Genomic DNA, 70,332 nt, shown 5'->3' with positions numbered 1-70,332 from the left:
AAACCAAAAATTTTTGTAGTGTGTTCGCCATCATTCTCCTCGCATCGGTGGCTGTTTTTGTTGTGGTTCTTAGATTTGGCTTTTTAAAAGCTAGATCTACGTTTCTGCGATGGCTTCTGGCTTCCACACGCCTCATCTTCGTGCTCACCGACGCCCTAGCTACCCAACGCCATCGGTTCCTCCTCCGTCCACCGTCCACGCGCCGGCTCGTGGAACTCTTCCTCTGGCGCGTGGATCTCACGTACCAGAGAGATTCGTCCAGCCAGCTTCTGATTTTGCAGTTTTTTAGGTTTTATTGTTGTTTTTATGGTTTATTATCTTACTTGGGTTATTGTCTCCTTTTATGGGAGACTTTTGTATTTGAATTTGTATTGGTGCTCTTTTTTATTGTAGTTTCAGTTGTAATCTTTAACGGTGTCTTTTCCTCTTCAGCCTCCTTCGGGTGGTTGTTGATCTCAAGTGAGGATATAGATATGCTTGTCTTATTCTGTATCTCTTTTGCTTATGAAACCACCTTGCGCGGCCCGTTGAAAAGACTGGGTCATTTTATGTCCCATTTCCTACCCCTTGAAAGAACCGGGTCATTTTATATCCCATTTCCTACTTTTTATATATATGTTAGCACTGTTTTGATTTCTGCTGAGTCTATTGTTAGGGAGCCCACCCCTTTTTCTTTTATAGGATCAACAACTTCTTCTTCCTTTCGAATCAGGAGTGATAAAGATCCCCCCTTATAACATTTTCCTTCAAAAATTTAAAAAAAAAAAAAAAAGAAAAAAAAAAAAGAAAAAGGAATTGTCTAATCTTTCAGAAGAGCGGGGTAAAAACTTATTATTATTTTATTTATTTACATCTAGTTATCAAAGTAGTAGTGAAACAAAATTATCTAATGAAAGCAAGTTGTTTTTTTGGGGGGTTTATATATAGGTTATCAAAAGTAATTATCTCAAGAAGCATGCAACCATGATGTATAAAGACTAGGATCTACATGCGAGCGAATATTAACCAACCGTATTCGCTAGTTATTCGTAACTATTTGTTTCCTACTATTTATACATACGGATGCGGATGCGTTTAATGATTTTAAGATATGCGAATGATGTTATTAACTGCATTCGCATATTCTTTATATATATTATATATTTTTATATAATAAATTCACAAAAACAACATTGTTTGTGTTTAATACCAAAATGAAATCATTAGGTATGGGCCTTATGTTTATATTGATTTGGTTGGATGTACGTGAAATTAATATATTTTCAAAATATTATGGCTTAAAAAAAAAAAGGCAAAAACACTAAAATTTGGATTAAATTATTTTGAAAATCATTTAAAATAGACTAAAAGAAAACCCAAAAGCCTCGTTACTTAACATGTGGATAGCAAATAATAATCGTATAAATACAGTTAGTAAAAACATAATACAATTATCTAAAAATAATATTCATATTTTACAAATATATTTACAAATATTATAAATAATCACATTGCATGTATAATAAAAATTACTAGAGTCATCGGTTTTTCTAGAAAGGTAGTTGTAGTTGTGGTTGGAGGAGTAGTTGCTTATTATTCCTAGAGCAGTAAATGGTAATGGATGGATGGCATCAGTCGCTTCTACTGATTACGACTCTCAGTGTTACATGGGCTTTGACTTTTAATTTGCACGTACGTCCTCCTCTACATTTGGGTCTCCGATCTCCGGTACTCCAAATTCTCTATGTATCCGACGATGGAACCTTTCACCATTGTTACTATTTTAATATTTAGGGTTAAATATTTTATTGGTACTTAAATTTTAATAAGTGTTTTTAAATTTAGTATTTTAATTTTGTTTTATATCATAAGTGATACTTGAATTAGGGATAAAAATCCATTTGATACATCTGTTAGATTTTTCGTCTAAATTTTAACTACTCGCCACATACCAACCGTTGAGGTTGACATGTGGCACTGTATAAAAAAAATAAAAAATAAAAATCTTTAAAGAATAATTAAAAATAAAAATAAAAAATTGAATAAAAAAAGAAAGAAAGAAGAGGAGTGGCTGAGAGCTACCACCTTGGCCAAAATGGGGGTGCCCCCTTCGCTGGTCTGGGGATGGCCGAACCATCCCTCACCCCCTATACCTCTTCTTCTCTCTTTTTTTTTTCTTTCTTTTTTTTCTTTTTTTTCTTTTTTTTTTTTCAATTTCATTGTTTTATTATTTTAAATTATTTTTTAAAGATTTTTTTTTTTTTTTTTATATAGTGCTTCATGTTAACCTCAGCGGTTAACACGTGGCGAGCCATTAAAATTTGGATGGAAAAATCTAACAAATGTACCAAATGAGCTTTTATCCCTAATTCAAGTACCACCTATAATACAAAACAAAACTAAGATACTAAATTTAAAAACATTTAAAACTCAAATACCAATTAAACATTTAACCCTAATATTTATTTGTTTATTTTATGAAAGCCGGGGCTCCAAGAGAGACAGAGTGTTTTAGAATTGGGTGGAGTGGGCCTTTTTCCCCCTCTCTCAAAATTAACTCTAACCTTTTTGGGGTACTGCATCTGGGCTGAGGCCCATCTCCTACTCCAAACGATTCATCTTGGCTTTACAAAGTCTCCTCCCACTCGCTCGTCAAACCACATTGTTTAGTGGTTGCACTTGCACCCAATCATCGTGTACGTGGACAGTGGGTCTTCCCCTTCCCCCACCCCCACACTCTGCAGGCCGATTTTCGTTTCTGTTCACTTTTTTGTCGCTCGTGGGTGTCGACATTTTCCACTTCTCATAGATAATGGTAGGTGAACCGTTTTGTTAATTCTTTATCTGAATTGCTAGTATTTTTAATTTTAGATCCCATAAAGCCAGATTACTTATGTACTTGATATGAATTTTTTCATATTATTTGTTCAAATTACTGTAAATCCTTATCCGAGCAGTATACAGTAATGAGAACCGGGCAAAATGGGCATTATATATGATTTAAGAAATTCAAACATCTTGTGACCAGCCAAAAGAGAAAGTCAGAGACTTGTTAGACATCTTCTTCTAAGAAAAAGGAAAAAATAAAAATAAAAAATAAAAAAAGTCAGAAAGAAGACCGCTGACTTTATGTTATCCTACAAGAACGCGGGACCGAAGCTTCAATTAATATTGATCTATAAGAAGGCCAGGGCTTGTGTTGCTCTCATAACAAAGTGCGAAGAAAATGGCATTCTCACTCTCCCATTGCCTTACATTTCTGATCTCCTTCACCTTCTTCTTCAGCTCCAGTATTTTCCTCTCCTTCACGCCACAGGGCACCCAAGCTCGGGGGCTCCCCATCTCTTCTCTAATTACCAAACAGCTTTTTGATACAATATTTCTACACAAGGACGATTCTGCTTGCCCTGCCAAGAATTTTTACCCCTACGATTCTTTCATCCAAGCATCCAGATGCTTTCCCAAGTTCGGTACCGCCGGAAATTTAACCACGCGCAGGCGTGAAATCGCTGCTTTTCTTGCTCAGATATCTCACGAGACCACCGGTGGGTGGCCTACCGCACCTGACGGACCTTTCGCGTGGGGTTTGTGTTTTAAAGAGGAAGTCAGTCCGCAGAGTGATTACTGTGACTCCAGCAACACAGAATGGCCATGCTACCCGGGCAAATCTTACAAAGGAAGAGGTCCCATTCAGCTCTCCTGGTAATAATTAATCATATTCTTAATTACGCATTTACGCGCGTGTTATATATATGCATGTTGGTCTCGATCCACAGAATTATATTACAGCTCGCTGATTTTATTTTTCTTGGAGCAGGAATTTCAATTACGGTCCAGCTGGGAAGGCTTTGGGATTTGATGGACTCAGGAACCCGGAAATGGTGTCAAACAGCTCCGTAATTGCATTCAAGACAGCTCTGTGGTTCTGGATGACAGAGCAGAAGCCCAAGCCCTCATGTCACAATGTCATGGTCGGAAGATATGTCCCCACAAAAGCTGACATAGCAGCCAATCGGACTGCCGGATTTGGGTTGGTAACCAACATAATCAACGGTGGGCTTGAGTGCGGAATACCCAGTGATGGACGGGTGAATGATCGGGTTGGTTATTTCCAGAGATATGCCAAGCTCTTTAATGTTGATACTGGACCTAACTTGGATTGTGATTATCAGAAATCCTATTAACAAAATTAATTCCCACTTCACTGTTGCTGTTTCTTTATGTTTTGGAGGATTAATTATGCTTCTAGCTATAGCTTAACTAACTAATGATTTTTTTTTATTTTTTTTTTTCTCCTGTATTTTATTGTATCTGATTCTCCGTGAGATTTGAAGAATAAAGTAATACTGCATGCATGATGCTCCAAACACGCATAATGGAATGGTTACACCTCAATTACTAACTTACAAGAAGAAAGGATCAAATGAGAACCTGACAATGTGGTCTCGATCATTACCCATTTATATATATATACTCCATATGTTTACCATTCTTTTTTGTCCCTAGCGCATGGCTTAATTTGTCTCTTAGCGTCTACAAATCAAACTTACTTGCCTCAATCGGTGACTCGTGACTACAAATTGTTCGTACAGTTAACCGCACGTCAAGAGTGCAATCAAATAAGACAAGAACCAAGTAAATAGGATCTTTAAAGTGAAAAATTAGGGTTAAAAGACCAATTTTGAGGGAATTCTTGAATTTATTTTATTTGGCCAAACATATCTATCTGGTGGATGTTTAATTTGGGAGGAAAGTCTCTTAATGGATTTGGGTTTTGTTGCCAGATTAATTTGTCTCGTTTTTTAATTTTGAAAGGAGATTTTCAATATTTAAGATAAGGGATTTGTCAAACTCCTCTTTTGGGAATTTTCTTAGGAGTGCCATTGGCCCGCCATAAATAGAATGTAGTGTCGGCCTTCGGGTTTCCAAAGAGAATTGATCAACCGTCCCCTCTCCTCCTTTTAATATTAAAAAAAAAAAAACAATTTCAGTCAAAAAGAACAAGAAAAAGAAAGTGTACTTTTGCTTTTAAAATTATTTTTTTAATATTAAAAGGAGGAGAGGGGACGTATCAATTCTCAGTTTCTAAATGTTGGCGATTCTCATGAAGGCAAGTCAAATTTTGTCTTCCAAAATTAAACTTTTTGTCCAATTTCATAATTGAAGATGCGAATTCCTGCCCACGTGCATGTCACACGAGACTCGGCCCATATATTCTTATATATAGGCCCAAATATATAGATGGGTCTGAACACTCTAAGCACAAGACAATGGGCTCAATTAAGGCCCAACCAAATTCTAAAGTAGGGGGTTAGATAGTTTCACATAGGGTAATCAGCTTGAATAATAATGACCATTAATTAACTGGCTAATTATATACCCAAAGTATCTTCTTGCATATAGTTTCATCTCTTCGGCTTTTTTACATGAGGAGCCTGCAGTCTATGTTTTGAGAATAGAAAACTGTTGCTTCCCTAGGAACCAAGTTCTTTGTTGTCTGATTTATAAGGAACAGTTATGGATAGAAATTAAAGCTAGCTAGCTAGCTAGCTTATTTCTGATCGATTTGTAGGCATAGCTACATCTTCAAGGACAAGGAAACAAGTTTTCCTTCTGCAGTACTCATCTGTAATAGAAATGGTTTCTGCAATAAGATTGTCAACCACATCATGATCTCAATACAAAATCTTACATCCAGATCGAGGATAAAACTATTGCCTGTATGTCGTATGAATGTACATATGCAACTTAGGAACATATTTCAAAACAACAACAACAAAAAAAAAACTATGCTTTGCTCATTACATTGGTGAAAGACAAAATCGGGGGAAGAAGGAGAGTTGTAGGATGCATCAAAGGCACTAAATTTCAACATAGGCCTGCCCTTGTGATCTTCAATCTCTTTACAGTGGACAAGAACATCCTACATAAACCAGAAGAAGAACGTACCATATATGTTAATTGATGCAAATTAAATATGAGATATTATTAAGGGATCGAGTATATATATTCTGTAAGTTAACTTACTCCCAAGGAACATCCCCAACCATCATCAAATCCCCTTCTTCATCTTCATAAGTTAACACATGACATTTCTCAGGATGCTCTCCATCCACCTCAGCTCCCCCTGTTCCGAAAAATCAAATCAATATTCCAACTTTCTACCATGACAACATAACTAGATCGAAGCATCAATCTGAGAAAAAAAAAAGGGGGGGAGGAGGAAACATGGGTTGCTTAACAGAGAATGTTAGTGTTGAACATATGGTCAAGAGTCCTTATTAAGTCATCGTAACCATCGTGGGCTAATAAGTCCAGCTTTCTGCCAATTGGAATGCCTTCCATGTAAACCTTGACAAAGAAGGTGGTGTGATCATTGCACTCATTTCCTTCTGCTGCAAGTGACTTAACTTGTAGATAATCCAACGTTTGCTCACTAACACAAAAAATGACAAAATTATTTGAGAATTAAAGCGATGATATATATATCGTAGGACATTCTTCATTGGAGAAAAGAGAAAAGGAAGTGAAGTTCGAATACCTTGGAATAGAAGAGGAGGCGTTGTGTTGAGAGGATGAGATGCTAAGTCCAAGCCGAAGATCTGTGCTAAGGTCTCTGTTGAGCTGTGGGAGGTGAGAGGATGCGCTAGAGAGAGATGGGTGGTTGCTGCTGTCAATTGAAGACGAACAAGAACTGTTTGTTCTGCCCATTGTTAGATGCGACGACAAAGAAAGCCGCCACCTTACGTTTAAATAAATAGAGAGAGAAAGAGAGGAATGCGTTGGAGGGGGGGCATTTCTTTCAAATAACTGGTCGGCCTGAAATGCTGTGAGGGTAGCCGACAAGCGCACGCGTCGAGTAGGAACTAGGAACCAACGTGGCAGGGCATGTATGATGTATCATAGTTAAGCTCAATGCGGTTCATGTGCAAATATTAGGCTGTCCCGAATATATCCTCATGATATTCACAACTAGCTAGCTACTGCATAATTCAAGTTAATTGATGGTACTATATATATATATATATATATATATATATATAAGCATCTTTTACCATAAAAAAAAAAAAAAAAAAAAAGGCGATTGACTTAATTAATTACTGATCCAAGTTGATAATGTCAGCAAATGTAAAGACAATATTCTCTGAAATAGTAAATTAAACTGTAACCGTGTAGTTAACTGATGTTTCATTTTGCTATATATTTCTGGGACTGGGAGTCGTTGAACAAGGCGTCCACGGACCACAATTAAACAACATCAGTCATCATACATAGTTAGAGAGGAAATGAATGTAGACAAGTCCTTGGAATTCTCTTTAGACATCTTGAAACCACGTATTAAAATAACCGCATGGATGTCCTAAATCGTCTCTAAATGAATCAAAGTTCAATGGATATGATATGATTATCGTGTTGCGCATTGGGGCTTGCAATAATGTATATTAATTGTATATATAGATATATATATATATACGTGTTGTCATACATACGTACGTAGTTAAACATGATTTATTTATTTAAGGCTTCGTACGTATAACTATATTAATTATCAACAAACCCACGGGAGATGGCAAGATGCTTCAACACGTAAACATAAAATCTTGGACATTTTGGACACCCTATAGGCTATAAATATTTATGGGGCCCTTCTGTTTCTCAAACAATTTAAAATGAATACCATTACCCAGTGTTCAAAAAAAAAAAAAAAAAATGAATACTACTAGCAGGATCGCCGATCAATTCTAAAAGAGCGTTATTTTACCCGGTTCATTTACACCTTTTACCCTCAATCAACCCGGTGCATCATTTCTTAATTTTCCTTTGGATATATATATATATATATATATATATATATATATAATCGAAACAAAATGACCATCAATTTCTTTTTAATTAATTGTAACATTCTTTTTGTCTTTCCGGAAAAAGAAAAGGGTTAAGGGTCTGTTTATATACATATACTAATTAATTTACACCCCGCATCATATGATCATAACATTAAACAGAGACAAATCTTTCCTGCTAATTAATGCTTTTTATTGAAAGAGGATACCTAAGATCCTATAATGGAGACAAGCCCTCAACTCGATTTGTAAACACAAGGAAAAGATTGAAACAAAAAAGTCACCAAAAGCATTTACAACGTACATTAATTGATTGCTTATGGACTAAACATCTCGCACCCACGTGTACAATTCACGTGTACAATGCTCTCTCTCTCTCTCTCTCTCTCTCTCACTTCTTAGTCAAATTCATTCTCCCTCTTCTTTCACAAGAGAAGGGTAACAAGAAAATCTTGCTTGGACCTAAAGATACGCCCATTGCTAGGAAGAATGGAGATCTTGCAACAAGTGATAAAAAGGAAAAGGAAGATGTTCCCTACCCTCCCTACCACGTTGTTGCTTCAATTAACTATCATATGTTTGTTGGTCTCTAACATAGATTGTATTTTTTGTTGAGCTTAAAAAGCATGTTTAGTGTCTTTGACTCTTTCCCCTTTCCCTTAATTTACCTCCTCTCTTCTTCCTTCCTTTCAATCTATCTCCATCACCATCTTTTCTCAGTCAAACTTAGAATTACTTTTGAATTCCCCCATGTAAGCATGTCTCCCCAGACCAGGCCCTCCGCTGGAGGCATGACCCCATGATGGGCCCTATTCTTTCACGCACCTTTTCCCTCTCTTCTTCGCCATCAATTTGCACCATGACTTCTATCAAACTTGTCTTGAAATCCTCTACGCGTATCACAATTCACAAATAGAACTAGAGGCGCCCCGTTATTCATCAATGTTCCCGCTGTTGGCCACCTATATATACCACTTATATAGTACTAGGCTCCAGCATTTTTCTCCCCTACTGCCTACTGCCCCTTTTTAAGAGATGGTTTGTTCCGGTGAGTAGAATAATATCTTGCCACATTTCAAGGAGGGTTGTGTCCATAGTCATGACTATGTGTAAACCAGTGCATACTTGGAACGTGCATTGCATATGTCACCCACTGGCCCTATAATGATTCCAGCAATTTTAAACCCTCATTTCTATAGATAAGAATCTTCTACAATTATTTGCCTAAGTTTGAAAGAATTCAGACACGTGATTGTGAAAGACTACTTATAAGACTCATCTAACCGTATAAGTAATTGGGTAACCCAATTTTTATTTGATCAGGTGGGTCTCATAAGTAATCTCTCGCAATCACTAGCCAAAATTCCCACATATGAACAAATAATTGTAGAGAATCCTAATCCAATTTCTAGCGAACACTAAACGTGAGATAATTAATATAAAACCCACCTGTCCAAAAACTTTCATATTTACTGTCCAAATAGCAAATTGCTCGGGCTCTGAATCCCGCTGCCACATGGTTTAAGCATCGTAATGACTAGATTTAGGAGCACACGACTACAAAGAAAGTAACCACCTACCACTGCACTATTAAAAGAAAAGTTGTATAAAATGTCTCACGTAAGAGCAAATATTGGAAATGACATGGGTTGAGGATCGTTAATGAATTACAAGTCAAATAGAACCCTAAACAAAATGCCTAGAAAAAAAAATTCTCCCCAGAAGAGGCTACCAAAACCCCGTAATGAACAGATGAAGAAAAACTCCCAATCCGTGAAAGCGCCCATCAATTTCCAAAGTTTCCTTCAAGTCTGACACTTTTCGTATGAATACTGCGATAGGAAATCAGTCACCTCAGATGCAACCTCATAAGCACTCTCAACACATCGGCCCAAGGCTACACCGGATGCGTAGTTGCCCCCAAGAAACAGCCCATGAAACCCAGTATCTCTGAGAGCAGCTTTTGCAGCATCTAGGAGATCAAAATGACCAATCAAGAACTGTGGAATGGCTTGCGGCCACACCCTCACACCCAACACAAGTGGATCCTTTGCATTAGGATTTATGAGAATTTTTCTCAAATCTCGGTCTACTGCTTCAACAAGTTCAGTCTCAGTCTGTCATTGAAAACCATGGCATTAGGAAGACTTGAAAGAAACAAGAAACTCAATGATATTTACCGACAAGGATCCTCTCTCCATTTCACTTTTCATGGTCAATATTTTACTTTGTTGCATTTAACGATGTACATAATACCACGTCATTTAACAATTTTAAAGGATATGACAACATATTCACCACGTGACATTATGTACATAGTTAGATCTGTCAAATAAAATCTTGAACATAAAATAGCTCCTCTCCATTTCACTTGAAATGGAGATGGAGAGGTCCTATTTGCGATATTTACCTTCTGAACATAATAAATCAAAGCTCAAAGATTATGCCCTTGAAAGTTAGACCAGTCATTGATCTTGACATGCAATATCTAAGCATATATATTGAACTAAGGTCATATACAAACTAAAATAAAAATAAAATAATAAAGAAAGAAAGAATAAAAACATCTTTTTTTTTGATAAATAAGTTGAATTGTATAATTCGGTCATTAAAGAACACCAGCCTAAAAGTCTAACGAAAAAAAAAAAAATCAATTTGTTTTTTGACCCAAATAAACCATCCATACCACCATAATATCACTATAATCACGAAGTGAATCATCTCTAACTGTCCTACCTTGGACAAAATTCCAGGATTTGTAGCCCCTCCAATGTAGTTCAAAAGCAGAACCCTTCCAGCTGGTGCACGATTGGGGAAAAGTGATGAGCTATATATAGTTCCTGCAACACCAAAGAAAATCCACATATGCTGAATTTGGCAGGAAAAATTTTCAACGCACCCTTAACAGAACATTAGTTCTTTTGAATTTATAGATAGGTGCTCTCTTTTTTCTTTGAATTAAGGGCTTCATGTATACGTCCTGTGTACTAGGGGTTGCGTCCCTTTGCGCTTTTTGAATATACTTTACTTATAAAAAAAAAAAAACAGAATATTAGTTCTTACAACCAAACTTTTGACTGTTACATCAAGTATAGCCAGATGTTAAACATGAGTCACAGCCATAACTAACGTGTAAATTAAAGCAAATATACCTAAAGTTTCAACACCTTGGCTGCGTGGATGCAATTGACCAAACCCCTTTAATTCACCATTTATCAGGCATTCTGTCCGAATTGCTTCTTTTGGATATGAAATGGACACGGCAGCAACTGGTGGGTAATAAAATTTTGAAAGTGCATCTGCAGCAGCAGCCTGCAAAAGAGCAAATAGGTGGAAGAAAATTATGCTGGTGCTGCTGCAATTTATTGCATTGAGGAACAGCGAACAGTGCCTTCTATAATCCATTAAATGTATGATTTTATTAGCCCAATAAATAAATATTAGAAAAAAGCTCACATAGCCCCCTCAAACTACCACCCAATTGACCACCCCCAAACTACCAAAAATTGTCAATGTCACCCCCCTAAATGACAAGAATACCCTTAATAAAAAAAATCTTAAAAAAAAAAAAAACGAAAAAGGTGGAATAGGGGGTGGCCGGCCAAATGGCTTCGGGTTCCTATGGATTGTCACCCCATGCGTAGAGATATCCAATAGCTTTGGATTCTTCGATTCAGTTTGAGATGATAGTTTGAGGAGAATATGTGGAGTTTTTTCCTAAATATTATTTATAGGGCCAATGCTACTTCGAACTTTGATTACACACCATCAAGGACCATCTCACAAGGTATGTATCATCAACAAAGCTTTTACTGCTGAACAAAAATGGGATAAAAACTATCAGGAGCTAAAATATCTGAAGCATTTCTAAGAGACTGCACCTTAAATATTTACCAGCTGTCACTTTGGACTCAATACACAATAAACTATAAACTAATTTACCATGTAATGAAGTTTTCATTTAACAAACAAAACTTGGGCAAATAATCTGCAGTTAACCAAAATTTTGAAGAGGATTAGCTGCTTAAGTCAAATACCGAAATTCAAATAACACCAAACCAAACTAAGAATGATATTAAAGCTTAGTGTAAACGCTAGTGCTGGATAACTTTAGGGCATAATACATTCAAGACAAAGTCTGAACCATATATCCAACATCACATGTCAATGAAAACGAGTTAGACCAACCAGTAAGCACCAACTCAACATGGCACAAACTCTTTCTACCAGTTTACAAACAACCAACTAAAAACCAGTCTACTAGTAAGACAGAATGTCAAATTAACAAGAACAGAGTTTCAGTGAACCAGAACTCATAAACCACATGCCACCTTGGTTTTAAGACCTCTCACACACAGAATATCTGATGGGCACCATGGGTTCACATCAGTATCTCAAGGATATATACATCTTTCGCATTTTTTGCTACTCTGCCTCCACCTTGCAAAATCTGACGCAGCTCAGAACCCAATCTAAATTTTATATCGTATTGTTCTGTCCATCAAATCAGAATAATAAATGTGTCCTGAACTTAGTGGACTGAAACAAAATTTGTAGAAAAAAAAAAGGGGGGGGGGGGGGGGGGGGGGGCACGGAACTCAAGGTAATTATGTAACCCAGAATACGTATTCAAAAAGTCAAGGAATCATCTTTCCAGAAATAACAAAAAATAATTGGAAAAGTGATGGCTTACCTATAACAGTTACTTTACATAAACAATCAATTGCAACCTCTATGAATCACATATTAATTAATAATAATAATAATAATGAAAAAAACTAAATAGAGATTAGACCTCAAACATAATTCAGTTTCAAACATTCCACTAACAAGAGCAGTGATATGATGACCAATACTAAAGAGTTATTAAAGAGAGGAGCATACAGATAGAGGGTGCAACAAACTACTCGCAATATAGGAAGGAACAGTCATGACAACACTTTTACTCTGAAGAGAAACCAATCCTTGTGGTGTTTCATACGTCAAACTATACCCTCCTTTATCCAATTTTCTGATACTTGAAAGCTTCCAAGACAATTTTACTTTCTTACCCAACCTGCCACCAAAATCAGTCAGAAATCAGCAATTCTTAAAAAAAAAAAAAAAAACAAAACAAACAAACAAACAAACAAGCACTTTGAGGACAAAGAACTATATAGTTAACTTCGACATTGTATAATGATAATTCTCTTCCAACTAGAATATTTATCCTTTTTCCAATGAACAATACCTTGTTGATATTGCCTCCGGCAACATAGCAAGTCCCTTCCTAAAAGATCCGACCGTTTGGCCCTTTGGCTTTGGTAGACGCCTAAAAGCTAACTAAATTCAGATCATTGAAAATAAATTTATAAATAGAATCATAAAAGATAAGCTTCAATGAATGAGTACTATTACGGATCTTGAGGAGGCTTGGGAACTTTATTTCTCTCCTGGATTGTTTTGAAAGTGCCACCAATGATGCTACCACCATTCTGCTCTAGCTTCCAAACCTTTCCAAATGCTGCTTTCATACTTAGTTTTGAAGGATCACCCGCATAGACACCTGCATATGACAAAATCTTTCAGGTCAACAAAGCAGCCACAGAACCAACTGAAGAGAAAATAAGTCATGCCATGCAAGGAATAATAGAGAATTCAATGAGAATGCAGAATGAAAAGAAGTTGGTTGACGATATAGGCTAGGCTGTAGGTTATAACCTGAACAAAAGGGCTCTATCAAGCGTTCAAAAACCTCATCACCAAGATTACGACGCACAAACTCCTCAATTGATTCCTCATGCCCCTGTCACTTTTGTAAAACATGAGAAATTCACTTTTAAGAATGCACTAGTATTGAGTGTGTGTTCGATGTGCATGGGCGTGTATATTTGGCAACAAAAAAAAAAAATACAGATAATATAAACAATGGGGTGAAGAGGACAAACTGGAGGAGGAGGGCGAATGCCAAGAGCACCAAAGCCAGCCCTGAGTTTGCCACCAATGCTCATCAAGTCAAAGAACGCGAGGTCAGTCGGCTTGGATGGGACTGGCCTTAATTTCCCATCCCACAACACAAAGCGAGGTGCATTTGGATCACCCAAAACTAAGTCATCCTTCAACCCACTATCCACCTACAAATGTAATTAAAAATAACGAACAATTCAGGGAAAATAAATACTTTTACCAAAACGATGAACACATAGACCTAAGACATAAAGAGAAAAAATTCCAGAATAATCAGACTCTACCCGAATGGAGAACAATTAAACCATGAGGTTAAGAACATCTAAAGTACCACTACCTACGCCAACAATGAGGCCACAGTGTACATAGATTTGAGAACGAAAGGGTTTAGCATCGAATTATTAAAGAAATAAATCAATTGGCATGAAACGGGCCAACTGGGCCCAAATAGCAAGCACTAATGTGAAACCCTAGGAGGATGGGAAGTGGGAAACACGCACCACCATGGTAAGCATGGGATCAGAGGGCTGGAAGCTATTGGGGCCCTCTTCCCAGAGATAACCATCCCTCTGGACGGTGATGATGTTGCCGCCAACACGGTCTCTGGCCTCCGTGACGATTAGGTTCGGAGCAACGCTCGAGTGCTTGGTGGCGAGGGCCTGAGCGATGCAGAGGCCGGTGATCCCCCCGCCGACGACCACGCAGTCCACAGAGTCGGAGTGTCCGCCTGGCGCCCCGGAGAAGGAGGGAGAAGAAATGGCAGATTCCTTGGCAATCGAGCAGCGAATGCGGGTGCGTCCTTGGGGAAATGGGTGGAATGGGCGGAAGATAGAGGAGGAGGGTGTTGGGCGGAGAAGAAGAGGGCATTGGATGCGCCAGAATGGAGGGAGGTCCGTCAGGGTGCTCATGGCGAGAGAGAGGAACCAGCGACAACTGTTTCTGTTATCTTTCTTTTTTTCTTTTTATTTCTTTATATATATATATATATATTTTTTTTTTTTTTTTTCTTTTTTTGAAGGATTTTTTCTTTATATATATAAGTTCTGCCTGTTATCTTGAAAAGAAATATGCTACTCTATAAACCACAATCCCACTCCTAAGAAAATAAAAAATAAAATAAAAAATAAAAAAAAAAGGTCTATGCTATGCTGCTCTCTCTCTATCTCTCTCTCTCTCTTAATAGGATACTCTCAAATTTAAATAAAATAGATGCTATTCATTTTATTGTAGAATTTAAAATTAATGCATCTAATGGTCTATATGATTTCACATATTTAAATTTCTAAAAAACGTGCTAACATTGATTTCATATACACCATTAGACATCAATTCTAAATTCTAAGCTTTTATTTAAAATAGATAATATTTATTCCATTAAATGAAATGGTGAGGATCCTATTCCCTCTCTGCTACGGTCCTGAACTTATCTCAGCAAAAGTGAAAAAAATTAAAACTCCATGCTACCTCTATCTCAGCAAAAGTAAAAAAAAATTGAAATTATCTGCTACCTCTCACTTTCTTGTCTTGCCGGAATCGCTCTCTTCTGGCCGGAAACTCTCTATTTTGTTGTAAACTCCCTTTCTTTCAATAGATCTCACCGAAGCTCGCTTTCTCTCAACGGACTCTTGCCGAGAAATCTCCCTCTCTCGCCAGATCTATCTCGCCTCGTCGGGGGTACTTTTAAGTGTTTTGTACCTCCAACGAGGCGAGATAGAGAGTTTTCGGCCAAAAATAAACTCTTTGCTACCTCTATCTTAGCAAAAGTTTTTTAAAAAAAAAAAAAATTGAAACTATCCACTACCTCTCTCTCACGATAGATTGCCGGAGCTCGCTTTCTCTCACTGGATCTCGCCTAAAAATCTCTCTCACCAAATCTATCTCGTGGGCCTATTCTCTTCGGAGTGAACTCGGCGTAAAACCTATCCACCATGAATGTCTTAACTTAATGACCTTTAAGCCGATCTATTTGTAGTAGCCTGACCAAATGGTCTCTTGAGCTTTTACTTGTACAACTTCATGAGTGATTCAAACAATAGTATATTAGTAGATTGAAATCTCTTATAGTTTCTGATGGCTAGATGCTTTCATTTGGAACCATTCATCTTTAACGCCTAAGGCCATCTCCAGCCATTAAAGTTAAAGTAGCTACTCAAAAACTACAAATATTTACTTTAGCTATTCCAACAGTTAAAAACACTCCAACAACACTATTTATTCTACTCTTCATTTTCTTAAAATATTGTTTTTTAATCATTTTCTTTTATTTTTTTTTATTTCTCTCTCACTCTCTGGTCTCCATCTCCATCTCACTCTCCGGTCTCCCCAACCCCAACCCGTCGAGAGATAGATGCCATCCTCGCCCAGGAGGCAAAGCCCCTTCTAGAAGGCTCAAACCAAAACACCATCCTCACCATGCGATCTAAAGAAGATGGAGATCGAGATCGAGAGAGAGAGTGACGGTGGGAGATCGAGAGAAATCGGGAGAATACCCGAGCGACCCGTGAGACCCAGAGGATGATCGGAGGTCCGATCGCCGGTGGATGGAACTAGGTGGACGCCGGCGAAGCTGGGGGCAGGATTCTGGTGGCCAAAGAAACATGTGATGAGGGAGAGAAAACATCGGTTGGTTGCGGTGATGATTTTGGTTGTTTTCGGTTGATTTTGGTTGTTCTAGAATATGCGTTTCAGTTGATTTCGGTTTGGGCAATGGCCATGCCCACATTGCCAGCCCCAATGACGGAGATCTTGGTTTGGTGCTTGGTCGGGGACGGAGAGGCGGCGCTGTGGAGTGACAGAGAGGGAGAGCACCGATTGCATTGGATTCTCGTCAAGGCCAGAACGGAGTCTCTGGCAGCCTATGATGGCGTCGAAGTGGGGGACTCAGGGGGAGACCAATAGAGATGAGAAGTGAGGGAGAGGGAAGCGGGTGAACGAAGAAGGAGAGGGATGCGGGTGGAGGTGGAGGTGGAGGTGGAGGTGGAGGTGGAGTGACAGAGAGGGAAAGGGAGAGAGAGAAAATATTAATAAAAAAATCATAAACAGATGAATAGTGAATAGCCAATGTTGGCTATTCACTGTTTAATGTTAAAGAGAAAAAGTCATAGTGGCTAATCTGTTGGAGGGGAAAAAATGCTCAAAATAGTCAAATTTGACTATTTTGAAATATTTAAAGCATCTACTGGAGATGCTCTAAAGAAGTAGAAATTTATTGCCATTTTTTGGGGTTGTCATCTATAGAGTCTTGGATTGAATTTTTTTATATACATATGATTGTCTATCAATATACTTATATCCACTAGGCATTAGGCCCAATTAACTAAAAAGATAAAGAATATGTTAGGACAGTTTTTAGTATGACCGTGACAACTCACTCCTCTATGATGAACTTGTCGTACGTTCTCTGCAAAACAAACAAGGTGAAGAAGATACACTGGGGGTTGGCTGGAGTTCCTCCCTCCGATGCCTCAGTTAGTATTTGAGAGAAAGGTAGTCTACCTCTATAATCCAAAAATTTATTTCTCTTATACCTGGAGTATGAGATGTATTTATAGTGTTGAGCTTGCTTAGCAAGTAAGCAATCGCTCGGGACCTACGCTCAGGAATCACTTTTTGTCTTGTCATCCTTATCACCTGCAGTAGCCTGCCATTCTTATCACCTACAGGAGATATTTTTCAGCGATCTGCACAAGGCACTGTGGTACATGCACTTCGGCGCCACAATGCGCCTTTCGAGTTCCCGAGACAACCTTGTCCCGGACCTTAACTTTGCAACGGCCCAATTCTCCTTGGGTTGATTCTTACCCAACCGGCCCATGACTCTCCGGATGGGCCAATCTAAGTAGGATTTATTCCCAATAGAATCCAATGGACACATTTAATTATTCTAACTTGAACTCATCAATAAAGCTTACTCAATGAAGGAGAGGATCCTAATGCTGAATTTGGGGGGTTGGGAGTTTGGAGAAGTGTCTAATTCTAGATGATGCTTATGTTCTTTCCTTATTCATCTAATTCATGTTTTCCTACTAATAAACTTTACTTGATTTTCAATTGGTTGCTTTTGGTTTCCCAATACATTCATTTTGAGTGAATGGTTGTGTTTGCAATTTTTTTTATAGGTTCTAGCCAAAGATGTGCAAAAAACCGCACATTCATGAGGCAAATAACATACTCCATTTCCATGATTAAGGAATTTGTCTCAGCCTCCAAACACACAAAATTGAACACATAACAATTCGTTTTCATAAGAAGAATTACATATACATTGTGATGCAGATGGCACATAAACTCCCTTCCCACATAATTCATCTTATAATAGTCTTCAAGTCATTGAAAGCTTTTCAACAATCAAACCCCCAAATTAAGAAAGAAACCAAAAGGGGGATTATTTGAAACTCCAATCCCTCAAATTCGAATAATTATCACTTTACTATATAGATCCAGCAAGAAAGACCCAAGGAGAAGAGAGAGAGTTCCGACGAGATCTGACAAAAAATATATATAATATATAAAGGGGATGGGGGTGCGATTAGTAGCTGCATCCGCATACCCTCAAATCGCGCCGCATATGCAAATAATGGGTTTTGATAATCGCATATGTATCCATATATGCGTATAGTGGGTGTGAGCGGTTATTATCCGCTGCATTTTCACCCCTATGGCACAATACATCTCTTGGTTAGTACCTTCCCTCGGGGGTTTCGTTCCGGCCTTTCTCAATGCCTTCTTCCCCACTGTGGTTCTCACTCTGGTGGAGTCCTGCTGCAATGGTTATACCGCCTTAACTGAAACCTATTTTATTGGCTTTTGTTCCTAGAACCCACAAGGATGTTTCAATTATTTGACACATTCCCTTTTAATTTCTCTTTACTTGCACTGAATAAGTTGTATCGGGGCTTATTGTTGGGTTTTTTAGCCTTTTTTTCAGTAATTTTCTTCCCTTCCCCCTTTCCCTCTTTATAATCTTAGAAGAAAAAAAAAGCTACAAGTAATCTATAATATTTTAGAGTAAATATATATAGTCACTTAACCTAAGATAAATTATGTTGGTATAATAAATTTATTTGTGAGTCCCACTCAGACAGCCCCTATATGAAAAATAACTTAACAATATGAGTTAATTACAAGAGTGTTATAATATAAATTAGGAGTAATTACATTTTCCCCCAATGAAATACAAACTTTTGCAGAAGTCCCCCATGAACTACCAACTTGACCAAAATAGAGCATTCAACTACCACAGTTACATGCTTTGCCCCCTTCCGTCAGTCAGAGTGGTTAAAATAGACGGTCAACGGGTCATGTACGGTTCACATGCCATCTAAGCATTTTTTATGCCCCTTTTGCCCTTAGCTATTGAGGTTAAACGATTGTGAATAAAAAAAAAAAAAAAAAAAAAGGAAAAAAAAACAATTAAAAAAAAAAAAAAAAAAAAACAAAGACAAGCTACATGTCTCTTTTTGAAGCTTGTCTCCCATTTCAACTTCAAATAGCAAGAGCATGAGAGAAGAGGAGGAGGCGGCGAGCATGAGAGAGGAGGAGGAGGCGACTTTCTGAAGACCAACAATGTCATGTTCACTGAAGAGCGAAGCAACCTCTGAGGAGCCCATGTGCCGTTATGGAGTACCTGCACCTTTAAAGACTTCCTTCACTAAAGGTAACTTCGGCAAGCTATTTTATGGTTGTGTTAACTACGAGGTAAGAATTTTTTTCATAGATTTGTAAATTTCGGACGTGATTTTGGACATGACGGGTTCTTCTCTTCTATTTTGTAGACAATGGGTAATTTTTTTTAGGGTTTGAAAGTTTAGACTTTAGATAACTTCGGCTGGTTGTGTTATACGAACATGATGAGTTATTCTCTTCTATTTTGTAGACAATGGGTAATTTTTTTTAGGGTTTGAAAGTTTAGATCTTAGATCCGGATTATTGTTTATGGATTTTGATTCCTAGATTTGTTTATTGTTTTTGGACAATGGGTAACTGAAGTTTTTGAAGTTGAGCTATTTTTGGGCAATGGGTAAGTGAAGTTTTTGAAGTTGAGCTGTTTTTGAGCTATTTTCATGTGTTTGAATTTTTAACCACTGTCTCTATGAGCCGAATGTCATTTGAATTTTTTTCATGTGTTTGAATCACGTTTCTGAAGTTGATTCATTGACTATTGTTTTTTAAGAAAAAAAATTGTTTAATTGTTATCAGTATTTGTTGGAGAATTAAAGAATATAACTAGCTTAACAGAGTGATATTTTTCAAGTGTACTATCAGGCAATATGTGGTTTGAATTGAAATTAGTGATATTTGGGGTGAATGAATATGTTTGGGGTTAACCATGTGTACAATGCAGACTATAATACATTCATGGTTTTTTTTTTTTACGTGTTTCAATTTTTAGACACTTGCGTTTACAATATGAACATAAGTGCCCCTGCTAATATTAATGAACTAACATTTGCCCTTTTAAAACATAACAAATTATATTATCTACCTACTGGGAAAAAAGAAAAAAAAAAAAAAAAGAACGAAGAAGTAACATTAAACATAACGATGACAAAAGTGTTATGACAAAATCCAAACATTTGTTTGAATGCATTCAAACCTTGATAAACCATGATGGACCCAAGCCAAATTTTATAAATGTTTAGGTATGCATATCATTTTAAAGTTATGGTAGATAAATTATATTCAACTCAAACATTAAGTTAAGATTTCACGTTTCTCAAATTAATAAGCTCATGTAACCTAGCCTAGGGTTTTGTTCTTATTCTTTTATGTTCTTAAAATGTTTACATCATTGTGATAATATAAGGTATTGTACTATTCAATTTAAATTCACATCTTTTAGGTAGAATTTTTGTATTTATTTAACTTTTAAATCTGTGACATGGGGGATTATAGCTTAGGGTAGCACAAATTGCATTCATAAGCAAATTCTCATAGACTTTGATAAACAAATGAAGGTATGTTTAAATGTAAGGTGCAAAGTTGATGGGTGTCTTGACTTTAGAATGTATAATTTTGTTGAATTTTTTCAAAACTGATAAACTAAACCCTTATTTATATGGCCTCTAATTTGAATAAGCTGGTCGCTCATGCAGATTCTTCCAATGGAAAGATACTGAGATGTGCGACCATGCGAAACGAGTGTAGGATCGTTTGCAACACAGGGACGCGAGGAAGAGGTTGCAGAATTGAAGGCCAAGCTAGAGATTGAAGCAGTTCGATATGACATGCAAGTGAAAGTTTCGAAGACAAATAGTCAATTTTTGGCATTTTCCTAGATTTTTTTTGTTGTCTTCCTAGGTGTGTTTTCGAGCAATTATTATGGTGCATGTAATGGACATTTGTCCTACAAACAGCTATCATGAAAGAAAAAAAGTCTTTTGTTCTTAAATGTCACTTGATTCACTTTGGAATGACAAGTGGGTTTGTAACCTTTTAATTACTAGTGTGTTTAGAATGACAATTGGGTTAATAACTTTGTAAGTAATAGTGTATTTGTAAACATGAAACAACAAATTGGTAGCATTAATAGGAATTTGGCTGGTAGCATATGGTAGTTCAATGCCCTATTTTGATGAGAGTTGTAAGTTGATGGTGACATTTTGACAATTATTGGTAGTTCATGAGGAAAAAATGTAATACTGATAGTTCATGAGGAGAAAATTTAATTACCCCGTAACATTATATGGCATGTAATTTGGTATTGGTGATTGTAAATCGGTTCATTATTCCATGTAGATATAACAACTTGCTCTCAACCAATTAAAATAGTTGTATAAAAATCACAAGACATTTCCAAACACCACATATAAATTAATCAACAAATAGCTCTTCTCCAAACACAACTAACACCAAGAAAATGGTCCTCCCAAAAACCCATCAAGTCTATACCTACAACAACAACAACTACAAATAGAAAATAAACACAACCAACAACATTATACAACACCAAATCAACAACATCGTACAACACCAAATCTACAATGTTATAACACCCCAGAAAAATACCTAATAATTAGAATTTTATAAGAATATTATAATATATTTTTTATTGGGTGTAATTAAAAGAGATTAAACTTTTGATATAAAATAAAATAAAAAATTGGCAGAATAGAGGGACATGTGGGATTTTTTTTGGCAAGTGAGTCGGCTTCAGTTTTTTTTTTTTTTTTTATTATTATTATTTCTGGACGTCCTTAATTTGCGTGGCCTGCAAGTAATAGAGTCTTCTTCTTCAAGCCACGTCCACCCTGTGTTCCAATTTAAATACATTGTGGCCTCTCTTCTTCTTCACCTTTTTACTCAACATTCCAGAAGACAGTATACCCTTCCTCTTCACCTCTTCTGAACTAAGAAGCTTACAAATCAAAAGAAGCCAACATGTATTTTCTAAGCTTTTTTTTAGTACATTCTTCTTAGCTTTAAATATATTTATATAATTTTTTTTTTCTTTCTCTCTCTCTCTCTCTCTATCACCCGAATTACTCACTCAAGGGTCCCAGACCCATTATTTTTTTTTTTTCTCTCTTCTTTTTCTTTCTTCCTTTTCTTCTTCCTTCTCTGTTTTGTTTTCTCTCCTTCCTATATCAACCGAACCAAAGAGAGACAAGAGAGATGAGGAAGAGGCTGAGTGAGTGGGGGAGGGAGAAGACTCAGCCGGTGGGCTGGCCACCGGATTGGGCGAATGACGCTGCCGGGCCGACAGGCCAAGGCCCCACGCCGGTGACGCCGAAAATGGTCTTTTCCGACGATTTTTTTCGATACCCATATTGTAGAACACTCATTTTCTTTATGGGTAAGTGAAAATCTTAGTTCTTTTCCATATTTAGTTGATTTCTGAAAAGGATTTAGAGCAGGAACTTGTGGGTAGACCGAATGGGTTTTGGGCAGAATTTTATTTTGTTCAGATGGGTATATATATATACACCGATAAAACTCTTCCCCTGATTTTTAGTTTGGTTCAGATTTTGGTGGATTTTGGGAGCTTGATTTTAGTTCCCCTGTTTTCGGTGAAGGCCTGATTTTTGGGAATATTTTCTGCTTATGGGTATAAAGGTTTCTAGGAGGTGAATTTGTTGATTAATGGATTATTCTACTTAAGAGATTTGTTGGGTGTTTTGGACGGCTGATTGAATGTTTTTTTTTCCTATTCTCTGTAAATGTGTGTATTCTTGAGGACTAATTGTAAATTTGTAGTGATATTTTGTTTTGGCCGAATAGTTTTTGTAATTGTTTTCATGATGTTTATAGGAGGACCGTAAGTATTGGTGTTAGGTGACCATTGACAAAATTCTTCATATGTCCCAAGCTTCATATATATGATTTTTCTAGGATTATTTAGTATCGATGACAAGATTTTTAGATGTTATATAAGGAATTATATATATATTTAAGTACTGTAGTATAAGCTTTAATTTGGATAGAGAATTTTATACATGCAAAAATTTACTAAATTTTAAGACTTATAGTTATTTGTTATAAAGGATATAATATAAATGGTGTACTTTTATTTAAACTTTTATCTAAAATTCAGAATACCCATCTAAATTTACCCTTGTGATTTGTATAGGTAGAAAGACATTCCAAACTTTGGTTCATCAAGGTAAGGGGACACAACACCAAAAAAACCCCAACAAAATTTTATTACAAATCTTTTAAGAAAGTGTTGGAGAATTTTACGAAGCATTTACTTACGTGATTTTAATTATTTCAATTTTAAGCTTTTATTACTCATATGTTATAATTCAAGAATTTTGTGCATAAATTACAGTTATGATTAAGAGCATTTTAAAGTTATGATTTATGCATAATTACAGTTATGATCAAGAGCACTTCCAAGTTATGGACTATGCATACTTACAGTTATGAATAAGAGCATTTCAAAGTTATGATTATAGAGCATTCCAAAGTTTATGATTATACATGAATACAATTTTGAATAAAAAGAACATCTAAAGTTTAAAATATGCACATGACTATAGTTTTGAAAACGGCTCTTACAATTTTAAAGTAAAGTATACAGTTATAGCAGAGCCTACAGAATTATAGAAAACGTTCATGTGCAGTAATTGTTTAACCCTGAGGCACAATTACAGTTATGATCGGTACCATATAGGGTAGCATGGCAAGCACGCCGAAAGACGGTGTGTGCTACCGGACGGGGTTGGCCTTCACCTAGGGAAGTTCCCCAACTCGACGACTCTCCCCTGTGACGACAGGCTGAGTCTATAGGTCCTTTGAACAAAGCCAACGTGCTCCGCTCACGGGTAATAGCGGTGTAGAGTCTATAAAGGGGTAAACTACAGTTACAATTTTTAAGAGAAAATAAATGAAAAGAATTTACTTGATCATTTATAAATTTCTTATGCTATTATTCATGTTTCTTGTTCATTTTTTTTTTAAAAAAATTATGTTTTAATTGTTAGTTATATTATAGCATGTTTTATTTTTTTGGTGTTATGCTTTCCTTACTGAGTTGTCGAACTCACCCATTTTCCTTATAACCCTTTTCAGATGAAGGTTTATATCATTGTCATGAGAGGGAGGGTTCCGGTGGGACTCCTCGTCATTAGTGATCCACAGATATGGCCATATCAATGGGAAACTTGGATCCACTGCTCAGTTGATTAGCAGAAGATGTAGCCATCAGTAAATAGTAGCAGTTTAGTTCCTGGGGACTCCAACGTTGACATGGACTGTAGAGCTAAAAGATTAAAGTAGTACAATTTTATTTTGTTATGGTAACTGTACGCATTACCGTCCTTTAAGTAGTTAGGAGGTTATCTAGCAATTATGATTGTTAGCTTTTTGTATTACCTCCTTACTTTTGAGATGTAATAAACTATTAACCCAGTGTAATATTTTTTTGATACTGCTAATGTAGATAGTATAATTAGTTATATTACTCGTGTCTTGGGACACTTTGTCTTTATTTTTACATAGACTCTCTTAATTCACGTTTTCCCTTATATCCCAAAATGGGGGCGTGACAACATTGTACAACACCAAACCAACATAGTCCATAATCACAACAACAACAAATGTTATGATGTTATATCATAAACACAACCAACAACATAAAGTGTCATTTCATACATAACTTAGGCCTACTTGTTCCTTCCACAATTCCAACAACAAAAGTTACTTCATAAACACAACCAACAACATAAATTGTCACTTCATACATAACTTAGGCCTACTTGTTCTTTCCACACTTCCAACAACAACAAAAGTTACTTCATAAGCACAACCCACAACATGATTTGTCACTTCATACTTTCAACAACCAGCAACACCAAAATAGAGGTAATTACTATTTTCCAACAAACTGAAACATCAACCAAACACAATTTCCCAAAACCAATCAAGGCTGCCATATTGGTCTTTTCCCTTTGTTTTTAGTTTCCATTCGTTGTAGACCTTTCTCCACTGTTGGTACCACCACAATTGTTGACCTCCTTGCTGGTTCTCGAATGACAACTTCGGATGCTCTGACCGGTTTCCGAGTGACCACTGCTAGTACAGTTGCTAGTTGACCAGCATCAGGAGTGAGGTCAACAGTTGGTATCTAATTGTTGGAATTGGGCTCCTTAAATGTTGCTAACAACCTACCAGACCTCCTGGTAGGTTCTGCATCACCAGATTTAAGGCCAAATGTCTTCTATCTGACACGGGCAATTGTGGGCTTCCCTGCCTGTGAAATACATGATGAGTTAGCAATTCAAAATCTATTTACCTATAGGGGTATATGTGTAAAGCTGTATTTACTTACAGCTGTTTGGTTTCCTTTAGGTGATGCCCGAGTATGCATTGAGAGAGCTGGAGTTGTCTTTCACATTTAGTAGAAGCAGGCTGCATATGCAACATAAAACAATAGAAATAACACACACACACACACACACACACATATATATATATATATATGTAATAAAAAAAAAAGTTACTGATACCTACAATAAGAGCAGTAGATGCATGTCTTTTTTTGGGCCTTGAAATAGGCTGTGCAGGTGTAGACGACTGTGTAAGCTGTGAATCATCAAGAACTGGCTAAGAATGAATCTGTAACATAAAACAAACAAAGTTCGTAAAATCATTAACTTGGTTGGCGATGACATTTTATTATAAACATATATTTAGGAAATAAACTTACATCATCAAATGTCAACTTTGTTGCAGTTCTCGTGGGTATACTTGCCTGCGAACTGCTTCGAGTGGACACTCTCTTCCTCCTAGGGCAAGTCCTGACGTTGTGGCTAGCCGCCCTACATTTCGAGCATCTCATTGTTACACCACCCTTCCTCATGCAATGTGGATTTCTTGGCTCATCCGAACCCCTTCTCCTAACCTTCTTCGGCCTGCCTGGTGTAGGTCTAACAGTAGGTGGATCCACTTCATCTTGGCCGGTTCTTACCCATTGGTCTTCGCTTGGCACTAGGTATATCATTGGGTCGTAAGCCTTCTTGTAACTCTCAACACTATAATACCGATGCAGATACTGTTCAGGTTTGGCAAAATGATATAATATGGCGGAGATGGCATGTGGGCATGGAATGCCAATCATGTCCCACTGCCTGCATGTGACGTCCCACATCGCCTGGGAATGAGGATGTGCTTATATGTATAAATGCACCATTTATGACACAACGCGTTTTAAAGCTGTGATGGTCACGAACTTATCAGAACTCCGCAGTTAAGCGTGCTTCTGCGAGAGCAATCCCAGGATGGGTGACCTTCTGGGAAGTCTGGTATGGGGAGCCAAAAGCAGACAATATTGTGTCATTGGGGGTGGGTCATTACAAAATGGTTGGGTGTAAGGAACAAAGCCTTGAGGTTGAGGGTTCAAGTAGTCCCAAGATACCAAAGAGGACAATATTGTGGGTGGGTCACCATGGCTGCGGCGTGCTCTGATACCACAACAACGTGTTTTAAAGCCGTGGTGGCAATGAACCTATCAGAACTCCGCAGTTAAGCGAGCCACTGCGAGAGCAATCCCAGGATGGGCGACCTCCTGGGAAGTCTGATATGGGGAGCCAAAAGTGGACAGTATTGTGTCATTGGGGGTGGATCGTTACAAATGGTATTAGAGCCATTGCCCAGCCTAAGATGATGGGAGCGTGCACAAGCCCAATGAGAGACGCCAGCGGGGACGCTGGGTCCAAAGAGGGGGTGATTGTGACGTCCCACATCGCTTGGGAATGAGGATGTGCTTATATGTATAAATGCACCATTTATAACACAACGAGTTTTAAAGCTGTGATGGTCACGAACTTATCAGAACTCCGCAGTTAAGCATGCTTCTGCGAGAGCAATCCCAGGATGGGTGACCTCTTGGGAAGTCTGGTATGGGGATCCAAAAGCAGACAATATTGTGTAATTGGGGGTGGGTCATTACACTGCACCCACAACTACGATGCATCAGGTCAACGACAAATGTGCCCTTACTGCACTCCACTTCGAAGAGTCCCTCCCCAGCATACTGAGCAGTACACTCTCCAACATCCTTTCCACATTCTTTCAACTTTGCCAATATCTTGGGGCACCATTCCCCAATATACTCTCTTATTCCCTGCCTTTTCTTTTGGTATCGCCGCATCAACTTCTTCCTAATCAACTCCAGTATGGTAATGATTGGCTTGTCTCGGACTTTGATAATATACGAATTGAAGCACTCACATAGGTTGTTCATCATCAAATCGCACTTTAGGGCTGTGTCAAAAAAAGCCCTAGCCCAGATATGTGGGTCAATCTTCTCCACATAATCATTAGCAGTTGAACTCAATTTCTTCAACTCCGCCATTTCCCTGTTGAATCCATTAACGGTATAAACAGCAGCTGCCTTCCACAACTTGTCCTTTAGCACCAATCCTTTATGCCCACCACCCCTAAAGTTTGCATACATATATGTCTCATGCATATGCGATGCGGGGCACTTGGTAGCATTGCCTCGAAACTTGGAATCAAACCCTACGCACAAAACAACATAAGACAAATAATTAAAAAAATAACAGAGTTAGCTCCAACCACGAATGTCAATGCACAAGTGAAAATGTATGTAGAAACAACAATAATTTAATATTCAAAGTCAGCAAACAAACATACCTTTTGCCTGTCTGATGTCCACTCAATAAATCCATTTGGACCAAGGTCAGCCACCAATGTCTCTAGAAACCAACTCCAACTATCTTTTGTTTCAGCTTCAACTACAGCCATTGCAATGGGATAAATGTTGTCATTCGGATCTCTCCCAACAGCAGCTAACAGTTGCCCCCCATAACGTCCCTTAAGAAAGCAGTTATCAACACCTATCACATGCCTACAAGCTTGTCTAAAACTGTCTTTACATGCTGCCAAGGATATATACAACCATAGAAAAGTGGGTGGGACATCTAAAGTAAGCCTTTTAACTTTCATCAATATTGTACTCCCTCTATTAGTTTGCCTCATAGTTGCTCAATAGTCACATAACCGCTTGTACTGTTGTTTGTTCTTACATTCTATCTGTTCTTTGGCCTTCTCCTTAGCCCTATACAGTTGTCTAAAACTGACTTCCACATTCCATCTCCTTTTCACATCCTCATAGAGAGCTACAATTTGATAGTTTGGCTGTGTCTTGAATTTGTGGACCATCCTATCTGCAATCCACCTAGAATTTACAATCAAAGACTTATAACATCTTGTTACACTGGTGGTTAGGGTTCAGTGACTTAACCAGAAAAGCCATCTCACTCGATGCAGATGCACCATAAACTCTCCAATGACAACCCATGGCCCTATTCCTACAAACTCCAATCATTCGGTCCCTATAATTTTTTGTGAACTCAACATCCTTCCCCCTAAAAAAATTGTATTCCCTCACAGCTTTCATGAACTGACCTAGCTGCCGAATCAAATGACATGCCCACCTCCAAATGCGGGTCTTCCATGTCCACATCTTGAAGCGAAGAATTCCTAGTAACATACTCAACCCCACTAATCGCCTCATACTCCTCATCACTTTTAGGAGGAGTTGCCAAAATATCACTTCCAGCCAACTTAGAGGATACCTCATCCTCTTCATTGTCATCCAATAATCGGGGTGCCGGAGTAGCCGGACCGCTTGAGCCACCAACATGAGTGGTCTCTAGTTGAGCTGCCTCCTCATGGGCACCCTCCTTATCACCACTATCTCTGTCATTCTCACCAACAGTCTTTTCATCAAAATCAATAAAATCATGCCAATCATCTCCAAATGTGGAAGAGTCACCTCCACAGGCTGATGTACCAGCTACTGGTTCATCAACAGTATCACATGCATCGTCATCATCACTCATCACTGCTTCCAGTATGGGTCATTTAAAACCTTCCTCATCCTTTCCTCTCCACTATTCTCACCCACATTTGGGCATACTGCTTCATCACCAACATTTGCCAAAGAAACCGTGTACAACATAACAAGTTTTTCGCCTAAAAAGGCATCAGCCATTTTAAGGACATCCTCGTCAGATGTTAATAGAACCAACCCATCATCTAATTTTTTATAGGGTTCACGATAATAAACTAGGTCACCTGGTCGGTATCCAAGCTTTTTAACTATTGTTTCGATCTCAATAAAAGACAAACGATCCATTTCATAAGACTCTTCGTACAACCCTATATTCCCTCCAACATACGTGCACCTATATCGCCGATCAAACTGACCCCTATAATGAACCCTAAAGATCACTTCATTGTTTGCCATTGTATATGCCAATTGCTTGACACTACACATATAACATAGAAACTAATATGAGTACTTGCGAGGATAACTTAATTAAAAATAGAGAAATAATAATAGTAATAAAAAAGGAGAAACTATTAAGATCACACTCCATGGTCAGTTTTAAGATGATTGCCTTCCTATAGAAACTCAAGTATTGCAAATTACTAAATTCAAAGAGATCATTTGTTGACAAAAAAAACTTTGAAATAAAATACACTTATTTTTCTGTGTCTAGGTGAGTATCCAAATTAAAGATAGGTTTTCATATCATTTTCAAAAAAAAAAAAAAAAAGAAAAGAAAAAATAATAGTTAGTATTTTATTTTTGGTGCATGCATAGAATCCATGAAATGCCAAGGTTTTAATTCATCTTAATTTCTTACTAACTAACATATCAAATGAAGTTGGTTCGTTATTGACTAACTTTATTGTTTTAATATCACAATTAATTAAATAGAGGTCTCACTTAAAGAACTACATATTCAGCATACTTTGTTGCCTAATTTGATGTCATATTCTAGGTAACAAAATTAGATGCACATTAATCAGTGACTAACTTTATCGAGGTGTCACAAAAACATTCAGCATACTTTGTTACCTAATTTAATGTCATATTCTAGGTAACAGAATCAATGGCACATTAGTCGAACAAGCAAATACTTATGGTTCTCATAGTAGTTAACAGCTGAATTTGAATTATTTACGGTTCTAAGTTGCATTTGAACTAGAAATCCACCATGTAATAGAAGTGTTTAAGTTCATGGTTACTAAATACTTAGTTGATGCAGACAAAGCAAATTTTAGTCTCTTTTTTTTTTCTTTTGGCTGTCTTATTTAATTATGCATGAAACAATTAATTAAATAGAGGTCCCACTTAAATAACTACATATTTAATCATGTTATTTAACGAAGAGTTGTTAATAAAATATACAAAAATAGTTGCAAACAATAATGTAAAACTTGTTGAATTACATCTATGTTAGGTCAGAGTGTATACAATAACTCAACACATCCATGTACATTCGAGACCACTTAAGAGAAAAAATTAATTACAAACAAATAAATGGGTACCACCGACAAATAATCACAAACAATCATGCGGGACCTTTAGAGAAAAAAACAAGAAAAAAAAAAACCCAAAAGCAATAAACAATCAACAAACTCATCGACTTTATCGCACAAAACAACAACAACCACACAGAATGTCGAAGTGAAATTTTGCTTTTACTCCGACAAGAAAAAACACATTTTTTAATTTAATAAAAAAGTGAAAGTCAGACGATAACTAAAACAAGTGCGACTTTTTAGTGCGAATCTTGGTTTGTTCTGACTTTTTAGTGCGAATCCGACCACGAAGTGCGAATCTTTAGTTCTAGAAGATTTTTAGGGTTTCTAAAAGTGTAGAAGACGATTTTTTTTTTTTTTTTCTAAGCATGTAGAAGATTAGTTGTGCGGCGCAATGGGTGATTAGGGTTATCTTGGGTCTTCACGGGGCATTCCAGACATTTTGGATGATAATGTAAGGGCATATGCGTAATTCAACAGGGATGTATTTTTCAAATTCGGACTTTTTTTATTGAGGGTATTTTTGTCTTTTCAAAACCACAACTGAGGGCAAAAGGGAGAAAAAAATCGGCTTAAACGGCACGTGAACCACACATGACCCTTTGACCGTCTATTTTAACCACTCTGACTGACGAAAAAGGGGCAAAGTATATAACTGTGATAGTTAAATGCTCTATTTTGATCAAGTAGGTAGTTCATAGGAGATTTCTGCAAAAGTTGATAGTTTTTTGGAGGAAAAGGTAATTACCCCTATAAATTAAATGATTAAATTCATTGTTTCTTATAAGTTCAAACTTTTAGGATAATTGGTGATTTATATCATGTTAAATCACCACTTATCTAAAAAAATTTAAGCTAATAGAAGGTTTAAGTTTAAACAATTAATCAATATTCTAACACTAATGCTTGCCACGTGGCAAGCATCTGGAGGTCACATTTAGAAGCATTTTCTTAAAAGAAGGCCACTCTCTGAAAAATGAGGGGCAGACTTTCTCTCCCAAAATATTTATATTCAATTATTTTGTCAAATGTCATACTGATTTTAGCATTAAAGTGTATTTGGTCTCTTCCGAAACGGGCGATTTTTTTATGACCATGTCTTCTATTTTGCAGATCACTGGTCAGTGGTCACCGAGGTCCAAAAAAAAAATAGTGCCTCAACAAATTATAATAAGATGCCAATAGCAAAGAGCTACAAGCAAAAACCAAACACGCACAGAGAGCAACAAAGGAAAAGAATTTTGTGCACTTATTTTCGTCCTAATAAATAAAACGCTTTCCAGGGACAGTGGGAAATTACAGCGACCTAAGGGGCGGTGCGCAATGCGCACCCCGTGTAAAGTAGGGATCTCAGGCCGTTGCGACCCACCACACTCACATTATATAAATTTCCCGCCTATAGTTTTGATTGGGGCAAGAACAATTTAGCGATCGCGACCTCTCTCCACTAAGGCTATGTATTCTTCTGCGATTGCGATCGTTTGCGTCCGAAATTTCGGCTAAATGTTCAAAAATTGAAGCTCTTTGATTAGCCTTCCACCCTCGCCAAACAAGCCGTAAGCAATTTTTCTCTCGTCTTCTCGTCGTCAAATAGATTTTCTGATTTCAGTTCGTTTCAGTTTGAACTTGAATTTTGTACAGACCATTTTGTCTATGCTCTGATCTCCGTTCGATTGTTTTTTTTTTTTTTTTTTTTTTTTTTTTTTTTCTCTTTGGTGTGAAATGTAAATCTACGATTGTTGGGAGGTTGGTGTTGTTGATTTTGTTCAAATCTTCTTGCTCGCGACTCGCAAACTTTGGTGTGTATATTTGATGTGTGAGATCGAGAACCTAAAAGTCCTGTAGGATTTTTAACTCCTGAAGTTGAATTTGCGTTGGCCTTTCGGTTTTTGTTTTTGATGTGTTACATCAATGGAACAGTACATTTGAAATGCTAGAAGAATAGGCCGCGAAAATTAGGGCTTACTTCTGCATATTTGTGTTGGTTCGTACCTAATTGTACGAGTAAGCTTTTAGTTACTTCGAATTATCATTTTCTTTTTCCTTTAACCCTCTGTTTAGTTGGTGAGAAACCTGATAGTGAGTATTATTATTATTATTATTATTATCTCTATATAAAAGAAAAAGAACAGAAACGGCTTTTCTAAAGTGAGCCAAGAAGTTGGATGAAGTTGAATTCAGAGGAGCAAATTTTTGATAAATTGTAGAAGAGTTAAGGTTTAAATTGCTTGAGTTTGCTTCCTCTTCTCAGTAACCAAACTGAGCATTATGGCTTTTCTCCTACTTGCTTCTTCATCTAAACTGTTCTGGTTACTTTCAGGTCACAGCTGGTGGTGGTTTCAATCTGGTTTCTTCTCTGTTCTAGTTGCAATAAATGGAGGTTGATGCATCGCAAAATCAACGAGATGTAAGCATTCACTAACTTAGACTTTAGAACTTTGCTGCTGATAGAGGTGTGATTCAACCCGACTATTTTGTCTCTTAGCTAAAGTTAACTGCTATAAGCTTTACATTTTGGTCCCAGCATTTTCTTTCTCTTATTGATGAATGGGATTGTATATATTCATTAGTTTACGAATATGCCATGTCCTTTACTGCATAAATAATCACTTCCATTGTTTTTTAATAATGGTGTCCGCTCATGTAAGTTTTACTTGATGAACGTTTTGGTTTTACTCTGTATTCATCATGGCTGCATCTGGTTGTGAATAATTGGATTTGATTGAAGTCTCAGTTCTGTGTTATTTGAAAACCTTGCTTTCACAGAAATATTTACTTATTTAATTATGCTTTTGGGTGGGGGTGGGGGGGGGGGGGGGGGGGGAAAGTGTTGTGAGTGCACTTGTGAGGTCTGCGTTCCACATTGGCAAAGCTTAGGCTTTTGGACTAGAAGTGTTGTCTTAATATGTATATTAATTTACTCTTGGTTGACTCCCTAGATGATTATCTTCCTAACAATTGGCATCATAGCTATGGTTAGCTTCTGTTGTTGATACGAGTATCTTGGTTTGACTTTGGTAAAAGAGTTTGGTTCCGCTCTTGGAGTACGCGTGACACTCTTGTGTAAAGGACTCACACACGAGGGGGAGTTTGGTCAATGTAGAAGAGACTCACAAGTGAGGGGGGGATTTGTTGTGAGTGCACTTGTGAGGTTTGTGTCCCACATTGGTAAAATATAAAGAAAGTGAGTAATTAATATACCTTGGTGGACTCAAGCCCATTAGCTTAGGCATTTGGGCTAGAAGTTGTGTCCTAATATGTATATTAACTTACTCTTGGTTGACTCCCTAACAGGAAGTGGCATCTTTAGCATTTACATTCAAATTAAAGTTCATAGGAATAAAAAAAACAGTGGAAAGGGAATTGCGATTTACATGCCCCAATTAACGTGACAAATTGCAACCATGACAAGTTCTTAATAAAATCAGATAAATTGACACCTTTGCAAAAACATATTTCAGGATCGAAAGAGTGACTGTCGGGGTATTGGAAGCAATTATCATCCATCCAGCCAATCTAGGAAGATATCTATTGGAGTTATGGCTGACTCAGTAGCTAAGAGAAGATCTGGAGCTGCAAAGGAAGATGAGGTTGCAGTGCTTAGTGCAGAAAGGATGAATCTTAATTTAGAAAATTCCATAGAAGTAAAAAAGAAGGGACAAGAAGTCACAGCTCCAGAGCAGGGGAGTTCCCCATGGATTACTACAAGATCACTTTACCAACAGGCACCTTTCCCAGAGACTGTTCTTTGTGCTGAGCAACCAGACACTAGTGGCACACATAATAGGCTTAATGGACAAAAAAATGCACAGGCAACATTTTCAGTTCAGTTTTTCACAAACAAGACATCAGTTTTACAGTCTGGTGATGGCAAGCAGAAGAAGTTTGATGGGGTTACCTGCAAAAGGAAGGGAGTGAAGAATGGGACGACAGAGAGGGTCGAGGAATCTACTTTTGAAATTGCACAAGAAATTCACATCTCGGATAAAGTGGTGATAGAAGATAAATCAGATAAAACAGAAAATAGGACTGAAACTTTGAGAATGAAGCTCTGGGAGATTCTGGGCAATGTTTCTTCACCTAATGAGCATTCCAATTCTCAGAGACATGAGGTTAATACCAATAATTTAAAGTTTGGGCAGAGTTCTGATCAAAAGGGTGGTACAGTTGTCAGGCCTAGACAGAATTCTGACACAATAGAAGCTGATTCTGAAGGTTCTGATCATGCTACCAGGAGACCAGTAACTCGTTCCTTGACCCACAAAAGAGCTCCATCAAAAGTGCAAGCTAAGGTGACTAAATGTGGGCCACCCTCTAGTTACATACAGAAGCATCAAGAGAAGAACATCTTCTCCCTAGAAGGAGGATGGTATGGGAAAGAAAATGGTGGCTCCTCAAAGCCTATAAAGAAGAGTGAGAAAAAGAGTACCAGAATTGAGCTGCGCAAGATTTTTTCCCCTAAAAAGGATATTGCACAGCAAGCAAGTTATAGGAGTGAAACGATGCTACCTGTGGAGAGAACATCTTCACTTAGCATTAAAATGGGAGATATTAATGATGAGAGAGAGTGCACTGGACTGGAGGAAAAAATCCAAGAACAAAATTTGCATCTATCACCACTGAGAGACAAGACAGATCAGCAGATGGATTTCAATAGTCCAACAAAAGGGGACCAACAAGACATTGCTAATCCATCTTTTACGAATGTTTTGGATCCACAAGGAACTTTCCAGAGTCCAACATTTGGATTTAAAACACCCATCTCAAGCTCTACCCCAACATCAACTCCGAAAACAGGCCAACTGGTACATGATGCCCCTACCTCAACTCCAAAAACGGACCAAATGGTACATGGTGTTCTCAATCCTGCACCAGCAGAGAGAATATTTACTGTGGGAGATATTCGGAGCTTCAGGACTTTGCGGACTTCAAAACCAGATCGTTATGGATCAAATACGCAGATGGTGTTTTCTGTATCCTCAATTAATTTAGAGGTTATAGTGTTGAAGTTGTTCTGGTTTCTGAGCTGGACTCGTCTTTCTGCCTTTTGTTGTTTCCTTATTGAACTTCAGGTTGATGCAGAGGAGCTAAAATTTTCTCCACTCCAGGAAGCAGCAGTTGATATTGAAGAGAAAGATACAGAAAATAGCCTTTCTGAATCATCAGCTGAAGAGAGGGACTGTGAGAGTTTGGAAGAGGGTTCACCCAGCAATGAAGCATATAGTGGTATGTTCACTTGTAAAGGCTTACGTTAGATTTGTGATAAGTGCTTATTGCTCACTCCATTTACACAACTGATTTTAAAATAAGTTGAATATAAAAAGGGTAGCTCTAGTTGCACTCATCTTTATCTTCTTGAACTAGGGATTCGTGTGCATGGAAACTTGATATACATGAGAAGAAAAGTACAAGAAGCTAAAAATTGAATTTTATCCTATAAAATTAATGTAATTGAGTTGGGTAATAACCACGACCGTCATACAACATTGTAGACAAAATTGGATTTTGAATTTTGTTTACTATTTTTCATTATTGCTTGTGTCTTACATGATTATTATGACAGATTTGATCTGAATTATTACTCACTTTCAGAATTCGGAAGTTTGCAGTGCAGCTGCTAACTTCTATTAAATTTCTCGATAGGGCTTTTGAACAGGGTACTTGGTGCTTTATGCAATGTGAAATTCTCGAAAGCAGCCCGTTTAAGAGAAAAATGAAAGTTGTTTTTCAGTAATTGCCTCTTAGATGATCAAAAGATAAACAACTATATCTCTGAACCTTTGGTAGCTTCTTTTCAAAGAGAATTGAGACTAATTAGATGTGTAAGTGGTGCTCAATCTCAATTGAATAGTGGGCAATAGACCCCTTATGAATATGTCTGCTGAAGCCTTTCATGAACATCCCCACTACTAGGCTCTAGGTAACTTCACATCTTGCTTCCTGAAAGGATCCTGTTTAACAAATCGTCCCACTCCAAGACTGATATTTAGATGTGTTTATGTGACAAAACATCTTCCACATGAACTTCAGTATTGCATCTGCTGTTGCCATCTGATGTATTTGTCATATAAATCCTGTAATTCTTGATTGGTGAAATTTGAGATGGCCAGAGAAGATAAATTTTTTAACGAACAAAATTCTGTAACATTCAAGAGATGTATATAAGATGCAAACTTAAACTCTCCTACTTTTCAACTCAAGCTCAGCTGACTAGTACATGGTATTAACTGTGACCAAAATGTACTGTTTATGGTGTCTGGCACTATCATATTTTGTTGTTGGTGTTGTTCTTCTTCTTCTCCATCTCCTTTTCTTTTTTCTTTTTTACCACCAAACGCATCTCTTCCGTGTGTGTTTATTTAAGTGATAATTTGTATGCTTATCTAATGGTCATCTGCAGGTTGCAGAGAAAGAGATACATCGTCTCCAGAACCTGATGTTGCTGAGAAATCAAAAGTCATGCTTCATTCAACTAAAAGGCTCCGAACCTGTGAAGGCATTAGATTTGATAATATCAGTCCCACATTACCCTCTCCAAAAGGTATGGCTTCCCACATATCTATATGTTCTGCTACTTTGATTCATCTACCAAACATTCTCTTTTATTAGATGCTTCTTTTCATTGAGTTTCTTCTCCATCTCTGTAAAATACATCCAGAAACTGGAGAAAGTGATTGGATCCAAGAACCTTCAGAGCAAACCCAAGAGGCTGCAATGTTGAGGTTTTGCTTCTCCCTGCTATTCAAAACCATAAAACTTCCCATTTAAATTGTAGAATACTTTCCTGACTTTGCAATCTATAGTTGGTTGATTTTTGTTTCTTTTTCAATGTTTTAGGGCTATCAAACTGTTTGCCTTGGAACTACAAAAACTTCAAAGCAAAATTAAGTCAGAGACTACTAAAAAATCGTCTGAAATTCTGATGTCCATTGCTGATGGGATGTATTTGCAGCTGCAGAACCTTGAGGCTCATATTCAGACAGATGTGTGAGTATTTCAAATTGATAGCTTTCTCAGCTCAAGATAATAGTTTCTTATTTGTAATCTTGATAATTTTTTTTCCCCTATAATCTTGATAATGTTTCCAGAGGGAAACTGACAAGCCTCAGTAAATTGAAAAGAAAACGGTTGGAAGCAAAATTTGAAGGTAACAGAATTGTATCGGCAAGACCTTTGCTTTGGAAGTGGAGATATTCCGCTTTATGAAGCTTGACAGTATATACATATATTTTATCATGCAGAGCAACAAAAACAATTGAAGTTGATTCATGAAAAGTTCAAAGAAGATATTAATCAATATCTCCAGGATTGTAGAAGCACACTTGAAGGGATGGAAGCACATCACATAGAGCTTAAGGGAACCGTGGAGAAACAAAGTATGGCAAATCTTATAGTTGTTAATGTGCATATTTGTTTATCGTTTCAATTCATCATTGCAATGTTGAGTTGGCAGATCTGTCAAACTGTGCCTATGCCGATGGTAGTTCAATGTGGCACATCAGCATAATCACTGGGTTAGATGAATCATACGAGGTTGTTTATCATAAACAGAAAATGAAGACTTTCAGAAAAATGAAAAGGAAAATAAAATGAAACTGAAATGGAAATGGAGCTATTGATTCAACGTAGCCCCTTCTTCCTCCTTCATTCATTTAAATAGAAGCCTTACACAAGTATATTCTAAGTACCATGACAACTATTAGTTGGACACCTAGCCTTCTTCTAGAAGGTTTACATACCACTCCTCATCCTCTTAGGAAATTACATATTATTCCACAAACATTCATATATTCACTCGTAACAGAAAATAGGGCAACTTATTTAAATGCAAACAACCGTGTATTTCAAATCCCATGCAAAACACAGTATTCACGTCCTCTTCTGATTGAGTATATGTACACATTTAGTCACCTTATTTAATTTGGGGTTGCATTCACGTAAATATACATAATGCACTCACCTTTGCTAGCATCTTGTCATTTGTAATTATAAGTCGTGTCTGAAACATGTAGCAGCCGGTTACTCTGCTTGCATGGCTGCAAAATATCATGCAGAGAAATTCATGGACTGGAAGTCTTGAACCCTGACCAAGTGGTCAAACCATAAACAATACAGTGAAAACCACGTTTTAGCGTGTACCTTCTAGAAAAAAAAAAAAAAAACAAATTGAAAAGAGAAGTATTAGTAGTTATTTCTTTATAAACTTGATAAGGACGTTCATCGGTGTTGTAGACAAACTTTATGCAGAATTAAGGTATATTTTATTATTTCTTATCAAACAGAAGCATCACACCGAAAGCGTCTCTTGCAAGCTGAAGAAGCAGTCGAGACCCAACTTAATGATGCCAACAGAAGAATCACAGCCGTCCACGAGGCAAGTCTTGTGCTGTTTTTACATATAGAAATTATGAGTGGGTTTCTCATTGTTCTGGGCATGATGTTATTTGGATATTGTATTGCATGCTTATTTGGAAGATACTAGTTTATATAGGGAGCACAATATACATGTAGGTGGTTGCGTATGGTGGTTGGAATCTCCTTCAGCAGGTTTCGCCATCGGTTGGTCAGAACACAAGCATTTGAATGACTCTTCTTAATTATTGCAGTTCTTCTTTGACGCAAACAAGCTGGCTCAAATGGGACTTTCCCCTCCCATAAAAATAGGATGGAGGGTGAGGTCGTAGGTTTAAAACCCACTTGGTGCGCATATAACAAAACAATAAAAAGGGGAATCTGTTGCTTTACTGTGTGCAATATTTTTTTATGCGATGAGCATTTTGCAAAGCTAGAACATCTAATTTTCTTACTTTCAACTTAGTCCAAGGCTTACTCAATGAGAGTAGGGTTCCAAATGTTGTAGCTGGGGATTAGCTTTCTAATATTCTTATGTTGATAGAATCTAATGACTTTCTTAAGTACTTAATAGCACATGAAACTAGTAATACCCAGTGGTTTTGTATATAGTTTAACTTATGTTATTGTTCTAATTCATTGCAGTTGGCAAGGCGAAAGATGCTCCAATTGAAACACGTGATATCTTTGTGTCTGAAGGAGGGTATCCTAAGTTGAAATGCCTTATACTGCTCTATCTAGGAAGACAGAAACTTAATTTGCCTAGAGTTACTGAGTCCTGAAGATATTCATAGATGCAGCTTAGAATTTGCATTCTGGGACTCCTGTTCTTCAATTATACTCTTAATTGTACAGACGATTCAGTTCTCTCTAGATGGCCAGTAACATTGGCCTCGTGGTTCTATGGTGTTAATGTGGGAGGTTTCCTTGTTCCTGTAGACAAATTCTCCGAACACAATCAGACTGCAATCGGTATCAAATGCAATGTAAATCACACACCCAAAAAGAAGAAAGAGTAATTTTTTTTTTTTTTTTTTTTTGAATGAAACACCATCGGAATTTAAGCCATTAGTTATATATTCCTCGTATCTGCTCTTTTAGAATTGAGATCAAAGTATTTATGGAAGTTGGGGGATTCCTTTTACTTGTTCGCAAACGTAAAAATGAATGATAACAAATTTAGTGACTTTTTTAATTTTTTATTTTTTTGAGAGGCTGCTCAATAGATATCTAAGATGTTCAAGACTTTACCAGTTAAGACGAAGCTCTATCATCTGTTGCAATTCTCAAGTGTATGCCACTTGACAAAAGTTGAGAGGGTTTGCAGGAAGAAGCCATTTCATCAGTAGTAGTAGTAGTAGTAGTAGTAGTAGGTAAATGGTTGAGTTATGCTGAAGGAATCTCACACGGCAGATGTTAGAAATGACTCTTTTTGGCAGTAATCAGAAATTGTGGACAATACGGACGCACAACTGCACGAGGCACCAAAACCAAAGAGAGCGAAAGGGAAAATAACTGGTTAAAAGCAATTAATATTGTACAAAGGAGTGGGGAGGAGATGCGTATTATATGTATCTCTTTCGTTTTCGTTGTCGTGGTTTCTCCTCATTGGCAATCCGGGGGAGTCGGTTGTCTGTTTTTGGAAGGTACTATTTGGTGATAAGTCATTATGAAGTACTAATCACAAATTGTGGACAATATGCGCACACGACGCCCCCAAAGCAAAGGCCCTTTTGTTTGGTCGGATGGGTTTGTACTTACGTGTGGAGGAAATTGAAAAACTGAAAAAAGGTTCAGACAAGAAGACTGTGAGGCACGTGAATTTCACGGGAGGAGCACGTGAAGGACACGCTTTTGTTCCACAGGTCGAGAGTTTGATATGATGTTTGAGGGAGGGTACAGCGTGCAGGTGGGATCAAGTCCAAGGAAGGACCCCATGGTCCACGTGGGTATATCATAATTCTTTTGTTTATTGTCAGGGCTATAGTAAAATCCCCATACGTGGGCTTATGGGACTGTCTTTTAGTTGTGTCCTTATCGTAGTGTACCCTTCTCGCAGTCTTTGCTCAACTTCAAAGAGATAGTGAAAACGACAAACATGTCATGTCTCTGTCATTCCTTAATTTCCTTTCCTTGGCGGTGGTTGTAGTCTGTAGAGTAGTGGGAAAGAGGGAAAACTAAAAGAATATGGATGATTTTAGGATACTGTAGAGCACTACGGGATATCAGGGCTCCTTTCAGTGCCTAACTGCCTTGTGCGGATTGTGACAAACCTCTAATCCCTTTAAGATATGATTTTTTACGACTTCAAAAACTCTGGACCATTTTGTCCTTGTGACAAAGTGGTAATCTAGCTAATTTTAAGGTTTTGTTTCTAAAAAATAAAAAAATAAATAAAAATAATAGTTGTTACGTGAACAAAGATAGTCAATAATAATATTTTGGGGTGGTAATGTATTATATCTCAAACTCTTTGTTGATTGTTCCCATTCTCATATTCCAAGCAGCTGTGAAGGCCAACAAATAGAAATTTCCATGTTTAAGTCACTAATTTTTATTTTTAGTAAAAAATTGAAAAATCATAGGAGGCCTTAACTCCTACTTATTAGATTTTGGCTATGTAGTATGCTTTTCTTGGAGTAGGCTTCCATTCTCAAGTCAGTAGAAAATTTTTAGTACAAAACTGAAAAATAATAAGAGATTAAGAGTTCTTAATGCCTTACCTCCTACTTATTGCCGCCGTTGGCCGTTGAGGTCAAAGAGGATGACGTAGCGAAGAAGCGATAAACATGAAAGAAAAATTGTATTCTTGATAAGCACCAACATTCGATCTTCTTAACTTGCATATGTTAATTCCTTAACATTGTTATTTGTTTGATTTTGTGTTGTTTTATTGTTTTCAGGTTTTAAATAAACATGCAATTAATTTCACTGATTTTGGGCTTAAAACACACTTTGAGAAGACCTAGAAGATATGGTTAAGCTTAACCAATCAAAATAGAAGAACTAGAAGATGTGGTTAAGTTTAGTCAAATTAAGGAAATGATTAAATCAAAATTTATCCAATAAGAGTCAAAATCGGATTGGATTCAAATTTGAATTCTACACACGTCTCAATATTTTGATCATAACTTTATGCTCAAGTCTCAGATTGCAATGAAATTGGTGGCGTTGGAAAGCTAATAAAAAATAATACAAATTATTGTGAAATATGATTTTTCTAATTCGGATGTTTACTATGTCAAAATTATCCCGCAATAAATGACCGCAAATCTGAATGAATCTTATTCTGATTTGTACTAGGATTGCTTCCTAATTTGATTAAAAGACTCAAATACGATTTTTCTGGATTTCTAAGGCTTCTGGGGCTTGTTTGCTACATATAAATAGATCGCTAAGCTTCAAAAGAATGTTTGCTTAGCTTTAGACAGAAATTTTTTTTTGGAGGCTTGACAAGTTGAAGAGGAGAAGAACATGATATGAGGCCATCATAGCACCACAATGAGCGGCTAAATTCGTAATAGGGTGTTCATGTAGCCTTTTCCAAGCAAAAATGGTTTACTTGTATTTTAATTTAGGATTTTCTATATGCATAATGGTTGTATAACTGTGAGAATTAATCTTAATGTTTATATTCAATCATTATGAATTTCTTATCTTGTCTTAGAAAGTCTTTTATATTGATTGAACTCAATCCTTCATATTTTCTGTGATTATGTGAATGATTGTTATACAACGGTTTTAATTGATATATGATCAAGAGGGTTAGATAGGCCATGCCTAGGGAAGACGAATTGTACTACACCTTAGTTTAGTGTAATTTAAATAGATAGTTCGTACCAACCGAAGATGGATTATACTATTCCATTAATTGTGTGTATCCTATTAAAGACGTAGCTAATCCATACTTAAGGAAGACGAGTTGTATCGCATCTTAGTGATTAGGTGGACGGTCCATACCAACCAAAAATGGGTTATACTTATTATTTAATGATGGTATTTTCTTGACTACTCGAGTGAGACGAGCCTTATATCATGCATAGTATGAATTTTCCTTATTAATATATGATTAACCATTGTTATATGGTGAGTGGTGAAATCAACCTCATATTCTTTCTCTCATCCCTATTCTCTTTACATTTATGTATTTATTTTTAGAAAACAAAAATCAAATCAAACATCTTTTAAATTAAGTTATATTTAATTTCGAAAAGTTTGATAGTAACACTTATGCAGTCATTGAGGTTCGACACCCTCAATATATCCCTATCCTACAAAGATTCGTACTATTGTGAGTGGTAATTTTATTATTGATATATTTTGATAAACAAAAGACCACATCAGTTCTCAATGCACAAAATCAACTCACGTTGATAGAGAAAATTGATAATATTATTGATGGCAAAAATTGAACTGTTTATTCTATTACAATTGCTCCTAATTTATAATGAAATCCTAAAACTACAAAAGGATAAAATATTCTAGGAATGAAAATAAAACAAAAGAAACAAACTATGGAAATACTTGGTAGTTACATAAGCCGAAATATGAAAAGATCCTAAAGCTACTAAAGAGTAAAATTTTCTAAGAAATGAAATAAACAACAAGGGGAAAATATAATAACTAAGATAATTCTTGACAACTACGTCAATCTAAATATCAGAATCTTCTAGAAAGGGAATCAAGAAATTTAGTAAAAGTTATTATGTAAAATATCTTCCAAATCACAATATGTCAATAGTTTCTTCTTTCCTTCTTGAACGACATCTGGTAGTTGTCCATTTCCTTTCTTACTTAAATCTTCTTGATTTGGTATATTAATATGATATATGTTATGGATGTAAAAGAATCAATCTCGTCGTCACATCATAGACCAATTAATTAATTATTGGCGGTACTAAAAGTCTCGCCGATAATTTCCCTCTCATGCCCATAAATTGTTTCTCACTCTTCATCGACCCAGTTGGTAGCCATTTCACTTTGTACTTCCACTGCCAGATATTAGTTGTTCTCATGTACACTTGATGTCGACGATATAGAATGTCCCGCTTAAAGTAGTTTACTCGTCAAAACCTAATGCTTGGTTCTGACAGTAAAACATTTTCGTCACGTCTTGCTAAGAGCCATCTGGTAAAGCTTTTTGTTCGACGGTAAGATTGTTCCTGAATAAGCCCGTTTGTTAACAATCCCGATGTCAAGTGGGGCCCCCTCAGTAATAAGAGCATTTTTGAAACAAGATGAAATTCTTGCCCTATATCAGAGGAGGCGCTTATGTCACTAGACACCACCCAGACTTGATCGCAGTCTAGGTGGAGCCGTCGATTTAGCGGCGAGAATGTGTGGCCAACATTCCCAACACGCTGTCAAAGGGCTTTTTGTTGTTGCCGTTTCCTCCTCTAAGTTTATGATTGTTGAGCCATTGAGGACGTGGAGGATGTCACATTTGGATTGCATGATTTGCTATATGGTACATTCATCAAATATTGTCAATGCGTTGATGTAGAATTCTTTTGGTTGGTGGGTTTGACCCGATCGAGTCGATCGATCTAGATGTTGGGTATAAACATGAAACCGAGTTGTAGCCTAAGTAGAGGAGTTGGAGTGTGTTCCCATATATTCAATAGTAAATTTATATATCTTTTTTACAAATATATCATTGAATCTGTGAAATTCATGTGTAGTCTAATAGATTCAATAGTAGATTTAAACATTTCTTATACAGAAATAGATAAGAGATATGTAAAAAAATGAAACCAAATATTTCTTAATCTGTTATCCACTATTTTGGACCTTTAAATTTTGTTTTAGCTGATCCCATTAGCAAAATTAACAAGAAAATCGTCGCCAGTCACTATTAACATTAATCATGCATGAATGAAAATGATTGTTTTAGACATGCACCCAATCCTACTTTATAAATTAGAATAATGGTTTTTAAAATGGACATTTTCTTTTTTACTTTTATATATCATAAAGAGTAATGATTCACTACCACCTAAATATACAACTTTTCACCACCTTGTCTATGTGGCAAGGTGGTCCCTTACTAACTTTAGAGTTTTTTTTATTTTTAAAAAATAAAATAAAGTGGGGGACCACTTTGCCACATAGACAAGGTGGTGAAAAGTTGTATATTTAGGTGGTAAAGAATCATTTCTCTATCATAAAATACTTTTATAATTATTTGTCTAAATTTGTGATAATTTAAACAGATTGTGAGAGATAATTTATGAAACTCACCTGATAAAATAAAAATTAGACTGTTCAATCACTTATCCGATCATGTAGACATCATAAATAATATCTCACAATTATTTGTTCAAATTTTTTTAAATTAAAGGAGATAATAGTAAAGAATCATTATCCGTTTAAATGGCGTCAAGATAGAGGAGATCGAATCGTGGACTACTAGGATTGGAGTGGTGAAGCTTTGCGAGCATACGAACGTCGTGGAGATGTCCTGTCCTATAAATCAAAGCCAACGTGGAACTCTACTTTTAATTTGGTGGACTAATTCAGGACTCTCTCTACCTTAGGCCTTCTCCTGCTTCTTTAACCAACAAAGAAAAGAAACGCAACGAAGGAGGAGTTGCGGTAACTGGTAAGGGAATTAAATAAAAGGTTTCTCCGTTATACTAAATAAATGCAAACAAACAAAAATGGATATATAATCTTAGTGCAGTACTACTGGCTGATTCCTGAATGTGTTTCCTTTATAGTTAGTGTGTGTGTGTGTATATATATATACATGTTTCAACAATTAATCGTTCAATGGCCGGCAGATCGAGGAGATGCTTGAATCAATTACACGACCAAGGATGAGGAGCAGTTTGGCTACTCTAGCTTCTATGTAATATGTCGTTTATTAATTTCTAGCTCTTTACATATATATGCCTTTTTCTTTTCATGTGAAATAATTTAATTCTAACGGCTCTCCTATGCAGGCATGAGGATGACTTTGCGGAGCTGGTGTGGGAAAATGGTCAGATTCTTATGCGAGGTATATCCGGTAGAACTCAAAAGGGTCATTCATGCAGTCGTACGACTAGTGCTTCTTCTTTGTACCCTTCCGTTGCTCAGGCAGAAAATGGAGGAAACATGCATACAAAGAGAGCAAGGTTAGAAACCGTGTGTTCGATTTCGAATGACTCCACTTTCTCAGGTTTCATGGGTCACAGGGATTCTGATCTCAACTTTACCAATAACAATTCTGATCTTCACTCTTTTCCCGAATTGTATCGATTCAATTTGGACGGCAGTAAGAGAAAGAGTAAGAGTGATGATGATGATGATGATGATGAGCATCCCACAGATTCCCAGACGGTTCTAGAACATGACAGACCTAGGAGTCGTCAACTTGACCCATCAGATTCGCTCATGAGATCACCGAGACTGAATTCAAGCGAGACCCAAGTGTCAGTGAGTGAACTGCACACATCGAGCTTGCTGGATCAGCGTGGTTCACACCCTGATAAAAAGACTCGGGCAGTGAATTTCTCCAACTTAAGACCTGCGGCTGTTTTCAAAGCAAATAGTCAGAGCAGTAATGTAACAAGGCCGACATATGGTACAGTGGTTTCAACAAGAGTTGATGATCAGGAGTTTAAAGGTAGCAAATATGAGAGCAACACAGTTGAGCCAACGGTGATTGAACCAGCTACTACTGTTTCAAAAAGTGCCACAGCTCTTCAGAATCAACCACAAGCAGACCTAATACCATCTGTTGGGGAGATCAAGGAGTCACTCCCTGAAGCTTTTGGCCATATGAATCATAAATCTAGCGATCAACAAGCAAATACAGAAGCTGGAAAAGTACCCAATATCAACAAGTTTGCTGAGCCGGCCGTTGCATCTTCTTCAGTACGCTCGCTTGGAGCTTCGAATGACCCAACATATTCTTTTAGGAGGACATATGAGGACACTGAGTCGTCGGAATATCGCAGCGAAGATTTTACAAGGGTAAAAGTCACTCCCCCTCCCCCGATTTATGATTCCTTTCTATCCACAGTACTTGTCTTCAAGGCTTTTAAGAACTCCAACTTGATTTACTGCAGAACGGTGAAGAGCCTCAGGGTTTGATAAAACAAGCGTTTGTTCGTGGAGGTACAAGTGCCAAGAGAAGTCGAACTGCCCAAGTTCATAATTTGTCTGAAAGGGTGAGCGACGCCAGTAAGAACAAACACACACGTACACCAAAAAAGAAAGAAAAAGTAGGATCGGAGATCGATTATGTCTAACTATATATTTATGGTGATAATCTGCAGAGACGAAGAGTTAAAATTAACAAAAAGATGCGTGCTTTAAAAGAGCTCATACCTAATTGCAACAAGGTTGGCATCTCCATTAAAATTCAACTGAAAGCTTTCCCAGTAGCCTTGTACCATCAGACAAACTGACCGTTCAATTCACTTTTTTTCATTATAATTAAGTTTCTAAGTTGTTTTTCTTTGAAATGTTGCTTAATTATATCTGGTTTATGTGTCTCGAAGGTGGATAAAGCTTCAATGCTGGATGAGGCCATTGAGTATTTGAAAACCCTTCAGCTTCAACTACTGGTAAATTTTGTTGGATTAGGCTTAAGTGCAATAAAAATACTATTGCCTCCGCGGTGTAGTAGTTTTTTTAATTAATCATCAAAATCTGACTTCATTTTCTCTCTTCTTATAAAACACTTAAAACTAGATCTTGACCGATCTTAGCTTTTGTCTTGGTCGATGCAGATTATGTCAATGGGAAGTGGCCTTTGTATACCGCCAATGATGTTACCTACTACGATGCAAAATATCATGTGTGCACCACTGCATTTGACACATTTCTCTCCCATGGGTTGCAACCCAGGACAGTTCCCTACCTCAGACCTGCCTGGGATCACAGGAACCAGATTTCAAATGCTTGGATTTCCCATGTCAGTTTCACATCCGCCCTTCGTTCCTTTTGTTGGAATGCCATCTACACAATCAGTTGCGGCGCCCGGCATCCATGGAGCTGAGCCGCCCCCCTTACGGAACATTAATCAGTACGATTCCAATCAGAAATGATGAAGAATATTGCAAACACATAATGCTCAAAGATCCAAACACCAATCAATTCAGGTAGCATTTTTTTTTTTTCCTTTCCCTTTTATGTATGAAAGGGAGGCTGCGGCGCGGCAGGATATGCACCCCAACCAGTTGAGGGAAGTGAATATGAAGTATAGAACAGAATTTCAAATAAACATTGAAATGATTAGATTAGTACTCTCTCCCAAGATCTGCAAAAGGGCAAGTAGCTTGATTGGTTAATTGGAATCCAATTGGTTAGATGGCAGTGATCTTTAACCGATCACGGCCATGATCATATGTGTTGTTGCTATCTCTTACAACAACAAGCGCTAAATTCAAAGAAAGGAAATGAAAGCAGAGTTGGTTTTGCTCATTTCCTGTAATCTCGTCTTGGTTCTTCTTTTCTTGAGACTGCTTTTATTTGTGTGTTTTGTCGCTCAACCGTAGCAAAAGCATGGAATTTGAGCATATATCTCGATCTCGCAACCAGCAATTTGTTAGGAGTAGGTTTTGGCTTTGCCCGGATTGTTTAACTTCAGCCAGAAGGCTAGCTATTCTCTTTTGAGACGAATAGAGCAGCTGCAGCGCAGGATCCAGAGATTGGTGGAGTGGTGTTTGTTGGAGATTGTGAGTTTTACAAAGGGCTGGCAATTTAATGCTACGTGTTGAAAGACTATATATATATATAGATCAACCTTAATTCAGTTAATTTAATCAAACGGGTCAAATCTACCTACCCTAAACTACTAATTTCGTGTTGAGTTTGTATTAGGTTCCCAGGTCATGTAAAAAATTGACAGCCTTAATGTCGCGTATCAGATTCGGATTAGGGTTGTGTCGAGGTATGAGTATAAAATTATGTATGTCAACTTTAACTCGACTCATTTAATTAAACAGGTTATACCCCTTAACCCTAATACACTAATTTCATGTTAAGTTTGTGTCGGGTTCTCGAGCTATGTACGCTAGGATGCTTGTATCCATTGCTTGCATTCTTCCTTCCTCTCTCAGTTTCATGAAGAATATAGATGAAGAGTATAGATGTGCAAAATTAAGCAACTTTTCAGATAAGAGTAATATTATTTAGTAAACTGTTATACGACTATTATACAACTGAGATGATGTGGCAAAGAAAATTAATCAATGATTCTTTTTCTTACAAATGTTTATCTAAAGACTGGTTTTCATTGATTCTTTTTCTTACTTTCAATGTTTACTAGTTTTTCTCCCACATATTCATCCTAGAGTAATGCTATATTCTGCACCGTCATTTCACTAATATCCTACTATACTGACGTGACATTGATAATTCACTCTTAAATCAGCTCTTGTTAAAAAAAATAAAAAAATAATTGTGGATTGACAATGCCACGTTGACATAACGAAATAGTAGTGACATAGTAGTGTGATACTTAACATTACTCCTTGTGTCTAGAAAGAAAATAAAATTGGTGCAAAGAAATGATTAAAACATGCTAGCTAGGTCCTAAATAACAGTCCATTGTCTTATTAGTTGAGGAGGAGGGGATTCCTTGATGGTGATTATTCTCTCAAACAGCATGGTCGTCCAGCTATATTCAATTTCATCAGATGTTCCCAAAGACCTAAAAGTCACTTCGACAACGCAGGTTCTTATCAGTTGAAGCATTCATGGTTGAATGGTACGAACTATTTTCAAAACTTGGATCTGGCACTTGTTTCTAACAGAGACGATTGCTTCCCTTCACTGCAGTGAAGAAAATATCTGCAGGGTTCTTGGTTCTTGCCAACATGAGAGAATTTTGGAATGAAACACTCAAACAGATGGGGGCATTGACGTACCCACGAGGAGAACTTGCAGTTGGTGTAAAAGGGTTTAGGGTTTTGCAAGCTAGGTTTATAACTCCTCTAATAGACTAATACTAGGGTGGTCCAATAATGAATTGTGCTGAAAAAGACATATTTCTATCTGCACCTCATCAATGTTGATGGAAAAAGAAAAATCACGCATCCCAGTGCATGGTCCACCTACCCAAAAGTTGATTCCATCTAATATACTTGAAATAGGGTGGTCCAATAATTCATGCTCCACCACAGCCTCATTCTCAAATGTACCTTGTTCAGCCAGAAACCCGTTTTTCACTAATGCCAATTGCAATATTGATTATTGTCACTCATCAGCATCTATTGCAAGATCAAGGGAAAAGAAACTTTGGTCCGGCATATACCCTTCAACCTTCATCTCAAACAATAATCTCTTCAGAATCTCTTGGATCTTATTTAGCTGTGGATGCATTATGCCTCTAGAATGAAAAACGTGAATACAACTACCTAACTGTATCCAGCTACTTCCAGGTTTCTTCATCAAGCCCTTCTCTTTTATTACTCTTCTGACCTCTGACACATCCTTCCATCTCTTAGTGGAGGCATATATATTGGCTAAAAGAACATAGTAGCCTGAATCTTTCAGATTTTTCTGGAGAATGTGCTTCCCAAGAAGCTCAGCGAGCTCCAACTTGTTATGAACTCTGCAAGCACCGAGTAAGCTTCCCAAAACATTTATGTCCGGTTCCACAGGCATTCTTTTGATAAAATTCAAGGCATCATCAAGGTTTCCTGCTCTACCAAGAAGGTCAACCATGCAACAATAATGTTCCATTTCTGGCTGGATACGGTAATCAGCCATAATAGAATTATATAATAACCAACCCTTGTCAATTAGACCTGCATGACTACAAGCTGACAAGAGTGCTATAAAAGAGACTTTGTTGGGCCTAATTCTTTCCTCCTTCATTTGCTCAAAAAATGAAAAAGCCTCTTCTCCAAGTCCATGAATTCCATGAGCAGATATTACTGTGTTATAAGTCACAATATTCTTTACCATCATCTGATTAAAGACCTTTATTCCGAGTTCTAGGTACCCACATTTGCAGTACACATCAATCAGAGAATTTCCAACAGAAACTACTGCAACGAGACTGCTTTTTGTTGCATAGCCATGAATTTCTTTTCCCTGCGTAAAAGTGCCCATTTTGGTGCATAAAGGAAGAATGCTAACTAGGGTAATAGAATTTGGTCTCAGCTGTCTGGTTTTCCAGATTTGTCGAAATATCCTTAGTGCTGAATCAGTATCACCATGTGAAACATAGCCTACAATCAATGAGTTCCATATTGAGATGTCCCTCTCGGACATCATCTGAAAAATGTGCTTTGCTTCTCTCATTGACCCACATTTAGTGTACATGTCAATTAATGAACTCCCCACAACAGCATCAGATTCAAACCCTTGTTTTAGGATATAACCGTGCATCTCCTTTCCCTGTTTTAACAATTTGAGGTTGGCCAATCCAGGAAGAGTACTTGCTGCAGTTATTGCATTTGCTCTTAAGCCCGCACTCTTCATCTCAAGATAAAGTTCGAAACTCTCACGGTACAGGCAATTCTGTGCATAACCAGCGATCAAGGTACCCCAAGAGACAGCATCCCGGTACTCCATTTTGCAGAATATACAGTTGGCATCATGGGTGTCTCCACATTTACAGTACATATCTACCAAAGCATTTGAAACAAACAAATCACTCTCAAAACCGCTCCTTATAGCACATCCATGCATAGCCATCCCCGTATGCCTAGTTTCCAGTCTGCCACATGCTGGAAGAACAGCTGCCACAATCACTGAATCAGGCCATATCCCTACTAATCTCATTCTTTTGAACAGACGCAAGGCCTCAAGCCACTCCCCATTATGCACACTCCCACATGTTATTGCACTCCAAGAAGCTAAATCCTTTCTGGGCATTTCTTCAAACAACCACCGTGCCTCGTTTAAGCTGCCGCACTTGGCAAACATGTCAATCAAAGCACAGTCAACATAAATATTCCGCTGTATATTATGGCGGGTCTCATTGAATTGGATATACTCTAGGACCCTCCTTCCTTCTTCAAGTGCAGATAAACCAGAACAAGCCTTAAGAACAAGTGGGTACGTAAAATTATCAGGGGCTATGCCTTGACTAAGCATCAAGTGATAGAACTGAATTGCATCAGAAAACTGACCCCTATCGACCAAACCTCTAAGTATTGCATTCCAAGCAATATTACTCTTCTGGGGTAGTTTGTCAAAGACAAGAAGTGCTCCCTGGAAGCAGCCAAAGTTGACATAGATGTTGACAAGCTGTGAACCGAACACTCTATCAGTACTAGCGGGGTGGAAGAAACCATTAACAACGAGAAGAGCATGCAATCTTCTGGCTTCAAAAAGATGGGGTGGTGATTTGAGTTGAGAGAAGAGGTTTCGATGATTGAAGAGTTGTGAAGATGGCATGGTGTCTTGGTGGTGCGTAGGAGCGAATTGGATGATTTGGTTGGTTGGGCCTATGAGCTTGGGAGGTGGGTTTGGGGGGACAGTTGAAGTGAGTTTGTTGAGAAGTACAAGTGATATTGGCGCTTGAACCGGTCGTTGGACAAAGACAGTTTCTCTGCTTACTGACAGCCTCGCTATGGACAGCATGTTCTACTTGTGCACGCTTTCTTTCAACTTTCATGGCATCCCATCGAGCGCAAGACCGCGGTTAGATTCCATTTCTTTTATTTATAGTAGGATGCTTGGAGGTCAACCCGCCGTCAGTTCAACCCCAATGATATTTTCCTCGTATCCAGTACTTTTTGCACTTTTTTCTGTTTAAATCATGGCTTTCCTACAAGAAAAAGAAAGGCATCACGTACAATCTACTCGCATAATGTGGCTTCTGTTTAAATCAAGGTGTTAATTTCGCCCATGTTAGATTTGTACTGTATTGCAAAAACAGTACTTTACATCCGCCTCAAGCTTTTGACTTTCCGGAATTTCTCATCAAATAGGTTTTAGATGACGGTGACGCTTTTAATCTTGCTTATGTGCTACTCCTGTAAATTAACAAATCTGTGGGAAACAACCGATCGTTCAAGCAAAAACAATTGAAAGAATGGTCCATCATCCATGACAGTAGAAAGTTATACCCATGACAACTTCCTTAATTGGGATACATACACACATTCAGTAGCACAAAAGAACGTTGGACTGTTATATACATTAACTACATTTAAAAAAAAAAATTATATATATATATATATATATATATATATTAAAAAAATAAACACCAACCAATCCAATGATTGACCGCTTGACAGAAGTACGAGAAAATTCATCAGAATAAGACTCTGGTAAACGAAAAGAATAGACTAAGCAGCTTCAAGCTCAGCATTTGTTGATGTATTTTTTCTCATTGGTACCATACTATTCTTAATTGCCGACTCCCTGGGGGAATTATCTGTAAGCTTGAGATTTGACATTGCAGCGCTCAAAGATTCAGCAGACTCTAAAGCCTCTGCTTGTCCTGCTGCACTATCAACCCCGACTTTGGAGCTCGGAACTTGAAGGTTTCCACTTCCAACTTCCAACTCCAATTTTTTGAATTCTTCTTCAATGTCTTCATCTTCAATATCATCAGTGTACGATGGAGTTGACTCTACAACATCCAGATAGACCCAATTTAGATAAGAGTCAAAGTAACAAGAGTGCCTACAGCCTAGATGCTATGCTTTAAACCCAACTATTTGGAATCAGCTACAACTTAAACAGATTTAAACGTACCAAGAGCTTTATCAACTTGCTTTTGTGACTCAATGCTCTCCTCAAGTTCTTGTAGACAAAACTCAACTTCCTCCACGCTCATCCTATTGTCCTTTACTGCTTGAGCTCCAATCAGGATGGCTTCAGAGACCTGCCAACAGGAGACAAGGTTCCGTTTGTTAAAATTTGTGTTCTGTCTATTGTTTTCTCTTCTCAAAACAAAAATATTAACAAACAACAATACACTCCTAAAAACACAAAAACAGTTTTCACCTTTATGTCACATTAGAAAACCTTTTCAAACTAAAAACAAAAAACACACTTCAAAACACATTAACAAATAGAGCCAATTGATTTTCTGCAGCTTAAAACTTTGAGAGGTCGCTACGTCATTTGATGGAACCAAACTCATCAAGTTCAAAAATGAAAACCATGTCGGCTTTGTCAGCTCTTGCATGACTTAAGCTCCTTTATGTTCTATTTACACCATCAGCACAATTTAAAGAAGCAGCTGAAGCAAAACAAAAGTCTTTTTTTAATGAATTTTACCTTTTTTGTGGATTCAGCATTTGCAATAACACTAAGGACTTCCTCCACTCTGCTCAAAAGTGATATACATTTTTCTCTAGCCTCAGTGGCTAGTTTTAACTCCCTTGCATGCCGAAGTGCCGCTTTCTTGTTCCCAGAACTCAAGGAAGCTAATGCTGATTTTCTTGACCTGTACAGGAAATGAAACAATCCATGAGACAAGTATCACCGGTCTCATGTTCCACATTACAACAGCTGCTCACATTTATAGGATGAGGATGTAGCAATTTAATCAATTTTATTCTACCAAGCCTATGGCCAGCAACCCTAGCTCTTCCAATCTATTGCAGTTGAATGAAAAAGAGGACCAAAACTTTCAACCAGTTGGCACAATCCCAGGCAGCCCAAATGTGTAATGCAGAAGTTCATGTTTTGTCCCCCTTATCAATGCCCCAACTACTACAAATGTTATTTGCTACATCAATTAAGATCAACTATAGACTATGATGTCTTGGACCTAAAGCAAGACAGTTCGGTTCAGTTGAGATGTAGTAGTTACATTTCATAACGTCGGTCAATGACATTAAGTTGTTGCTGAAGCCTCTCTGTCGTCCAAATCAAATGTAGAACATCATAATCCAAATTCGAAATCTTAGAAACTGGTGCTGGTGACAGGGAAACTTTTATGCCCTGCAAAAGTTTTTACAAATAATTACACTCCCAGAGATGAAAGTAGGAAGACCCATATGCTTTACCTGAAGATAACTGTAACACCTCTACCTTAAACCCACTTACCCTCGTGATGTAGTCCCATGGCTTGAAGTACATCCACAGCAAAGTCTTAAAGTCCTATAACTAAAGCCAAAAACCAACGTGAATGTCAACCTCCCTTTTTGCTTCTCAACTCCACAATCATGCCACCAAATCAAAAATAAACTTCCAACTCTGAAGGCACTTTCTAAACCCATGTACACCCCATTATTCACTATCCCACTACACGGCAGTTTTGGGTGTTTCCATTAAAAAAAAAAAACTCATCTCCTCTTCATTATTTTTCTCAATCTCTCTTTCAACCTCTCATACATCCAAACATTTTAAGAACCAAAAACACCTACCAATCGACCATTGTCATATCACACAATTTTGCAAAGAGCCAAGCCTCATCAAGTTCTCTCTTTGATTAAAAGAATTCTTGCAAGTATTTCAACTCTTTCTTTTCTTTCAAAAACTTTATTGATTTTAGTGTTTAAACGTGCACATCATGAAAGATTATGCCCTAAGGAGTGAATATGGTTGTTTTACTTACATTTGGATGGTCGCATAATAGATAAAATTGTAACGACCAAGGAAAGCGCTAGCCAATTATAAAGCTCAGTTTCACCTAGTATGTAAGCAATGTGGGAGTTAGCACACATGAGTATCTTTATAAACCACCCACTCTATGTAGGCTACTCATCTTCCTAATATAAGACTGAGGTGTTATAAGAACACAAGGATCACACGTATCAGCATTGTATAGTTTTTGCACTAGTTAGTGTAATAAGTGAAAAATTTTGCACTACTCATCTTCCTAATTTTGAATTCTGAATTTCAAATTAAGTTAGCGTAATAATATTGTTCTATGATGTCTTAGGTTTTCAGTATTCGAAGGGATTAATTTTGGAAAGAATTTTAGGTATGATTTTAGGGGTTATAAAAATTGGGTGCTGCTATAAACCTAGAATTTATGGGTTGACAACAACGGAGATGAAGATTGAAAAATTTGTGAAGGGCATAGGAAATGCCCAAAATTCATGAGGATGTTATTTGATATATAATAGGATGTACAAAATTTCATGCATTTTGGAGGTTATTTGATATGAGTTTCGAATTCCCAAAGTTAGGGTTAGTGTTCTGTCAATGCACTGGCAGAAATCAGTGACCAATGAGTATTTCCCAATTTCCTGAGATATATCTGATTGGAGTTAGGTCTTGAAATTTGGTGGAGTTATTATTAACATTTTATTGATCTTCCATCATTAAATTGGTGATTTTATAGGCTCGGATAGAGGGTAATATGAATTTTCAACAATAAAATGAGTCTCTGGATGGTTTCAATTGTGCAGCAGAAAGAGCATGTTTGGCAACCATTTCTTCTCTCCCTCTTTTTTTTTCTTTTTTTTTTTTCACTTTTTTATATCACATCAATAATTTTTTATTGCTATTCAAATAAAAAAACCACTAGAAAACAAAACTTTTTCACTTTTCTATAAAACAATCTCAAACTTTTTTATACTTTATATCACATTAATCACTCCTTACTACTTCAAATAAAAATACCACAACACAAGTTACACAATCATTTACCAAACACACCCCTAATATTTCGACAGACTTGAGTAGGCAAGTATCATTGGGATTCTACAAATTTAGTAAGGAAATTTAGTCCTAGGAGTCCGAAAAGTTACAAAATTAGTTTGATGCAATTGGAGTCAAAGTGAATTAATTATGAACTTTTGAAGCAACAAAGGTCATACTATCATATTAGAACGTGGATTTTGGTGAACACGCATTATTTTAGAACTTGGGGTTTATTACTCGGAATGTAATGATTTTTGGATATGTTGTAGCCTTAGATGCTAGAATGGATTTGGTTTAGGTCTCGTTGGATTCTAGTGAGGGAAAAGGGGCGAAACCTCATGAGGAACAAATCTGGACGGTAAGTGCAGCGGGGTCTATAGTTACTACCCCTCATAAGTTATCGCTTGTAACCTCTAATTCCTTTAAAAGTATATCATAAGGCTGGATGATAAGTAGTAAAGACTTAGGAACCCTAGGTTGCATTAACATATTCCATGCATAATCATTAAATGCATCTTTACAAAGGTTCTAACAAGGCTGAGTTACGTCAAGGTTGAGGCAGTCTAAGTAACACTCTAAGAGTACTAGCAACAGTTTCCCTTAAACTTTTCCTTAATTTAAAAAACTAAACCACTTTTTGTTTCCCTATTTAAATGCAATCCACAATAGCTTCTCTTCCTTTCAAATTCACTTGTTGTTCCCTAGGGAAGCAAAAGTGGTTCATTAACATTATTTTAATATATGAAAAACTTCTCTTTCCTCTCTCATTCCTTTAGCATTTATTTGAAACAATGTTTATACAATTTATCTTTCATCTCTTTTTCCCCTAGCATATAATTTGAAGAATATTTAAATGGTTGGGGTTTTAGGAGTTTTCCTTACATGTAGAGAAAGGAAGAGAAGGGAATAGGATTTAAGGAAGCTGCTGCTAGTGCTCTAAAAACTATCGAGGTAAGTTAGATCCCTTATCCCTTCTCAAGTACTTTCATTGCATGCTTTTAAATTAAATGCCTTTATTGCTTTATATAAATGCCTATGTGATAATACTCTAATGCTTTACATGAAATGTTTTTCATAAAAGAGTTTTCAATTTGAAAAATTATCTAAAGTCACTCAATCTTTTTTATGGGTAAAGCTTCCACTGTCATGAAGTTTCTAAATGAAGGATGTTATATTTAAGGAAGTTACTAAGTTTGGAAGTTCTCAAATTGGGAAAGCTCTATTTGAGGAAAGGTTTTCATTTATGAAAATTTCTAAATATAGAAAAGTATAAAGATGCAAAATCCTCTCATACGTAGCACTAAGATGTTTCATGAGAAGTAAAAAAATGAGTAAGAAATTATTATGATGAGGACACATATGTGAAGGAGGTAATTTTGGCCCCATGATGTTAAAATTGTATGAGCTCAATACCGTTGCTTAGATGGACGTGCAACTACAAAAGGAAGCTTGTTTGAAGGTAGTAATCATGTTATGTAGCCACATAGAGTGGACCTTGGTTAATCGGTGGGAGGGCACATCTGCGGCCATAGGTGTTGCCATGATCACAAGGACCGTGCAACCCTAATACACGGGGTGTAAGAGTGTACATTGGGCCTTATTATGAGAATGATTACTATAAGTAGTATCTAAGCATTCTAATGAGAATAAAGTGTTTCCATTATGCTTTCATGAAAAAAAATCAGCTTTAAAGAAAATGAATTTAACTCAACTGATTTACGGTTGGATATTTTTTCTTCTCGAGCTTTTTTTGGGTCATCACTTTTATGTTTTGTTTTCAGGTTATGAGCAGCATACATTAGGAGGCCAGGATGGGGGCTTAGAAGAGCATTAGAGTTCATCTCATGAAATAACATTAGTGACTAGCTTTTTTATGTTATTTGTCCTAACGTTTCCACGTTTACTAAAGTTTTAATTTGATTCTATTTTCTTAACATGCATTTAATTCAGCATTTTAGTATTTGCTCTTGTGACCTTATGATGCTTTGCGCCTCCAAGAGTATTTGTTGACGTGCCTAACTCTAACGTGCTGGGGCATTACAATAACCCACTTGGACAACTACGAAAAATGTAAGAAAGAAATTATACTCAATGATTTCACCATGATGTTCTGTTCACTAAATTCAACAGAAGCAGCATGGAGATGCTGTACCTCAAGGAATTCCTTTTTATGGACTGAGAGGTAGCGTGCTTTCCCGGTTTCGGACAGGTGAGACAAGACCGCGGATGCTTCCTCCGGACCTCCACAAATGTCCTGGAACTTGCTCATAGTTACAACGCACGAACAGGTCCAGTGACTTTCACACAAGTGTTTCACAACTTGCACGGCTTTTTCCTGGAAAAATTGAAAAAGCTAACATTTTGATACATCTGCCCAACTGTTTATAGATGGAAACAGAAAGAAATACATGCAAATACCTTCAAGAGTGTGGTGAGTACGAGGTGATCTTGTGACAGAGCTTGTAGGGATGGTGTGGAGGTGGGTCTAATACGCATCAAGTTTCGTCCAACCTTTCTCAAGAGAAGGGACAGTGACCCACTGGTTGGGTCCAAAAGATCGCCCACTCGTACGATTTCCCCTTCATTGTACATTTCCATCTGAACCGACCAACAGGAGCATATCATTTAGCATACAAAATTACCATATATATATATATGGAATGAGGGAAGGGGTAATCTCACCAAAACCTGGTCGAGGCACAGAGGGGTCAAGCCTCCGCGATTGAACCAATTGTTCTTCACGTCGAGAGGGCTGATGACGAGAAGGCCGAAACGGCGAGCAATTTTGAGAATCAGAACCTTCCAGAATTCGTATCTCGATTCCCAATCACATTTCTGTCCGCTAAATGCCTTGAACCGGGCCGTGCCCACCGCTTCGTCGTCCCAGTCGCCCACCTCCGTTCTTATGAATTCCCCCACCGTCCCGCTCTCCATTTTGCGCTGCTCTCTTCCAACTCCTCCTCTCTTTCTACTCCCATTTTAAGTGATTGGGCTTCTCGCCGGGGTTTGAGTCTGAGAGAGTAGAGGCCCATAGGGCTTCATAGTTTCGACTAATTGGGCTTGCTTGGACTTCAACCAGTTTTTTGGTTTTTGAAGAATAAACCCAAGTTGACCCAAATACGAAGCCTGGCATCACTGTCGGTGAGGACATGCTGAGACCATCCTCTGCGCCGCTCAAAAGCGTCTTGCTTAGTTTCCTTTGAGTACACTAGCAAATACACGAGAGATCAAACTGCTTTAATTTAGGCCCAGTTGTCGCCAAAAGGCCCACGGTAAAATAAGGCCCAAATAGTAGTATTGGTTAAAAAAAAAAAAAAAAAAAAAAAAACACATACATAAACACAAATCTAAAAATCTAAATCTAACAAACACTCTCAATCTCCCTCTCTGAAATCTACCATCAAGACTTCAACATCAGCATCTATCACTTATAAAATTTTATTGACAATGCATGTTACATACAATTGCTTTTGCAAAAAGAATTAAGTTTTTTTAAAATTAAAATTGATAAAATCCTACTTACAATTGACAAAATCACACGAAATATTAAATGGATTAGCTAGCAATATATGAATTGAAAAATTAAGACACGTTAGAAAATTGTGAATATAAAAAAATTATTTAGTAATTTTGCATAAAAGAAAAAAAGAAAAAAAAGAGAGACGTACTATACTAATCATTTTCAAATACCAAAGAGGTGGAAGAGATGCCAAGAAAAATGGATCAGCCCCTGAAATTATCGCAAAATTCAGAAAATATTATAAATAACTAACTTCAATTAATCGGATTTTCAACTCTCTCACTATAGACGACAGCAAGACAATGAGTGCTAGAATCAAACGACTGCGGATGCAATAACTTGTAACGGCTCTTTCCGTCGTTTGAGCATTCCAACTGTGGCTCCATGTTTCGCGGGGGGGGGGGGATTCTTTTCGTTTTCCAGTGTCTCTCTCTTTGATCGGTAGTACGTAGGTTTTAGCGGCGAAAACGAGATAATTATTACGACGAGTGCTGCAGTCATCGCAAATAAGCAAATTTTGTAGGAGACTGGAGTGGTGGTTGATGCGACAATTTTGATGGAAATTGGTTAAGCAAAGGTCCAGTTGGATGTTGACACACTACAAGGTAGAATGATTTGTTGATAAGACAAGTTGAGAAAAATAACCGAATCTGAGGAATTTGTGAAAGGAAAATATATAATAATTAAGGGTCATTTAAGGGTCGAGTAATTAGAGCTTTTTTCAAGTTGAAGGTCAATTAATGATGTAATCTGTGATGAAAGTTGACAATCATTTCCCACTAGAAATCAAAAGGGGGAGGATGTAATTATTCAAACTTAAGGGGGACAAGATGAGCATTTTTTAAGTCGACAAGGCTTTTTGATCATTGATAATCCTCCTCTTGTAATGTCGTGTTCCTTCTTATTGAAGTCAAAGTGTCATAATAATTTCGAGCTAAATCCCTTCTCTATGTTCATTGTATTTTTGACATTTTTACACTTTGGTGACTAACTCACAAGATTTGAAGGCCTGTCACCATGACAGAAAGTAAAATGCTAGTTGTTTCACTAATTATGATGCTAATTATATTAATCCTTGTCACTTTAATTATAATCACAGTACCTCTTTTTCTTTCAATTACCAAGTTAATTAGGACCATAATTTATTTATTTTTTTATTTTTTTTTGTACTTCTTTGAAAAATTAATGCTATTCACCACACTTTTATTTCACTTTATTTACTAATGTGACACTCTTATCATTTAGCTAGCTAGATGGGTTTATCAAAAGAGTATGGACGTAATTAATAATTCTATTTAGTAGATCGACGTACTTAATCTGTACAACATAGTGAAAGATGTGACCGTAAAAATCAGTCATGTTTTAGTTGTATATATGGCGCGCAGTTGTAGATCGAGATCGATCAAGAAGTAAGTCTATTAAATAACATTGCTGGATCGATCTTAACAAATTAAAACATAATATGACATATGCATGTGCTTATGTTACCTCTAATTTAGTTGGTCCTTATTAAGTGGGATGCATTAAGGGTCATCTCGAATAGACCCCCGGGTGAGTGCTGAGTGGTGAGTCCTATTAAGCATTCCAAGAGGAACGTGGTGTGCCTCCTAAAAAAAAAAAATGTGGGTCATACGAGTGTTGATCTTCTGCCGTAAACATCAAGATCAAATCAGAGGATGGGCGAAATTATTAGAAAATTTAATGAGAGCTTAGCACAATATCTAATCCCATTATCCCAAAGTGATGGGTGATCTATCTTGTCAATTGGTTGTCATTCTTTTTGGAAAGAGATGGATTAAAGATAATGAAGTGAGGCGGGCATGACTTCTTGTTGTTCAAGGACATTTCGATGATGCCCCTTCAGATTTCAAACTACTCGTTGATTAGAATCTTAAGAAAAAAAATCGTTATCTTCCTGAATTTGCTTCACTAATATCCCATCACCTCTCCAGCTCGGATATATATATATATATATATATATATATATATATATATATATATATATATATATATATATCAGTTTTTTCTTTTTTTTTTTCCTTTTCTTTACACGTACGCAGCTAATTAATTATGGGTGATTAATTTTTTAGGTTATATATATATATATATATATATATATATATATATATATATATATATATATATATATTCTGAAAGAGCTAGCAATCAATGGCAGTCTATATATGCATACAAAATAATTCACAGAAAGCCTATTAATTCTACTGTTGTGGGTAGCAGCACCTTAAAATGGCTAATTAAGATTGTACCTCAACTGATTATGCCGCCACGAGCCTCACTCAATTATAAGACCAGGTGGGCCAGTGTATTCTTAATTAAAGCATGCATGTGAATCAAGAAATAATGCACATATATATATATATATATATATATATATATATATATATATATATATATATATATAATTAAGTATCAATTTGTAAATTAAATCTAACTCTGTGAATAAAAGTGTGTTGTATCAAACAAATACATCTTGTATATGTGTAAGTTAGCAAGCCCTCTAAAAGTATAAGGACACGTTTAGTATGCAGAATAGATTCTTAAAAAATTAGAATCGAAGGACTAATAATATAGAATAGTCATTTTACTTGCCTTAGGGATTTTATGTGAAGAGCTTGCAATGATCTACTCCCTATCAAAATGAATCTCCTTCAACATGGTGTACGTGGTCCCCGAAGACTTGTGCCCAATTTGTCTACAAGAAGCAGAAATTGTGAAGCATATTCTCTGGAGCAGCCCTTCAACCCTAGATGTATAGGCCAGGTACGGTCCAAAAAATATTCAAAAAGTAAATGCATGATGGAGCGATGTGATATGATGGAGCTAGAGCTCATGGTGGTTGTGGCTCGAAAAATATGGTTCCAGTAGAAATGGGATAGTGTATGGAAATGAATTCATTCATCCTCAACAAATGTTTTGAGAAGCAAGTTTGTCTCTTGATGACTTTCGAAGGGCGAATGCCCCTGGATTGGATGCTAGTAGTTCTACTTGTATAGACCCTCCATTATTATGGCAGCCACCACCCTCATGTTTGTATAAAGTCAATTAGGATGCAATGGTGAATAACAAGAATGAGCGTATTAGAATCGAGATTGTTGTTCGTGATTTTGAGGGTATAGTTGTTGTTGTAAGAAGTACCACCAAAAATTTTGCAGTTGCCCCTATGGTTGCTGAAGCTTTGGCAACTTTTCATGATGTGGAGTTGTATAATGAGATGAGTTTTGTTGATATAATTTTGGAAAAAGGGACGATCTACAGTTTGTAAATGCAGTCAAAACAATAGGCAATAATTGGAGCAAATTTGGACATATTGTGAATGGAATCAAGGCTAAACTGAGCCAGATGAAGTCATGAAAAATCGAACATATCAAGCGGAATATGAATTTTGCCATTCATACCATAGTCAAAAATGCTATTTTGTGTGTCATAAATAGAGTTTGGATTGAAAAAATTTCAAATTGTATCAGTGATATTATTTTTATGAATAAAAAGTGTAATTGTTCAATATATATATATAAGAGTCATTTTTTCGTTTAGTTACACACTATACTTGGAAATAATCATTCACATAGAAATAACTATTTCCCTATAGTTATTTATTGAAGAACATAATAAATCTGTCAAGACCACCCTCAGGACACTCTTGATGAGCATGGGGGATGACTGCAACATCCTCGATACTCACTGGGGATGGTGCAACCATTCTTGATGTTCTGTTGGGTATTTTAAGAATTTTGATTCAATTTCAATACAATATTATGTGTTGTTACCAAATGTACAATAAAATATGAATGGTCATTTTATTTGAACTCCTTATATTTTCAGTAATACATATTCCTATTCCATATACCAAATGTTCTGAATGTAATGCTCCGTTTGTTTCGACGTAAAATGATTTTAGGAAAGTCATTTTTTAGAAAAATATTTTTCGTTGAAAGCATTTTCCTGTGTTTGGCGCGTACGGAATTTCACAAATATTTTTTATATTTTCATTCAATTGTATTAACTTATAAAAATTAATTTTTATTCACAACATATAAATATTAATGTAAAATAATATAAAAATCACTGGTGACAAGATTTCGTCACTAACCGGCAGGATTCCTGCCACTTTCACAGGATTCTGGCTACTATTGCTGGAATCTGGGATAAAAGTCGGGATTCAGACAGTTCGTCGAAATTTGGGTTGGTCGGATACCGGCGAAAATGGAAGGAATCTGGCCATTTGTTCCGGAATCCGGCCAGTAGGCTGGAAGCTGACCGTTCTGGTCGGATCCTGGCCAGCTGGCCAAATTCCAGTCAGAGGGCCAAAATCTGACCATTCTAGTCACCAGAATCTGGGCTGATCGGATTTCGACGAAGGTGGCCGAATTCCGGTCGTCGGAATCCGACCGACTACAGTGACCGGACATTGTCAGATTCCGGCACCGGCCAAATTCTGATGGTGGTCGACTGCTTGAATGTGAAAGTCAACTGCATCGTTTAAAAGATGGTCGAATGCGTCTGCCGTCTAGGAAAAATGATTTACGCTTTAATTAAAAAGCGTAAATAATTTTTTGAAATTTACTAACCATTTTTGGTCAAACAAAAATAATTTTTCAGTTTACTATTATTTTTGTCCCCATCAAACACCAAAAAAATGTCAAAATTATTTTTAGAAACTAGTTTATGCTGAAACAAACAGAGCATACGGTAAAAAGGAAAACAAGTTAGCTAGAGTTATAAATAATTAAGATACAGTTAAGGGTATATATGTGGAACTTAATTGCCTTTGGCATTTAGTGAAAAATTGGTGAATACTTGCTGCTAATGGTTTAAAGATGGACGAAACATGTTATGCACTACAAAACCAAACTAATTAATGAAGACCATCCTTAATTTTATTGTATTTTCTTTTTTATTCAAATGGGAAAAAGGTTCTCCAGTGGATAAGACCAGCCTTAATTATAGCCTTGTCGATCAGTTAACATATATAAAGAACATCAACAGCAATGACGGCCTTTGACAGCTAGCTTAATTAAAATCGGGGGTTGACCGTTGAGATGCTAATTTACAAACATGCACGACCATTTTAGATAGATAAGATAAATTAAAAGCATTATTCTTTTTAAATAAGATAACCTGGGCCCATAGCTTCCAGCCTTCCAACTAAACTCTAATTTTTATATTTGATGTCCTTATTTTTCAAATTACTCACAGTCCAATGTCCTCTAAATTTAATTAATGTTAAATATATATAACTCTCTGACCCATAATGTTAATCCTTTATTCAATATGAAGATATATACTCAAAAATAGATGTTTCATTTAAATAATCAAAACTAAAAAAAAATTATTGATTTATCGAATTTACCTTAAATTCTTAAGTTTTGAATATTTGCTCATGTAATTAATCATTTATCTATAGACTATAATAATTTATATTCTTAAAAAGCAGACTAAAAAATTGTTGTCAATAATTTTATTTTATTTTAAAGCAAATACAAAGAAAAAATATAACAATTTAATTTTATATTGAGAAATATATGAATGTGGCACTTCAAATTATCCCTGGCGAATGAAATGGTGATGACCCTCGAAAACACACGGTAATTCTCCATCACCACTCAACTCAACAGGTTATGGGTCTCGAATTTCTCCTTGGACTATAGAAGATGCTGATAATTGCTGACGCCGCGATGCACAATCAGATCGAGCAAGTAGTACTGTTCACAGCCACTGCTCAGAGGAGCTAGCTAGCGGGAGCCACCAAACTACTCTTCCTCCACCAACGGCAGGTTGACAGCAAATTGGGGACAAGAGGTGACGTGGCCGTGGTGCCCCCACAAAAGTAACACACGTGTTGGAGAGCCACGCCAGCAGCCAGCTGCGAAAGAAAAAGTCTGCCCCTGAGTCTTGGTATTGGAGATGGATGGTAAAAATTGGCGGCTTCTTTTCGGGCATGCAGTCTCGGGCAATCATATTACCGTTACTACCTACCAAAGTCAGAACTCCATTCTACCCCTTTGGTGCTTTTAGGGGTCCAACTCTATCAACCATAAGCACCCAATTTTTAATGTTGTAATAGAAACTGAGTTAAGGCTGGGTGCAGGGTGTGGTGGTCTCAATTTGGCCCATCCATTATTTCTTCCCCTTTTTTTTATCCTAGGGTGACTATTTTTTTTATGGACGATACCGTGGATTTAAACTCCCATTATGTGGAGCCCGTTTTGCGTACAAAGATTCATAGACAGTTCTAGACTAAATTTTTTATTTTCTTCAGTTAATTATACCTTTTTCCTTTAAACTATCATCGATCTTATTTAAACTTAAATTCTTAAATTATGACTCAATGCAACTCACTTCCTCGAACAACCAACTTGTAACGAGTATGTCCTCAATCAATTCTCAGTGTTAAATGTGAATGGAAAATAAGTCACCACACTTGCCCATTTACTTTTTCATAAATACCTCCACTTTGATCATATCAAAAGGGGAAAATTGCCCAGCACATTGGTTTAATGTAAAATAATTTTGGTTTCTTAAAATGCCCTCATTTTGAAGGTAATAAATTACAAAAAAGCCCAAATTCAATTGAAAACATTAATTAAATCTTCAATCAATTTTTTTTTTTTTTGAAGGTTTTGTCGACTTCAAGAAAGAAAAAATAAAAATAAAAAAGGCACAGGTTCTGTCACCATTTGTATATTGTTGATAGTTTTTTGGGGAATATCCTTTATCAACAACCTGATTCCTTAATCCAACCCTATATTACTTGTCAAACTTCTTGCTGATTTCTGAAGCATTTTCACTCACTTTCTCAGATATATAGAACAATGGAATTGGTAGAATTTTTTTTTTTTTGTTTTTTTTTTTGAGAAAACCCTAATTTGCAAAAACCCTTCAAAAGGGATGGCCACGTGGCAACTCTTTGTATCCACAATAGCGGGTGGCCATGTGGCCACTCTCTTCCCATTACACTAGTGTTTCTTTTTGCCTAAGCTCATAGTCATCTTTGCTTCCCATCACAACCATTGTAAAAAGTGAGTTGTTCGTCATGAAAAAAAATGATTCACAGTCGTGTGCCACTCAAATCATTGTGATCGATGGATATCGTTAATTCTAGTGTTTCCATTTGACTCAGGGACCTATCCTTAACAAAATGATAGTTTGGGAAAGCAAATTGTAGTAATTCGTAGTTTAGATGTATAAGTGAAAATAATGTGAGAGTCTAGCTAGAAGATCAAAATGTAATTAACCTTATTTTCTTCATAGCATAGGCGCAATCAGATCTTAGGATAACTTCAACATATATTTTTCTTTTTCCTTTTATGACAAGAAATTCTTACAAGAATGATCATCTCGTATACCCACCTCATTAAACAAATTTTGAACCCATGCATAGCACCCCTCCACATGCACTTTATATACACCATCAACTGTCTACCACCTGCAGAAAGTGCAGATCGACCCAGCAAAATGTGGAACTTGTGTTAGTTATTTGTATGAAAACTGTACTATATATATATATATATATATTTTACTGACTGTGACTACTTAAACAGAATTTAAATTTACTGAAGCTGCATTTGAAAGCAGTTAAAGAGATTATTTATATATAGATTTGCCTACGCTGCAGGGGACACATTAATTTAACCATGGAAAAGTTGGGAGCTTTATTAATTTAACCACTAAAGAGGCTTTGTTAATATAATAAAAATATTTTGAATGTCAGTAGATTAAGAGGCAGTATGTAGTGGCAGTGCTTGGTGAATTTTGCGTAGTCATTATTACAATAATGACAGACAAAGTGCAGTTATCACTAAAGGAATACATATTATATATATAAATAATAGAGGAAATAGTAATTAATTAATTAAGATCAGTAGTGGGTTAAAAATGGGGCCTGCCGACAATCACTGTTTAAATGATGTGTTGTTAAAAAGTTGCAGCAGATAGCTTTGAATCCCCAAATAAACAAAGCTGAAGTATTAACTGTCGTCTCGATCTCACACTTCAATACTTTTTCAAGAATATTAGAGCATTTTATTGTGTTCTCTTAAAATGATATAAATATAATATTTTTAATTAAAAAATTATAACTATGCCATCCAAAAAGACATAGATATAATTTTTTTAATTATATCTATGCTATTCCAAAAAAACACTAAAAAAATACCAAAAAACACTCTAGCATTTCTTATAATCTTTAGTGTATATAGTCTATACTTTTTGGAAACCATTGCAGTTACTTTTTGATTAGTTGATTTTTGTTGGGCCTGTTGGTTTGAGAATCTTCAAAGGACGAGAAAAAGTGACGTACACCTCATCTTGTCCGTAATCCTGGGTTTCATCTTGGAATTCCCTTCACATATTAATATATGCTTTTGCATGGTGTTGATACTTATATGTATATATGCTACGTATCAACGCCCTATTCATCACCTCAGCAGTGCACCTACTCATCAGGGGACCCACGCATCACTCACTCAGGCCGGGCGCCGTTAATTAGAGCAATCCTGAAAGTGAAAGGAAATTGTTTAGGATCCTACCTATAGGCTATAGATCGATGAGCTGCCTACCTAATATGCAAAGCGAACGATTAATTGGTTCAGTCCTTCAGGTGTCCTTCGATCTATGGCTCTCCGATCCTGCATGCACAAGTCCTTTACACTACTGGTTTTGTGTAGTCGATCGGGTCAATGTGGTCGATCTTCATTAATACTTGAACAACTAAATTGTTTTAGAAGCTTAAACCCTTGAAGAATTGTGTCATTTACTGATTAATCTCAAACTTTTCCATTTCGTTTAGATTACTAACAATTTAAACAACCAATATAAAAGAAATTTTATGAAGCCCATTTAATTTGTTTGAACAGATTTCGAACAATCTACTCTAGTATTCTATAAACAGGTGCCTCTCGTACTGTTTACCCACTGTACGTATGATGTACATGGAGTACCATTTTTAAGAATAAAGATATGCTAAGAAAGCCCAAAAAAAATAATTCCAAGAAAAATGAATGGAATTGTTTGACTAGTAATGTTGTTGTTTTGCCAGCCCTAGCTTTGGATCGATGAACTGTTCCATTTTTTTCCCCTGCGCAAACTGGTACTTCCCCTTTTGGAATTACACTTGATCCTTCCCTGGGACAGAATGATTAAGGGAATGGCCCTCTGGTGGGGTCTATTTGGGCTGGTAACACATATTCAGATATAGCTGATAGAGCACAAGCTGTACCATAGCCTTATCTATCTCCTTGTTTTTTTTTAAAAAAAAAATTTCTTTTCTCCCCCTTGTGGGGTTAAGCATGGAGTGGTCAGAGGTCTCTGATGTGGTTCTTTTTTTTCTTTTTTCTTTTTCTTTTCTTTCTAATTTCTGATGTGGTTTGATTTCAGGATGCGTGCGATCAGTTGCTATACCCCAGCTAGCTCAGTCACCTGAAGGGACATATTTCGTACCAAACACCTAGATTTGAATCAGACCAGATCCGATCATTAACACCCATGCAAGCAATGAACCTAGACAACTGAAATTCACAGCCACACTTATGCATGGTCGAGTACTCTTGATGTCATTGTTCACATCCCCGGTAGGCCATGCCCTAACCTTGCAGTCAAACACTGTCCCACTGCTCAAAGGGTCACTTGACCTTTACAAATTATGGTCTTTCATTTTTTTTTTTGAGATCTCGAATTTGGATAGTCTTGGTATACTTTCACCAAAAGTGCATGTTGCTATAATTTGAGTGTCCCTAAAACATTAGCATTTCCAAATATCTTGACTCTTCGGCGAGTCTTGCCGCACCCTCCTCCTTAATACTTCTTACCCCAACTCAGAAAATTATGAAACTTTTGATTTATGTTACTCAATACAAATATCTTCACGTGTATAAAATCCCGGCCCTCCTCTGGTACGTGACAAAAAAAAAAAAAAAAAAAAAAAAAGTTCGTCGGTGGATACTCTTCCCTCTCTAGCTAACACTTGGGTATTTTTTCTAGACATTATTTTATTAGGTGTAATGTAGGTTTCGACATGTGTGTACGTGAAACCATTCCAGCTAAAAATGTTAATATATAGAACGATATATTTGCTAATAATGTAAAATACAAGGATTAAGAAGACAAAATTAAGACCAAGAAGCTATATAATTAAGATCGATTTGATAGTAGTCTAAACCATATATGCACATTGACGAATTTGTAATCTTTTCATACAAATTATACAAATGGTTACCAACCGGCAATACAAGCCTTTTGGGTACCATTAGCAATTGTTAAATCAAACCATGTAGACAATGGTTGACTAAGGGAAACAGCTCATGTGCGTGCATATGATAAGCTCACGGGAGTAAATGATGAGGCATGGAGATCAACAAATATCTCATTTTGTTT

At 36.9% G+C, this 70,332-nt stretch overlaps 7 protein-coding genes across 9 annotated transcripts; 3 read left to right on the top strand and 4 right to left on the bottom strand.

Moving 5' to 3' along the window:
• Positions 1–3,171: 3,171 nt before the first annotated feature.
• On the top strand, positions 3,172–4,471 carry LOC133851920 (chitinase 10). Its single transcript, XM_062288546.1, has 2 exons — positions 3,172–3,681; positions 3,797–4,471. The coding sequence occupies exons 1-2, from the start codon at positions 3,206–3,208 to the stop codon at positions 4,161–4,163; spliced, it is 843 nt and encodes a 280-aa protein (XP_062144530.1). The 5' UTR covers positions 3,172–3,205; the 3' UTR covers positions 4,164–4,471.
• Positions 4,472–5,652: 1,181 nt separating this feature from the next.
• On the bottom strand, positions 5,653–6,732 carry LOC133852475 (auxin-responsive protein IAA20-like). The gene is made up of 4 exons (XM_062289241.1): positions 6,521–6,732; positions 6,222–6,415; positions 6,007–6,106; positions 5,653–5,902 (listed from the first exon to the last, which is right to left on the bottom strand). The coding sequence occupies exons 1-4, from the start codon at positions 6,688–6,690 to the stop codon at positions 5,848–5,850; spliced, it is 519 nt and encodes a 172-aa protein (XP_062145225.1). The 5' UTR covers positions 6,691–6,732; the 3' UTR covers positions 5,653–5,847.
• A 2,649-nt stretch (positions 6,733–9,381) lies between these two features.
• On the bottom strand, positions 9,382–14,738 carry LOC133851845 (protoporphyrinogen oxidase 1, chloroplastic). Its single transcript, XM_062288440.1, has 9 exons — positions 14,270–14,738; positions 13,751–13,936; positions 13,524–13,608; positions 13,221–13,368; positions 13,054–13,134; positions 12,708–12,879; positions 10,976–11,135; positions 10,560–10,663; positions 9,382–9,940 (listed from the first exon to the last, which is right to left on the bottom strand). The coding sequence occupies exons 1-9, from the start codon at positions 14,675–14,677 to the stop codon at positions 9,629–9,631; spliced, it is 1,656 nt and encodes a 551-aa protein (XP_062144424.1). The 5' UTR covers positions 14,678–14,738; the 3' UTR covers positions 9,382–9,628.
• Positions 14,739–31,787: 17,049 nt separating this feature from the next.
• Positions 31,788–39,989, top strand: LOC133852372 (meiosis-specific protein ASY3). Of its 2 annotated transcripts, none has more exons than XM_062289113.1 (11): positions 31,788–32,125; positions 32,890–32,976; positions 34,031–35,533; positions 35,642–35,795; positions 36,970–37,110; positions 37,228–37,291; positions 37,407–37,556; positions 37,658–37,716; positions 37,811–37,945; positions 38,852–38,943; positions 39,567–39,989. In XM_062289113.1, exons 2-11 carry the CDS (start codon positions 32,944–32,946, stop codon positions 39,636–39,638), a joined length of 2,403 nt encoding a protein of 800 aa, XP_062145097.1. In that variant the 5' UTR covers positions 31,788–32,125; positions 32,890–32,943; the 3' UTR covers positions 39,639–39,989. The 2 variants fall into 2 exon arrangements, with proteins under 2 accessions (XP_062145097.1, XP_062145096.1); XM_062289112.1 differs by having other exon boundaries at positions 34,031–35,542.
• Positions 39,990–45,431: 5,442 nt separating this feature from the next.
• On the top strand, positions 45,432–48,676 carry LOC133852065 (transcription factor PHYTOCHROME INTERACTING FACTOR-LIKE 15-like). 2 transcript variants are annotated; one of them, XM_062288735.1, is made up of 7 exons: positions 45,432–45,522; positions 45,704–45,771; positions 45,866–46,880; positions 46,976–47,077; positions 47,186–47,251; positions 47,411–47,476; positions 47,642–48,675. In XM_062288735.1, the coding sequence occupies exons 2-7, from the start codon at positions 45,713–45,715 to the stop codon at positions 47,957–47,959; spliced, it is 1,626 nt and encodes a 541-aa protein (XP_062144719.1). In that variant the 5' UTR covers positions 45,432–45,522; positions 45,704–45,712; the 3' UTR covers positions 47,960–48,675. The 2 variants fall into 2 exon arrangements, with proteins under 2 accessions (XP_062144719.1, XP_062144720.1); XM_062288736.1 differs by lacking the exon at positions 47,186–47,251 and having other exon boundaries at positions 47,642–48,676.
• Positions 48,677–49,341: 665 nt separating this feature from the next.
• LOC133851961 (putative pentatricopeptide repeat-containing protein At3g01580) lies at positions 49,342–52,520 on the bottom strand. The gene has a single exon (XM_062288598.1). The coding sequence runs from the start codon at positions 52,449–52,451 to the stop codon at positions 50,112–50,114; it is 2,340 nt and encodes a 779-aa protein (XP_062144582.1). The 5' UTR covers positions 52,452–52,520; the 3' UTR covers positions 49,342–50,111.
• Positions 52,521–52,863: 343 nt separating this feature from the next.
• LOC133883036 (uncharacterized) lies at positions 52,864–59,360 on the bottom strand. Its single transcript, XM_062322215.1, has 7 exons — positions 59,103–59,360; positions 58,839–59,018; positions 58,573–58,755; positions 54,640–54,770; positions 54,102–54,270; positions 53,574–53,703; positions 52,864–53,448 (listed from the first exon to the last, which is right to left on the bottom strand). Exons 1-7 carry the CDS (start codon positions 59,352–59,354, stop codon positions 53,162–53,164), a joined length of 1,332 nt encoding a protein of 443 aa, XP_062178199.1. The 5' UTR covers positions 59,355–59,360; the 3' UTR covers positions 52,864–53,161.
• Between the last annotated feature and the right edge of the window lie 10,972 nt (positions 59,361–70,332).

This window comes from Alnus glutinosa, chromosome 12 (assembly GCF_958979055.1).
Source record: "Alnus glutinosa chromosome 12, dhAlnGlut1.1, whole genome shotgun sequence".
Classification (NCBI taxonomy): domain Eukaryota; kingdom Viridiplantae; phylum Streptophyta; class Magnoliopsida; order Fagales; family Betulaceae; genus Alnus; species Alnus glutinosa.
This window is presented reverse-complemented; position numbering and strand designations above follow the sequence as displayed.

What these genes read in the sequence shown, in the direction of transcription:
- LOC133851920 (XM_062288546.1), top strand. Translation starts at nt 3,206, where the DNA reads ATGGCATTCTCACTCTCCCATTGCCTTACATTTCTGATCTCCTTCACC. An exon ending in GGTCCCATTCAGCTCTCCTG is followed by an intron (nt 3,682 to 3,796) that starts GTAATAATTAAT and finishes TTCTTGGAGCAG; the next exon opens with GAATTTCAATTACGGTCCAG.
- LOC133852475 (XM_062289241.1), bottom strand. Translation starts at nt 6,690, where the DNA reads ATGGGCAGAACAAACAGTTCTTGTTCGTCTTCAATTGACAGCAGCAAC. An exon ending in GCCTCCTCTTCTATTCCAAG is followed by an intron (nt 6,416 to 6,520) that starts GTATTCGAACTT and finishes TTTTTGTGTTAG; the next exon opens with TGAGCAAACGTTGGATTATC. An exon ending in GTTGGGGATGTTCCTTGGGA is followed by an intron (nt 5,903 to 6,006) that starts GTAAGTTAACTT and finishes TGGTTTATGTAG; the next exon opens with GATGTTCTTGTCCACTGTAA.
- LOC133851845 (XM_062288440.1), bottom strand. Translation starts at nt 14,677, where the DNA reads ATGAGCACCCTGACGGACCTCCCTCCATTCTGGCGCATCCAATGCCCT. An exon ending in GCATTCGCCCTCCTCCTCCA is followed by an intron (nt 13,609 to 13,750) that starts GTTTGTCCTCTT and finishes CAAAAGTGACAG; the next exon opens with GGGCATGAGGAATCAATTGA. An exon ending in ATCCTGGAATTTTGTCCAAG is followed by an intron (nt 9,941 to 10,559) that starts GTAGGACAGTTA and finishes TTTCAATGACAG; the next exon opens with ACTGAGACTGAACTTGTTGA.
- LOC133852372 (XM_062289112.1), top strand. Translation starts at nt 32,944, where the DNA reads ATGGAGGTTGATGCATCGCAAAATCAACGAGAT. An exon ending in ATACGCAGATGGTGTTTTCT is followed by an intron (nt 35,543 to 35,641) that starts GTATCCTCAATT and finishes ATTGAACTTCAG; the next exon opens with GTTGATGCAGAGGAGCTAAA. An exon ending in CAGCAATGAAGCATATAGTG is followed by an intron (nt 35,796 to 36,969) that starts GTATGTTCACTT and finishes GGTCATCTGCAG; the next exon opens with GTTGCAGAGAAAGAGATACA.
- LOC133852065 (XM_062288735.1), top strand. Translation starts at nt 45,713, where the DNA reads ATGCTTGAATCAATTACACGACCAAGGATGAGGAGCAGTTTGGCTACT. An exon ending in TCATACCTAATTGCAACAAG is followed by an intron (nt 47,252 to 47,410) that starts GTTGGCATCTCC and finishes TGTGTCTCGAAG; the next exon opens with GTGGATAAAGCTTCAATGCT. An exon ending in CCCTTCAGCTTCAACTACTG is followed by an intron (nt 47,477 to 47,641) that starts GTAAATTTTGTT and finishes TGGTCGATGCAG; the next exon opens with ATTATGTCAATGGGAAGTGG.
- LOC133851961 (XM_062288598.1), bottom strand. Translation starts at nt 52,451, where the DNA reads ATGCTGTCCATAGCGAGGCTGTCAGTAAGCAGAGAAACTGTCTTTGTC.
- LOC133883036 (XM_062322215.1), bottom strand. Translation starts at nt 59,354, where the DNA reads ATGGAGAGCGGGACGGTGGGGGAATTCATAAGAACGGAGGTGGGCGAC. An exon ending in TGTGCCTCGACCAGGTTTTG is followed by an intron (nt 59,019 to 59,102) that starts GTGAGATTACCC and finishes TGGTCGGTTCAG; the next exon opens with ATGGAAATGTACAATGAAGG. An exon ending in ATGCTGAATCCACAAAAAAG is followed by an intron (nt 53,704 to 54,101) that starts GTAAAATTCATT and finishes TCCTGTTGGCAG; the next exon opens with GTCTCTGAAGCCATCCTGAT.